This window comes from Quercus robur, chromosome 11 (assembly GCF_932294415.1).
Source record: "Quercus robur chromosome 11, dhQueRobu3.1, whole genome shotgun sequence".
NCBI classification, from domain to species: Eukaryota; Viridiplantae; Streptophyta; class Magnoliopsida; order Fagales; family Fagaceae; genus Quercus; species Quercus robur.
In genome coordinates, this window is record NC_065544.1 from 2483079 (window position 1) to 2555167 (window position 72089).

At 36.0% G+C, this 72089-nt stretch overlaps 3 protein-coding genes and 1 long non-coding RNA gene across 4 annotated transcripts; all 4 read left to right on the forward strand.

Annotated features, from left to right (window-relative positions):
- Positions 1 to 242: 242 nt before the first annotated feature.
- Positions 243 to 5554, forward strand: LOC126706595 (probable flavin-containing monooxygenase 1). Its single transcript, XM_050406132.1, has 5 exons — positions 243 to 732; positions 1504 to 1744; positions 4217 to 4395; positions 4506 to 4855; positions 5026 to 5554. Exons 1-5 carry the CDS (start codon positions 292 to 294, stop codon positions 5357 to 5359), a joined length of 1545 nt encoding a protein of 514 aa, XP_050262089.1. The 5' UTR covers positions 243 to 291; the 3' UTR covers positions 5360 to 5554.
- Positions 5555 to 29088: 23534 nt separating this feature from the next.
- On the forward strand, positions 29089 to 33885 carry LOC126706596 (probable flavin-containing monooxygenase 1). Its single transcript, XM_050406133.1, has 5 exons — positions 29089 to 29576; positions 30340 to 30580; positions 32721 to 32899; positions 33012 to 33361; positions 33532 to 33885. Exons 1-5 carry the CDS (start codon positions 29136 to 29138, stop codon positions 33863 to 33865), a joined length of 1545 nt encoding a protein of 514 aa, XP_050262090.1. The 5' UTR covers positions 29089 to 29135; the 3' UTR covers positions 33866 to 33885.
- Positions 33886 to 40512: 6627 nt separating this feature from the next.
- Positions 40513 to 43221, forward strand: LOC126706597 (uncharacterized). The gene is made up of 3 exons (XR_007648661.1): positions 40513 to 40882; positions 41007 to 41063; positions 42959 to 43221. It is a non-coding gene; the product is annotated as an uncharacterized LOC126706597 (long non-coding RNA).
- Positions 43222 to 45531: 2310 nt separating this feature from the next.
- On the forward strand, positions 45532 to 50439 carry LOC126706594 (probable flavin-containing monooxygenase 1). The gene is made up of 5 exons (XM_050406130.1): positions 45532 to 46019; positions 46777 to 47017; positions 49144 to 49322; positions 49435 to 49784; positions 49947 to 50439. The coding sequence occupies exons 1-5, from the start codon at positions 45579 to 45581 to the stop codon at positions 50278 to 50280; spliced, it is 1545 nt and encodes a 514-aa protein (XP_050262087.1). The 5' UTR covers positions 45532 to 45578; the 3' UTR covers positions 50281 to 50439.
- Positions 50440 to 72089: the final 21650 nt, after the last annotated feature.

Consider the following 72089-nt stretch of genomic DNA (forward strand, 5'->3'; position numbering starts at 1 on the left):
TCCACCATATAATTACCATGTACCACTAAGGAAAAACCAGGGAATGGACGAAATTTCCCTTTCCTCACTAATCAATTACAGCTTTAGACCAATATTATTATTTTTGGTTCGGTAATACTCACATTTGGCCCTTCACCAACCTCTCTTTTTCGTAACACGTGCTCTCAGCTTGGCCACTCATGCAAAATCGCTATAAATACCAAGCAAAGCCTTCCCATTATTCCATACTATCATAAACCAAACACATTTCTAGTTTCAACCCTATAGCTCTCAGCTCACATCACATCAAAAATGGCTCCTGTTTCCTCAAAAATTGGCATAATAGGAGCTGGTGTTAGTGGCTTAGCAGCCGCTAAACAACTAGCCCACCACAACCCTTTAGTCTTTGAAGCCTCTGACTCTATTGGTGGTGTCTGGAGGCATTGTTCTTACAGTTCCACGAAGCTTCAGTCCCTTCGTTGTGATTATGAGTTTTCTGATTTCCCTTGGTCTGATAGGGATAGCACAAGTTTTCCATCTTATACTGAGATATTGGAATACTTAACATCTTATGCTAACCACTTTGATGTCCTCAAGTTTGTGAGGTTCAACTCAAAAGTGGTGGAGATTAGGTTTGTTGGTGATAGGGAAGCCACTGATCTCACTGGGAAACCTGGTGACTATCCTACTATATTGCCTGGACACCCTGTTTGGGAGGTTGCTGTGCAAACCAACCATTCAGATGCCATTGAGGTCTTTATCCTTTTTTTTCTTTTCTTTTTTTTTTCTTTAACTAATAAAAAAAAATGGCTACTAGGGTTTTACTAGCTAGGGTTCCAAAGAAAAAGAACATGATTTTCTTATTTCTTTCTTTGTGTTTTTCCTTTCATTTACTCCGTGTTTTCCTATCTATTTAGAACCTACCGACTCCGGAATTTCCTAATTTCTAATCTCTCTCTTTTTTTCTTTTTCTTTTTTTATTTTTTATTTTTTATTTTTTTATTTTTTTTTAAATCCTGGCTGGCCTCCAAGAAAAAATTTGACACCTTGTAGTTTGGCCTATGTCAACCTTCAAAGTCTTATATATTTTGCGATAAGCGGGATATATAATTTGTTGACAATGAGTAAAAATCTTTTGTTTCAATATGAGCGTTCAACTTTATGTTTTAGCAATCTTTGCTTGTCAAAAATCTTTTTTTTTTTTTTTTTTTTTTTTGAGTAATGAAAGTATAAAATGAAACGAAATAAATCAAACACACATGGGTAGACTATAAATATACAATTTTTGTGTGATCCTTTGTGGTCCACCGATTGTATAGTTGACAATACGAGGAATCGTATAATGAAACTTCTTTGTGTATTACCTAGAAATTAAGGTCAAACGTCTATGTATATGCGATCGTTAGTATTATCTTTACATCTACCTAGTATTTTGGTGACTACTGACTAGATTATATTATTATTATTATTATTATTATTATTATTATTATATTGACTTGTGTTAATTTATTCGATTCATTTCAGTGGTATGCTTTCGAGTTTATTGTGGTTTGCATTGGAAAATATGGAGATGTACCTAAAATCCCAGAATTTCCACGAAACAAAGGCCCTGAAATATTTCAGGGCAAGGTCTTGCATACCATTGATTACTGCAAACTTCAAAAGGAAGAGACTTCACAACTACTTAAGGGGAAGAAGGTTGCAGTCATTGGTTTCAAGAAATCAGCTATTGATTTAGCACTCGAGTGCGCAGAGGAGAACCAAGGTATGAAGATCTCTCTCTCTCTCTCTCTCTATATATATATGTAAAATAAGGTTCTATACATTTTGTGGGAGGGAATTTGGACTCTAAATGTTTTAGGTACCAAAGTTTCTTTATTATTATTCTTCCTTTTTTTTGTATGTTAATTAATATTTCATTCATTTATTTCCCTCACAAAATAATATTGTTGGATCCTTATCGTAAAGAAAGAAACAAGTTCATTGATGTGTAGTCATCATGCTCCAATTCAGATGTCATCACCTTGTTAAGTGACCTATCAAATTTTTTTTATTCTTTTTATTAGCTTAATTTTTTTTTAATAGGTAGTATAGTTTATTTTTAACAAGCAAATCAATGGGATCGTTGATGGGTTATACAGCTAATAGTGGCTAGTAATTTATGATTTTAAAACTCTATTAGTCTTTGAATCAAAATTCTCACATTTTCCGCAAGTGTGGAAGATAAAGTGAAGAGTTGAATTATTAGGGATCCATACTGCAGGAGTTGTGAATTTTTTACAGACACAAGTGTACGTGGAAGATTAAGTCAAAAGTGGAGTCAATTTTTAATAAAGTAATAAGTAATATTCTATGTAAGCCTAGTTTCATTTAGAAACTTATAATTGAGATATGAATACGCTGAATTGCACAAAAAATATATTTTTTTGCGTCAATTCAAAGCCCAGAAGAGGTTTTATAAGATTAAAAGGTCCATTCAACACTTACTGATGTATCATTTGTATATTATATCTTTTTTATATAAAGATTAAATTCTATAAGGATGTAGTGTAAAATTTAAGTTTTACATCTCAAATTCTAAATTATCACATTATCATATTACATATTAAAAAAATATACACAATCACACTTAATAAATTCTAATATTCATTTGAAAATACAACTTAACTGTGAGTTTATTGAGATATATATATATATATATATATAAATAAATAAAAGATTGAATAAAAATGCTTCTAAGTGCATCAATTTTGTCGTTTTCCCTTTGTTTCCGTAACTTGTAATTACCCATTTTGGATGAAGTTGATTGTTTAGGGACTTTTGCTCGCCAATTGCCTTTTGTTTCAGCAAACTTTTTTCTCTTTAATTGAAACATAGAATCAATTTGGTTCTTTTCTCCCAAAAAAAAAAAAGGAAAAAAAAATCAATTTGGTCCAAAAGACAATAGTGAATGTAGTGCAATTTAATTAGTTCTTACTTTTCACGTTATGTAGTTGGAATTAATTTGCATGGTTTGGATTTCACACAATCAAGACGTATTTGACTTGTTGACTTTACACTTTTTTACTTTTTAGACGATTCCAAAACACATGAATCAGAATTCCGCACATCTTCTGTACATTATGAGGAAAAGAAAAAGACTAAGTTTCAACTTTCAATAACACCCACTGAAGCAACGGGTGTCATTATAATATGTCTGCTCCGTATTGGGCCAATCTTGGAAAATTCTTGACACCGATATGTTTCCCTTTAATTGATGTCAACAATTTTTCCATGGAAAATTTTGAGATGCAATAAATGTGCAAGAAAATAACTTTTGTTCCTGTTTTACTTTCAAAATTAAAAAGTACGAAGAAAATTACTTTTTTTATTTTTATTTTTAATAATTCAAATGTTGGGTGGAGCATTTGAACTTCTTGACTTCTTCCACCTCATTTTGTTTTCATAAAGGTTTAGGGACACATATATTATGTCCCAATTTGATATGACCAACAACGTGTAAAAATTGAACCGGTTATTGAACCGTTTTTGCACTCGGTTCTTTGTTTTTGACCAGTTTTAGGCAATTTTACTAGACCGAATTGGTACTTGATTCCTAGTTGAATTGGTTTGACTAGCTGGTCCAGTTCGGTTTTTAAACGATGACTACGAGTAATGGATGAAAAGTTATGGATCCATGTAAAAATTATTTCCTACTGCTCACAGCCACTTTAACAAATTGTGACAAATGTTGTGTAAAAAAAAAATGTAAAATCAAAATGCCATATGTCATTCCTTTGTATTTGCTAAAAAGCAGTGATATTAAGAGTATTATAAATTTATTATATGAGAAATGCTAACGAGTGCCCTTAGGACACTGGTTAAGAATCTAGTTAAAGAAAGTTTTGACATCACTTTTATGGAAAATGAAAAAAGCTGTTAAAATATTAATTGTTTTTTTTTTTTTCCCCATAAAAACTTTCTTTAACTGGATTCTTAACCAGTACCCTTAGGGCACTCGTTAGCATGACCCTTATTATATAAGTGATAAAAACTGTAAAACTTAACGGTAACTTTAGCATTTTTCTATTAAAATGATGGAAACCTCTCTACAAATTCTGAGAAAAGCTAAACCTTTGTCAATTCCCCTCTGCAATTCATATATTCTTTTTTTATTTCAAGGAAATTTGGATAGTATCTTAGTGGATTGGCTATTTAGATTGCATTATGAGATGATCAATATTTTGATGTTTTACAGGACCAGAAGGACAACCTTGCACCATGGTGGTAAGGACTTTGCACTGGACAGTTCCCCATTACTGGATTTGGGGTTTGCCATTTTACATGTTTTACTCAACAAGATCCTCTCAGTTCCTCCATGAAAAGCCCAACCAAAGCTTTCTCAGAACTCTTCTTTGCCTTCTTTTATCTCCAATGGTAATTGATCAATATTAATTTTTACTGTATGCACTTAAAAATTAACTTTTAGTCTGGTAGATGAGTAGAGTGCCAATGTTAATAAGTTGTTTTATATAATGATCTGACAGAGGCGAGGAGCTTCAAAATTTATCGAGTCCTATTTGCTGTGGAAACTTCCTCTGCAGAAGTATGGATTAAAACCAGACCACCCTTTTGAAGAAGACTATGCATCTTGTCAGATGGCTATCATGCCAGAGAATTTCTTCACCGAGGCTGATAAGGGAAAGATTCTCTTTAAAAGAGCATCAAATTGGTGGTTCTCAAAGGAAGGAATTGAATTTGATGATGACACCAAACTGGAGGCTGATGTTGTTGTTCTTGCAACTGGTTACGATGGGAAGAAAAAGCTCAAAGCTATCTTACCAGAGCCTTTCCGTACTTTGTTAGAATATCCTTCTGGTATCATGCCCTTGTATAGGTAATTAACAATTCTACTCTTAAAATTGTAATCATTGCTTCTAAACTGTAACATGGTCAAAATGTACTTCAATCCCCTCTTCCAAACCCCACAAAAGTAAAAGTTTTATGCACTAGATACAATCTTTTAATAATGATGCAATTCTCTTCTTTTTCTTTTTTTAATTGCAGGGGCACAATCCATCCACTAGTTCCGAACATCGCATTTGTAGGTTACCTTGAGAGTGTTACAAACCTTCATACATCGGAGCTGCGTTCCATATGGCTAGCTCGCCTCGTAGATGAGAAATTCAAGCTCCCTAGTGTTGAGAAGATGATTGAACAGACAACCAAAGAAATGGCAGTCTCCAAGAAGACAACCAGGTTCTACAAGAGGCACTGCATTTCTACCTTCAGCATTAACCACAGTGATGAAATATGTGAAGAGATGGGATGGAATTCTTGGAGGAAGAAGAATTGGATTTCAGAAGCATTTAGCCCCTATGGTAGTCAAGACTATATATGAGAGGAATAAAGGAAGCGGCGATAATATAGCAAATTATTGTCCTTCATTACTTGCTAAGAGGTTTCTCCTTTCTAGTGTAGAATAATCTATAGTTTATAACCATAAAAGGGGAAACTAATTAAACATAATATATATGTATTATCAAAAAAAAAAAAAATTGTAGCATGTAAAGGAGGTTTCTATGTTTGAATAAACAATATTTCTTCGATCTACCAAAAATAAAAAATATTTCTACTTACATTGTTCAGAAAATTGGAGTATAAGAGCAATACTAAACAAGGACCACTTAAAGGACCTTCCAAAAGCATTTAATATCTCAATAGGGGGTACACCTCTTGGCACCAAGAATCAATCAGGTCATGTTGCCATGTGTCGTTTGACTTGCATTTTATTTATTTTGTTGCTTGAATACAGGAAATTTTTATCCATGTGTGGTTTGACTTGAATACCACCCTATGGGGCATAGCAAATATGTTTGTCCCTATGTCAAATTGAGGGGCTGACACACCAAATAACCCCCACAAAGCTTGCACGGTTGGCTACATTATTAATTAAACCCAGAATTGCCCCATGCAAATGCAAAAACAACTGAAACCTCACTAGTAAATAAACTTCATACTTGATTTTTTTTCATTCCTCGAAAAGGTCAAAATAATTTGATGTTTTTCTAGAGCAGAAATGATGATCATCACCTCCTCTACAGGTGGAATGAAGGGTCCAAATTACCTGGCTAATATCTAAAAGTAATAACAAATTAAGCACTTTGTCTAACTCCAATAGACGGTAGAGGTACAAAAATAGAAGAATAGAAGAAGTTAGAAGAGGCTCAAACTCAAAGGCTTTGAAGTAGCTTTAAAGTCTCATCAATTTGCCTTATGGGTTGGAACTGATTGTTGTAGATTTGTTGAACCACCCCATTCTTCTCAAGAACATAAATCTGTCTTCCAGGCAGTGCTCCAAGCAGCATTCCCCAATCTTTCCTCACCCTATTCCTTTTGTCACTTAGCAGCACTTGAAACTTATGAACTTGGCTTGGATAACACTTGTTGGACTACGAGCAAATGCCACTTTATCTCAAAACCAATTGAAGATGAGAGAGATACTCAAATTTTTAATAGCATTTGACACGCATCACGCGAGCCTATTTTTAGAATAGTTGTAGTGAGCCAAATTATGATCCTCTAACATCCTTTATAAGGAGAATTATGGTTGGAATCCCCCTCTCCCACTTATTAGAACAATTGAATTATAAAATAAAATTTTAAAAAAATCACAAAAACTCATGGGTAATTATAATAGGTAGGACGATCAGGTATCTTTTCAAAAAGATTAGCCTTGAAATTGCAAAAGCTTAATTAGGCAATTTTATAAGTATCTATGATCTAAAAGATTACATTCATTAAAAAAAATGAACTAGCTTCTACATGATTAATAACCAAATTACATTTTGAAAAAAGAATTGATAATTTATACAATATCGCAACATAACTAGAGGTAGTTAGTGTCCATTCCGTCTATTGCTAGCTCATCCATTACATGCCTAATAAGTAAGAGGACCTTGCATAAAGCATACAAATAATTCGGGGGCAGGACAATTAAAATCAAATACAGAGCTACCATGTCACAAAATAAAAGAGTTATAATTAATTGGAGTTACTTGGGAAATGTACAACTACATTTAAGGAGCCTATACTTGGAGCTGTCCAAAACATGGTAGTAAATTGTGCTGAACACGACATTAAACATGTTTCAAAGAAGTTGTAACACAATATTCTTCGCATGTACCAGAAACTTAAAAAAAAAAATCAATACGAAAATATTCCTCTAGTGTTAAATATAAAGCTATCCTATATTGCAAAGTTTCTGTACTACCTTGTGACTTGTGAGATGATGGATCATTACTGCCAATCCCAACAACCTGAGCTCCTGCTTTCTCAAATTTCTCTTGGAATCCCTGAAAGCACAAACCTGTCAGAGTATGAATATATAATAGTTATCTTATCTGTTAGTGCCTGCATAACCTAAAGGCTCTCTTTAATTGGGTGACGACTATGTCTATGTGAATCTATTCGGCTATTCCCATAAAACTTTGATCATTGCGTGTAGTACTAATAACTCTAGCTAGCAAGAAATGTAAAGCTTGATGACGGGGTTTTTTTGTTGAGAGTAAAGCTTGATGATTTTGTTTGGGCTTGAAAAATGGGGTTATTGAGTATGGCCAAGTGTGTGTGTATGGCCAAATTCAGAACGTTGACAAGATCGTTTATTCTTTTAAGTTATATGATGAATTGATGATCAAATTTTATATAAAGTTTTTCCAACTTTTGAAGTTTCAAAATATGAAATCCATCTGAACTATCGTAGGGAAGTCATGACTGATTTGAATGCCTACTGTAAGTTTGGTGCTCCTTAATTTTTTCTTTTGGTCCAGTTGGTGCTCCCAAGTTGCTTTTATCAATTTACAATAACTTTGAGAAACCTGTTGGCCAATCTGTGATTCATACTTTGTGCACATTCCTTGGCCAAACTGTTCCAAGGTTGGTTTCAAGGTAAAAATTAAAAATTGAAGAGCCAAATTGAGCAACTAGTCTTGGCATTGGAGAGTTTGATATCAGCTTATGATTTTTTTTTTTCTTTCCTTAAATTCTTTGCCAAATATCATCCATTTCTTTCATTTATAACACTAAAGATGATACCTTCTTCCATTGAATTTGCTAGGGTTTAGACCCCAATTATCACCAAAATAACCAAATTTTAACTAATTAATTAATCAAAAATGATATTGATTAAAATGATTAAAACATCAAACAAGCAAAGAACACATAAATATCAAGAATGGTAACCTACGAAAACTTATGAAATTGTGGTTTCATAGTAAAAAAAACCTAGGTAGGATTTAACCTAAACAATACTCAAAGCAACATTTCACGAATAGAATTGAAGTTAATTTGTATAATAGACTAAAGTCTAAATCTACTGCTACCTTATATAATATTCACTAGTCGTGATCACATGCAGCACTAAATCCACATACTCTTCTATTGTGAAACTATTGCACACAAACTCTCATGTTTATGACTTTGAGATCTCCATATGACTCGTCTTGTATATGAGAAATTCAAGCTCCCAAGTGTTGAGAAGATGATTGAACAGACAACCAAAGAAATGGAAGTCACCAAGAGGACAACTAGGTTCTACAAGAGGCACTGCATTTCTACCTTCAGCATTAACCATTGTGATGAAATATGTGAAGAGATAGAATGGAATTCTTGGAGGAAGAAGAATTGGATTTTAGAAGTGTTAGGTTTTGAGTTTGTAATGTTGGCAAACCATGACAAAACATGACAAAAACTAAGTCTCATTAGTTTAGAATGGTCTACATTGAAGCCCAAGACAAAAAACTCAAGTTCAGGAAAAAAACAAATAAGTTACCCACTGGTTGGTTCGATTGCTGCTAGGGATTTTCGATTGATCGAAAATCGCATATCAGCAAAATCTGCAAAACGTAAAAAGGCCATAACTTATTCGTTTGAAGCCCAAATCGCGAGCCGTTTTTTCCAGTATTTAAAGGACATTATAAGCTAACCCTAGGTAGGGTTTTGAGAGTTTTTTAGAGAGATTAGAGTGCATCTTGTGCCTCTTTTATAGATCTAGGGTTTTGTACCCAAAAACTCTCTTATGTCTTCTACCGGTGCTATTCCTTGTTGAATCTCAAGATCTGGTATCGTAGAAGTTGCTGCCTTCTCTTGTCATCAAAGGTGTTGATGATCTAAACCTTCAAGGGTGGTCTTGAAGTCACAAACAGGAGAGTTTGTGTTGCTAAACCTTTGAGTGGGATCTCAAAGTCACAAACGGGAGTGTTTGTGTTTTGCAAAGGCCAAAGAAAGAAGGAGTCCGTGGATTCGGAGTTTGCACGTGGTCGTGTCAGTAAGTTCTACTAGTTGGTAGTAATAAGAAGTCGAGCGTGGGAGCTTGTAAGTCTTATTGTATGAACTTCGATTATTTCTAGTGGATTTGCTTTTTACCTTGAGGATAGCTAGGTCAAATCCTCCCCAGGTTTTTTACCGGTTTGGTTTTCCTGGGTGATCATATCTTGTGTTATTTATTTTCCGCTGTTTTACTTGATTTGATCTTTGTTATTGTGGTAACCTAGACTTGTGAAATTGGACTAAGTAACAACTTGGCTAAACTACCTAGGTTAAATCAATTGTTTTAAGGGGTCTAAAAACTAACAAGTGGTATCAGAGCGGGTTGCTCTTTTGTTTTAGATCTTTTGATCTAAGAGTTGATCTTTGACCCCTGTTGTCATGGATAATTTGAAGTGTCTTTATGATCATGTTTCTGCTCATGCTTCTGTTGATTTTATTGATGCCTGTGAAACTCTTCGTAAGGAATTATTGAAATCTATGAAAATTGCTAAGAAATTCAAGGAAGAGTTAAAATTGACTAATCTTGAAAAAGAGGAATTGGTTGTTAGATTAAATGAATCTAATAAAAAGAATGAATTTTTGAGAAATCAAATTTCCTCTCAAGATGAGAAGATGAAAAACTTGGAACAAGAGTTAGTTGAATCTAAAGTTAAAATTGAAAATTTGACTTGTATCAAGTCTGCTGTTGATAACAGAAGTGTTTCTGTTTCTTTTAAGCCTAAAACTGAAAAAGTTTATATCCCTCCTTTTAAGAGGAATAATAAAGAAAAGACTTATTTTGCTAGGTTAGACAAAGGTAAAAGTTTTGATGTTGATACTGAAGTTTCTAAACCTAAGTCTAAACCTATTGTTAGAGAGCATAATAAATCTATTTTTATGCCTACCTGTCACCTTTGTGGTGTTGTTGGTCATATTAGACCAAATTGTTCTTTGTTGAGGCAAGAACCAAAGCCTGTGACCGGAAACCCCACTAGGAATACTGATGTTCCTAAATTATTCCTGTTTGCCACTTTTGTGGTGTCCGTGGTCACATTCGTCCTAATTGTCATAAACTGAAATTTAAGCATTCTATGTTTCAGTCTAGGATTTGTGATGATATTTCTCCTGCGATAAGTCCACATAAATTGTTTCACATTCTTTTGAAAAATTTGAGCTTGTTGGCTTGTGAAAGGAATTTGCAGGATTTTAGTCTTTCTCAGAAGATTGGTGTAATTCATCAAATACACTCTGCTTCTCATGGATTTTCACCTACAAAGCCGAAGACTCGTGCTATATGGGTGAGAAAAGATTCTCTAAGGTGGGTGTTGCTGACTTGTCCCTGATTTAATTCTTTCAATTGTTTGTGGACATATTTTGTTTTTGTTTTTGGTTGTTTTGTTTTTTTTAAAGTTTTTTTAAATAAAAAAAAATCCAAAAACATTGAAAAATTTTCAAAAAGACAAAAATATTTTATTTTGAGTCTTGTTTTATTTTTCTTGAGGATTACATGAATTATGATATCTCTCTCTTGATTTAGAGCATGCTTGACATTGTGGAGAAACTTGGATAGTATGTGTTATATAAGTGCTAAGCTATTTTCGATTTTATGTGAGTATGTACTAGTTTGTATATGTACTCAAGGGTTAATTAAGAAATTGATATTTCTTATTTGTGTACCCTCTATAGCTTAGTTAAGCACTGTCATGCATTGCATTTGCATTGTTCATTTAGCATAATGTGTGTTTTTTGTTTTTGGTCATAAATTTTTTAAAAACCAAAAAGATTTTTGTGTTTTTTCACATCTTGGATTTATAATCAAGGATTGGCCATATTATCTTTACATAACAAGTTTATGTACCTTGTTTAGCTTGGATGAGCTTTTTGTATTGCACTTTACTAGTTGAAACTTTGTAGTGCATGTTGTGTGGGAAAGATGTTTATGGTTTTGATCACTTTGTTTTGATCTTGAAGTCACATGTCTTTGACTGTCGGACTTGAACCTTTAGAGAAAGGCATAAATAACCATCTCACCACTGCTCACTAGCCAATCATGAACACCTTAGTGCATATCATAAAATTTTGTGCTCGAGAAAGTGTAGCACATGCACAAAAAGAACATAAGGTGTAGCTTCGGTTTAATTGCTTAATACTTAAAATTGGTGTGTACTATTAGGCTTGATGCCAAATCACATAATTAAAATTGGTGTGTATATTATGAGGCATAAAATCAAGAAACTTACATGATTGCAAGCTTATGATCTAGGAGATGTGAGAGTTATATGATGTAACTCTTTTTGTGATAGTCTCTTTCAAATTCTATGTGATGAATTTTGTAGACTTTGTGATTGATTTCTATTTACATATCACCTCACATGTATCTCAAGTTTTTGCTAGTTGCACACACTACACAAGTTACTCTTTGCTAAACTTGATACGTTATTTTGTGTGTGATTTTGTTGTGGCCATCCAAGATTAAAAGTTTCTTGATTTTAATGCAAAATGTGTTTAATGTTTGCGCTTTGAGGACAAATTGATTGAACATCTTGATTTTGGAAGATCTGGGTTGAAGTCAAGTGTTTTTGAAAAAACTTTTCGTCTCATACTCATGCATTTTTTTATAAAATATTGTGTTTTGAGGAGTTTCTGCATTAAATTGCTCTGTTTTTTCAAAAATTTGATTTTTCCATGCATCATTTATGTTTAGGATTCACATGCATTGCATTGTTTTTGTATCCATCTTACAGTTTTGCAGTCATATCTCTCATTGTTTTCACACATAATATGCATACACTTTACTACATTGGGTACTCAACTTGATTTAAAAATTGATTGATTAATTTTTGAGTTATGTACTTTCTAGTATATGCTATATTTATGTGTGAACTGTAGAAAATATTTTTCTTAAGAGATATGATGGATAATCAATGTGCAAATATTTTCTTTACTCATGCAATTGTTTATGGGTCACATAGTGCCATGTTTGCATTTTATTGAAAGAGATAATATTTTTTCTTCATGTGTATCCTCAACTTAGTTTTTTTTAAACTTGGTTTGTGTCTTTTTATTTATCCCCAACCCCTTTATTTTTCCCCAAAACTGTTTTTCCCAAAACTTGTTTTGTTTTTCCTATTTTTATAGGGGGAGAAATTTTTTTAACCTTTGTGGTTCTTAGGGGGAGTTGTTGTTCTTCATAGGGGGAGTTGTCTCTATTTTCTCTTACTTTGTTGCGTATGTTTTCTGTCTACCTTCTGATTAGGTAGACTTTGTCAATACGTGACAAAAAGGGGGAGACATAAATGAGCTGTTTGTTTTGTTTAGGGGGAGAATATAAAAAAACTTTTTGATGTATCTAACTTAGGGGGAGAGTTAGTTTACTTTTGTTTTTTTTTTATTCTGTTTCATATTATTATTTATATGTCTTTCTTCCCACACATACAGTGATGTGTTTGTTGAGTGTTTCAGGAAAGACAGGTACATTCTGATCAAGACCTTCTACCTCTTCTTGCAACTTCTAGGTTAGGAGTCTTAGATTGTGATTTGTGATGTATTTGGGCATTTTATTGTATATGGGCATTATGTTGTATGTGTGTTTTGTCACGGATTGCCAAAGGGGGAGATTGCTAGGTTTTGAGTTTGTAATGTTGGCAAACCATGACAAAACATGACAAAAACTAAGTCTCATTAGTTTAGAATGGTCTACATTGAAGCCCAAGACAAAAAACTCAAGTTCAGGAAAAAAACAAATAAGTTACCCGCTGGTTGGTTCGATTGCTGTTAGGGATTTTCGATTGATCGAAAATCGCATATCAGCAAAATCTGCAAAACGTAAAAAGGCCATAACTTATTCGTTTGAAGCCCAAATCGAGAGCCGTTTTTTCCAGTATTTAAAGGACATTATAAGCTAACCCTAGGTAGGGTTTTGAGAGTTTTTTAGAGAGATTAGAGTGCATCTTGTGCCTCTTTTATAGATCTAGGGTTTTGTACCCAAAAGCTCTCTTATGTCTTCTACCGGTGCTATTCCTTGTTGAATCTCAAGATCTGGTATCGTAGAAGTTGCTGCCTTCTCTTGTCATCAAAGGTGTTGATGATCTAAACCTTCAAGGGTGGTCTTGGAGTCACAAACAGGAGAGTTTGTGTTGCTAAACCTTTGAGTGGGATCTCAAAGTCACAAACGGGGGTGTTTGTGTTTTGCAAAGGCCAAAGAAAGAAGGAGTCCGTGGATTCGGAGCTTGCACGTGGTCGTGTCAGTAAGTTCTACTAGTTGGTAGCAATAAGAAGTCGAGCGTGGGGGCTTGTAAGTCTTATTGTATGAACTTCGATTATTTCTAGTGGATTTGCTTTTTACCTTGAGGATAGTTAGGTCAAATCCTCCCTAGGTTTTTTATTGGTTTGGTTTTCCTAGGTGATCATATCTTGTGTTATTTATTTTCCGCTGTTTTACTTGATTTGATCTTTGTTATTGTGATAACCTAGACTTGTGAAATTGGACTAAGTAACAACTTGGCTAAACTACCTAGGTTAAATTAATTGTTTTAAGAGGTCTAAAAACTAACAAGAAGCATTTAGCCCCTATGGTAATCAAGACTATAGGGTAAACTACATTTTTAGTCCCTATCTTATACACCATATTTCAATTTGATCCATAACCTTTTAATTGTATCAATTTGGTCCTTAACCTTTTAGTATCGTGTCAATTTAGTCTCTATTATTATCTTTTGAATGAAAATTGATGACATGGAAAATGACCAAAATAAAAAATTAGCTTCCGTTGATGTGAGAATAAACTAAAATTTTATTTTGGCCATTTTCCATGTCATTAATTTTCATTCAAGATATAACAGTAAAAACTAAATTAACACGAGATTGAAAAGTTAGGGACCAAATTGACACAATTGAAAGGTTAGAGACCAAATTGAAATATGGTGTAAAGGATAGGGACCAAATATGTAGTTTACCCAAGACTATATATGAGAAGTCTCTAATAGTTGTATAAAAGATCTGGGATTCAATTCCCACCTACACCAAAAACTGATTGGTGTCTTGGTCTGATTATAAAGAGCAATTATTAGGAGCGAACTCCATAGGTTGAAACTCTCTCTCAAAAAAAAAAAAAAAAAAAAAAAAAAATATATATATATATATATATATATATATATATTTATATGAGAAGAATAATTGAAGCCGCGACAATTAAGCACATTATTGTCCTTCATTACTTGCTAAGAGGTTTCTTCTTTCTAGAGTAGTGTAATCTATATTTTATGACCCAAAAAAAAAAAAAAAAAAAAAAAAAAAAAAAAAAAAAAGAAACTAATTAAACTCCAAAAGCTGCATGGGACATTCACTCGCTAGTACCTAAATAATTTCCTTTTGTATTGACTTACATATATACACATTTTATTTATATGAAAATATATACATATTCTAAGTTTTTTTTTTTTTTTTTTTGAGGGGGATACATATTCTAAGTTAGTCAACACTTTCTTGTTCTATATTTATTTTCAATTTTGTGTCTTACCTATCTCTTTTGCATCGAATGATCCTATTTTGTTCCCCCCCCCCCCCCCCCCCAAAAAAAAAAACCCCTACACTTTTTAAAATAAATAAATAATAGGTTTGACTAGAATTAATAAATGATGTTTAATATGTGAGCATTTTTTTTTTGAGAAAAAATATGTGTTAACTTTTTAATGAGATAGAATTATTTTAAAAAAGAAAAAGAAAGACAGAGTAAAGATATAATTTATTCAAATCTTATTATGTTTATTAAAGAAGTGTTGTGGAAGCAGGGGTAGAGCCAAAAATTTTTGTTTGGGGGAGCCAAGTTGTAGCACTAATATATTTATCAAGATAACCCCCCCCCCCCACACATTTTATTTGATAAGTTAAATATATACACAAAAAAAGAGTTTGGTATTTTTAATCAAAATTATGTTTGATGATGATCTTTTATAAAAAAAAATTCATTTTTACCATTTTCATAGTAAAATTCTTAAAAAGTTTCATTTTCGATACAAATTATCAAATTTTATACTAAAGTAAGATTTTTTTATTTTTTATTTTTTAAATTGAACTAATGAAAATTTCAAAAACATGAATGATCCAACACTTGGAGGAACAAAGTTAGGTTTCAAATATATTTGAAGTTATCTTGATTTAACCCATTATGTGGCAACTAAAGAGACATTTCATGTGTAAATTTAGTGACAAGATTTTTTCAATGAGTCAATGACTTGTTAATCACCACATAATGGGTTGAAAAAGATAAATTCAAACATATTTAATGTCAAACTTTATCAAATATTTGACAGATATAAGAGTACATTTTACAATAAAGAATAGAATTGAGAAAAATAAAGCTATGTCTCTATAACTATTAGACCTTTTTTTTTAAGAGCATCATTGGACTAATTCAAATACTTGGGAGGACTAACTCTTATTTTTGTAGATTAAATTTTGAAAACATTAAAATAATTATTTATATATATATATATATATTTAAACAATCTTTCAAAATTTTGGGAGGACCATGGCCCCCACCCTTCAACATAGCTCCGCCCCTATTGGGGGGGGGGGGGGGAGGAGTGAAGATATGAATTGAATAAAGTATCAACTACTTTCATACCATCTTCCAAAGAAAAAAAAAAAATTTATTGTTGATAAGAAAATATAGATTTAGTCTCTTAACCATTATTTCAAGAGCTAATTAAAAAAGAAGAAGACATGAAATATTGAATATTGTTCTAATAACGTTATTTGTGTTTTTTAAAAATATGTGTATGTGATAAAATATATAAAAATACATGTAATTTTATTTAAACACTAAAAATCGTTATTATGGTTACACTACCCTACAGTCCCTAATTTGATGCGTCAAAAGTTCATGTGTGTTAAGATGATGCTTAGATCGCCGATAGAAATGTTCGTCCTGAAGGGAGTCGTCCTCAGCTAATCCTGATCCTGCAACAAGTTAAGCTATGAAAAGAAAGAAAGTGGTCACCGTGTGGCGCTTGCCACAAGGTGTCCGATGTCAAAGTTAGAATGCCTAGGATAACAGAATATCTGATGTAGAATGTTTTGAGTGCGTGTGTACCTTTTCTTTTGGACCTTATGGGTTGGTATTTATACAAGTGTTTTCCTCTTCCCTCTAGCCGTTGGGGCTGCCTTAATGGTGATTTTATTCTCAAATCAGTAATGTCTTCTTAGAATATTGACGGTGGGTTATTTAGAATATTGACGGTGGGTTATTTCCCCAACGGTATAGAAATTCATCATTGTTTTGTTACGCTTCATTAATGATTGAGGACGGACGAGTCTGTTCTAGCCTGATGACGATTACTAGTTGGATGGTTTCCAGGATTGTCCTCATCATTGCTTCATCTTGTAGACGAAGGTATAATCGGGATCGTCATGTTATATGTCAGACTGAACGAGTGAACAAATTGATTGCGTGGTCCTATTCTATGGATTACACTGTATGTACTTCTGCATCAAATCCTTACGTTCTGACCCAATGAAAAGTCCACGGATCGATCTACCTAGAAATTGCTTACCTATTTTCCTTCTGTACCCAGCAAGATCATTTATTAACGCAAACTATTCATCAAAGAAAGTTTGTTAAAAGTACATAAACCCGTTTTGTATCACTTTATTTTATGGGAGGCTCTAAGTCTAACCCCGTTTGTCCTCCAAGCTTTTAATTTGGTGCACCTGCTAAAATTTTGTATTATATAGCACGTCATATTTTCGCATATGGCTATATGGTCTCCCAATATGGTGTAAAGAAAAACGACATAGGTAGAGCAAAGCTATCATAGACATGATGAGACGAGTCTGAATATATAGTTTAATAGTGTGAAAGAACTTACGAGTCTCGATGTTGTTGTTGGTATTACTTCGGTTGTCGTTGTTCTTGTTCTTTTGTTATTATTACTTTCTAAGCAATAAATATGAAAAGCAAATCCATCAGTCAACTGTTGTACAAATTAATATGCACATAACTAGCTAGACTATGAAAAAAAGGGTTTTAGCTACTTTTCCTCATTAAGTCTTCAGTCAATTTTTTTAATGAATAAAGATTTCTATCATTGAATAAGGAATGTGAATGTGATCTTTACTGTTACCATAAAATATAAATGCATTAATATATAATAAAGGATAACTGTCTATAGCACACGTTATGTATAACTTAAAATTCTTTCATATTTATTAGAAAAAAAAAATTTGAGAGATGGTCTAGCAATGAGTATTAATCTAAATTTATTAGCGGCAGAAATTGAGATTGATGCTACACACTTTTTGATTGGGTTGCTGGCTCTCATTTTAGTAATTTACAGCATACAACTTTTGTTATGAATTGCGGAAATCTCCTCAGCCAAATACTACACGTAATGCTTAAGCACTGCTTCCTCGAGGAAAATTAATGTACAAATGCAATGGCTAGAAAATGATCAGATCTAAGCCAGGATCAAAGGCGACTCACGTTGAAGCTAAGGTGGTCACATGACCACTTGATTTGGACAAAAAATAATTATTATATATAAATTTTAAAAATTTATGACTTTTTTACCTTTAAAAGAAATTTATGATTACCCTAAATTTCTTTAGGTTCAACATAATTAAACTTTGAACAAAGTCTAGCAACAAACTTATTGGTTGTAGACGAAGACTATAATTTCACTTAATATTTTTTTATTGGATGTGAATTTTGACAAATCCACTATTGAATTACATGTCCTACTTATATCCTTTATGCTTACAAAATTTCAATAAAATTAAAGAATAAAAATTATATTATCAATGAAATATTTAAATTTTGAGTTTTTATAGTTTAAAATTATATATAAAAAATAGGTTTATAGATCGTATAATAAATAACATCCGATTGGAATAAAATTTGACATGTGTTTTAAAAACATAAAGAACATACAATTTAACGGTTAGATTTTAAAAATATATAATCATTTTAATTTGTTTAGTGAAAATTGTAGCCTTAGAATACAATTAAATTTGCAGTCAAACGTTTTCCTTAAACTTTGGTATCCTTAATAATATATTAGACCCTTACAAATAAAAAGGAAAAGTCCAAGAAAATTTTTATTGAACTAAAATTTTGAAAGACATGTAGCTTGCAGAATTGATAATGATACTATCATACAATGATTTTAAAATAAGATCGTAGAAGGAAATTATAAGACTTTATATATTTGCGTGTGTTTTTCTTGTTAAAATATGAAGTTTCCTAGAAAAAAATTCCTGAAGGCCATTGACTAGGATCTTGTTATTTTTCATAGTCTCCTTGCCGATTTTTTGCTTCATTGCGAGAGGTGGTGTCCTCCTAACTATATTTTTATCTGCTTAGTCTTTAAAGACTTGTATTTACCAAGAAAAAGAAGAAAAAGAAGTTACTGAGAAATTCCACCATATAATTACCATGTACCACCTAAGGAAACCAGGGAATGGACGAAATTTCCCTTTCCTCACTAATCAATTTCAGCTTTAGACCAATATTATTGATGACGTCGAAAATCGTCACCAATGGGTCACACCGTACTCGCGACTCGAATCGAACCTGCACGACGAAACAATCGAAAGAATCCTTCAGAGAGCACCGGTGTGGTGCCGGCCAAAGGCTCTCCGACGGTCAAGTTAGAATTCCTCTGTTTTTACTTAGTGCGTTAGAGAGGGTTCATTAAAGCGTACCTCGATTTCTGTGGGTATTAGGCCTTTTATAGTGATAAAGGGTTGACTTTTCCTTTTTGGTTTCCACATCTTTTCAATGTGGGACTCTACTCCCAATTCTTCTAAGCGTGGTGAGCAAGGATTCCCATTTCCGGATCCTAGGGTTTTTCTGGGCTATGGACGTTTCGGATCATGGGCCCTTACTGTGTCAGTCAGTGATGGGCCTTCAAAGCTGGGACCATCTTCACACAGGCCCAAGAGACCCAATCCGTCAGGCCCATTAAGGTAAGCCCGTCAGGCCCAATATTTTATCATCTTCAGTTGCCCCCTTCACCCCAATGGTCCGTCGCCTTTTAGGTCAAAGGATCAATGGGGTGACGGTCCTTACGTATGGGCATGACGGTCATTTTATGACGGATTCACGCAAGATAGGACGACGGTTCCAGATGGATCAACCCGTCATAGGAAGATTCGTCAAGTTGACGGTTACATGACGGGTACAAATTTGTTGGTACGAATTGAACAGGTTGTTAGCATTTATTAAGCATGCCACGTGTCACTCTCTGAATGGTCGTTGTATGGGATCGAAGCGTCGCTTCGTCTTCCGTGCACCTCCTATATATATAAGGCGCCTCACTCTTTCATTTTTCACTTTTCACTCAGAAAACATTTGTCAGAGCGAAGCCGTCAACCTTGTCAGAGTAATCCGTCGAGGACGAATATCTACTGATTACACCAACCGTCACCTATCCTCTGCTAAGTTTGGTAAGTGCTTCTAATTTACTATAGTCAAGTTACATTTCCGTCCATGCATTGTTGTTAGGCTTTCCATACCCGTCAACACTTTCAAACCCGTCGGTCTTAGGTTTCATTGTCAATTGTAGGAAATGTCTAGTGCGTCAAGTAACCAGTCTGTGGTTCGTGATGGGACGGAATACGAGGATGTATACCCGTCCGGTCATAAAGACCAAGAGAGCCCCGGCGAAGATAGGAGTCCGTCTGCCTCCTCTTCATCCTCAACAAATGAGGATGTGGAGGTAGTTGAAATAGAGGGTTCCGATGACGACGGGGATCAAGCACTGGAGTCCGTTGTAGGTGCTGATGGACTAAGGCAGTTCATCATGTTGCCAGAGTGGACGGTGCATAGGTTTACATCCGTCATCAGAGAGAAACACTTCAGCACCTTCAGAAGTAACTTCCAAATCCCTGACTATGTTTCCATCCATCTACCTTACGCGTCGGAGAAGTGTTACTATGAAGGGGTAGACGGTGTCGGAGTGTACGAGCAGGCGTTGAAGGCTGGACTTCGATTCCCGCTTTCTACACTTCACAGGGAACTCTTACAGTATCTGGGGTTGTCCGTCACCCAGATATCCCCTAACGCCTGGAGGGTCTTCATAGCCATGGAGATTCTTTACGGTGCAATGTCAGACGGGGAAAGGAAATTGACGGTCCGTGAATTTCTTCACTGTTACCGTCCAGACGAGATTTCTGGATCAAGGGGGATGTATAGTTTCGCTAGTCGGAGCCCCTTGTTGAAGGTGATCTTTGAGACCCCAGAGTCAAATAGAGACTGGAAGAGTCGGTACTTCTTCCTGGAGGGTGACAGATGGATGAACCATCCAGGGGAGACGGATTACATGCCCGTCGACACAACTTGGGCAGTGATAAATCAGCCACGTATGCATCCGTCTTAATTTTGTACTGCTTTTCATATCCGTCCAGTTTTATGTGTATATCTTGATCATCTTTCTCTGCAGGTAGACGGCGCCCACAAGTCAGCCTTGAGGAGTTTAGCTTCCTTGAAAAGATTTGCAGGAAAACTACGCCGAAGGAAAGGACTTGGGCTAAGCTGGTGAACCCGAGGACCATACATTGGTACTGTGACGGTCCTGAGCCCACCCAGGAGGCAATTAGATACGACGAACGAGTTCATAGGCGTAAGCCCGTCAACTTTACTTTGCCATTTAACTGCCTTACTTAGTTTTAATTTTATCCGTCACTATTTGCAGAGATGGACGACGCAAAAAGGAGAGCTTTGATCAAATCCCAAGCCGTCAAGAAAAGGGAATCCAGCGAAGTGGTACCTAAGGTGCCGGCTTCAGCCCCTAAGAGGAAACCGACATCAAAATCGGACCGTCCATTTAAGCAACCAAAGGTCTCTCTTGAACTTGTGGTTGGTTTAATGGCAGAGGGTAACAAGACCGTCACCCCAGCGAAGCAGGGGAAGGGTAAAGGACTGATGACGGCCCCAGACAGTAAGCAAGAGAGACCTCCTTCCCTTCTCCGTGATGACTCCAAGTACGCTTTGGAGAAGCTGTCGTCCATTATCACGGCAGAAGACTATGAAGATCTGGGAAACCATTCGACGGAGGCCATGGGGGAGACGGGCCTCTTTGTCGTCGCTCAGGTTGGTTATGTCCGTCGAATAAGTTTATTTTTCTTTCTCGTTGTTATTTACATTATGTGACGGTCTCTTTTCTATTCGCAGTCCTTGGTCATGATGAAGGGTCTACTGGACCGGTGTCTCAACCGTGAGAGTACCTTGGACCGGGTGCGCGCGAAGGCGGAGCAGACGGAGGAAGAGCTCGGACAACTTCATAAATATAGGTCCAAGATGGAGAAGAAGCTGGAGCTTTCTGAGAAGGCGAGGAAGGAGCTGGAGGAGAAGACGGCCTCTGCGCTGACGGCCATAGAGAAAAAAGAGGCGGAGATCAAAGAACTCAAGGAAGAGATCCGTCATGCGAAAGAGGTAGCCGTCGAGGAGTACCGATGCTCGGAGTCCTGTTTGGGCGAGCTGTCGGATTCCTTCCTTCAAGGCTTCGATGATTCTCTCCGTCAAGTCAAGAAGGCCTATCCAGAGCTAGATCTATCAATGGTCAAACTTGAGGACCAAGCCCAGACTTCTGCCCTCCCCGTCGCCTCCGAAAATACAGAGGACCTCTTTGGCGACGGTGCTGCTCAAGGAGACGGAGAGTCCGTCCCGTCGAAGGAAGTCAAAGTTGCAGAACAGAAGGAAGACTAACGTCTATGTAATTCATTTGGAGGACAATCCGTCCATTCTCTCTTTTTTTTTTTTATTTTTTTTTTTTATTCACATTTCAAGACAATCCGTCCTTTTTAATTGTATTAAACATTTGCCTTTGGGGCTTTTGGCTTAATGTTCACATATGCTTTTTATAATTGTTTGGTACTCTGTTTAAGGCTCCGTCCTCCTTCTTGAGGAAGGATTTTTGTGAGAATATTTGTTTATCTGTGATACTCCGTCCGCATTGCAGACTTGTTATCTTGTGTTGATTGAGCAATTACATCCGTGAGGTTCGTTATGAGGAACCGTCCACTTTGTGACGTTGTACATCACTTTTTAAATGTAATGCCTATTTAATGGACTTGTAAAAAATTTTAACGTAGTTAGTTGTCCGTCCACTTTTCGTACACGCTCTTCTATTATTTCCGTCCACCTTGGGACTTGAGCATTCGTCCCTGTAAGACGTTAATATCCCTGTAGGACAGTCCGTCCATCTCATGGACTTTATTTCATGTCCGTCCATTTTTTAATTTCCAATCTTTGATCCGTCCACTTTATTTCATGTATTTCAACATCTTAGTGATCCGTCCACTCTGTGGACTTATATTTCATCACCTTAGTGATCCGTCCACTTTGTGGACTTATTTCATCACCTTAGTGATCCGTCCGCTTTGTGGACTTATATTTCATCACCTTAGTGATCCGTCCGCTTTGTGGACTTAAATTTATCACCTTAGTGATCCGTCCGCTCTGTGGACTTATATTTCATCACCTTAGTGATCCGTCCACTCTGTGGACTTATATTTCATCACCTTAGTGATCCGTCCACTTTGTGGACTTATATTTCATCACCTTAGTGATCCGTCCACTTTGTTGAAAGTGATAATCCTCGTAGGCTTATCCGTCCATCTTGTGGACTCAAGTGATCATCCTTTAGAAGGATCCGTCCGTCTTATGGACCTATGTTATTTTGTGGGCAATTGTAATGGCATCCAAGTAGAAGATCAAAGTTAATAGAAATGCGTAAGGGAAAAGTGCCTGCCCCCCCGGGCTTAAAAAGGCACGACAAGATTGTAGCAAAAATAGTTAAACAGTTAAAAGAACAGAAGAACAGCTAATAATGCCAAAAAGTCTTAAAAGAAAAAAAAACTGGTTGTCGTGTCACTATTACTGGTAGTATTTCCTCAAATGCTCGGCATTCCACGGATGCGGTAGCTTTTCTCCGTCTGTTGTCTCCAGGTGGTATGTTCCTTTCCTTTTCCACGACGTAACTCTATAAGGTCCTTCCCAGTTGGGGCCGAGTTTTCCCTGCGTCGGGTCTCTAGTTGCACCCATGACCCTCCTGAGTACGAGGTCTCCTACCTAGAAGTTTCTTTGTCGGACCCGGGAGTTGAAATGCCTGGACATGCGATCCTGGTATCTAGCGATCCTTTGCTCTGCTGTCGACCTGACCTCATCTATAAGGTCCAGCTGTAGCCTCATGGATTCGTCATTCCTGCCCTCGTCGTGGTTGTGAACCCTGTAGCTTGTGAGCCCAACTTCTGCTGGGATGACTGCCTCGCTCCCGTATGTCAATCAAAATGGTGTCTCTCCTGTCGGAGTTCTCGCCGTTGTCCTATATGCCCACAGTATGCTCGGTAACTCTTCTGGCCATATGCCCTTTGCCCCCTCGAGCCGAGTCTTGATAATCTTTAGCAGGGATCGGTTCGTGACCTCAACCTGACCGTTAGCCTGAGGATGGGCGGGTGATGAGTAGTGGTTTTTTATTCCTAGCTGTGTGCAGAAATCCCGGAAGTGGCCGTTGTCGAACTGCCTCCCGTTATCTGAGACAAGAACTCTAGGAATACCAAACCTACATACGATGCTCCGCCAAACAAAGCTTCTAATGTTCTTTTCTGTAATGGTGGCCAAGGCTTCCGCCTCTACCCACTTTGTGAAGTAGTCGATACCCACTACCAAGAACTTCAGCTGCCTTACCGCTGTTGGGAAAGGTCCCATGATATCTAGTCCCCACTGAGCGAACGGCCATGGAGCCGTTATAGGGGTTAGCTCCTCAGCTGGTTGTCCGATGAAATTGCTGAACCTTTGGCATTTGTCTCAGCTTTTAACATAAGACTCGGCATCCTTCTGCATGGTTGGCCAGTAATACCCAGCTCGTACCAGTTTGTGCACTAACGAGCGCGATCCGGAATGGTTCCCACATATTCCTTCGTGTACTTCCCTCATTACGTAGTCTGCCTCTTCAACCCCGAGACATCTTAGATAAGGACGGGAGAAACCTCTCTTGTAAAGAATGTCTTTTATCAAGACGAACCTTGCCGCTTGGACTTTTAGCTTTCTCGCTGCCTCCTTCGCTTCTGGCAATATCCCGTCCTTTAGGTATGAAGTTATCTGCGTAGTCCAGTTTCTTTCGGAGCGTATCTCCTGCATGTTGTCGGGGTCTATTAGCGGAAAGATTTGAACAAAAGAAAGTACATTACCCGGTGTCGTCATGTGTTCTGCTGAAGCGGCTTTGGCTAACCGGTCGGCGAGCTCATTTTCGCCCCTGGGGATCTGAACGAACATTGCTTTTAGCCCATCGACTCTCGCCCTTACTTGATCAAGATATCTCTTCAACCTTTCCCCTTTGCATTCATAATCTCCGTTTACTTGATTGGTCACGATTTGAGAGTCGCAATGTACGACCACACTTTCAGCTCCGGCGGCTTTGGCTAGGTCGAGTCCTGCTGCCACCGCTTCGTATTCTGCTTCGTTGTTGGTAATGGGGAAGTCGAGACGGACCATACATTCAATCTTGTCTCCTTCAGGTGACAGCAATACTATGCCGGCTCCTCCAACTCGCTTATTTGATGATCCGTCGGTGTAGATGTTCCACTGGGGGGGTTCTTCTGCCCCCTTGTCCGCGTCCCGCGTAAACTCTGCTATGAAGTCGGCTATAGCTTGTCCTTTAATGGCCACACGTGGTCGGTACTTGATGTCAAACTCACTCAATTCTATTGCCCACAGCGTCAGTCGACCCGCGGCTTCAGGATTACTCAGTGCCCTTCGCAAGGGCTTGTCGGTCATTACGTTCACGGTATAGGCTTGAAAGTAGGGCTTGAGCTTGCGAGCCGCCGTGACCAACGCAAAAGCGAGTTTCTCCATAGGTTGGTATCTTTCCTCGGCACCGCGGAGCGCCCGGCTGGCGTAGTACACGGGCTTCTGTGCCCTGTCCTCCTCTCTGATTAAGGCAGCGCTGACGGCCACCGGGGAGACAGCCAAATAGAGGAAGAGTTCTTCACCTGGTTGCGAGGGGCTCAGTAGAGGTGGTGAAGATAGATAGGTTTTTAACTCCTCGAAGGCTCGCTGACACTCGTCCGTCCACTCGAATGACTTTTTCAATGTTCGAAAGAAGGGTAAACACTTGTCCGTCGCTCTCGACACGAATCTATTCAATGCCGCTACCTTGCCGTTAAGGCTCTGTACTTCCTTCACGTTTCTCGGGGGGGCCATCTCCATTATGGCTCGGATTTTGTCCGGGTTAGCTTCAATCCCCCTTTGAGATACCATGAATCCTAGGAATTTGCCTGCCGTTACACCGAATGCGCACTTTCCCGGATTGAGTTTCATGTTGTAGGACCGAAGCGTGCCGAATGTTTCCTTGAGATCTTCCAAGTGGTCTTCCTCCTTCCGGCTCTTCACCAGCATGTCGTCGACATAAACTTGGACATTCCTCCCGATTTGCTGTGCGAACATCTTGTTCATTAGTCTCTGGTATGTTGCCCCTGCATTCTTCAGGCCGAATGGCATTACTTTGTAACAGAAGAGTCCTTGACTGGTTACAAACGAAGTCTTCTCCTGATCGTCCTCGTGCATGCGGATCTGGTTATAACCCGAGAAAGCATCCATGAAGCTTAGCAATTGGTGTTGAGCCGTCGAATCTACTAGGATGTCGACCCTTGGAAGGGGATAGCTATCTTTGGGGCATGCTTTGTTAAGATCGGTGAAGTCCACACACATCCGCCATTTGCTGGTCGTTTTCTTCACCATTACCACATTCGCCAGCCAATCGGGGTAGTAGACTTCCCTGATGAAACTTGCCTCTTGGAGTTTGCGGACCTCTTCCGCTATTGCTTGGTCTCGTTCCGGGGCGAATACTCTCTTCTTTTGCCGAACGGGTGGGAACGAGGGCAACACATTCAACCTATGTACCATGACCGAGGGATCGATTCCTGGCATATCGTCATGGCTCCAGGCGAACACATCCTTATTGCTCCTCAAGAAAGCTACGAGCTCTTGACGGATTGCGGGTTTTGCAAGCGTTCCGATCTTGGTGGTTCGATCTGGATTGGAACTGTCGAGAGTTATCTCCTCTAGCTTCTCTGTGGGTTCCGCCGTCGTTCGGTGTTCTTCTATGTTCAAGGCCTGGATCTGGTCTTCCACCTCCATCATAGCTACGTAGCATTCTCGTGCGGCAATTTGACTTCCGCGTAGCTCTCCTACCCCATACTCCGTTGGGAACTTGATCATCAGGTGGTAAGTTGATGTTGCCGCCTTCCACGAGTTGAGCGTGGGTCGTCCAATAATAGCATTGTAGGCTGACGAGCAATCGACCACCAAGAATGTTACGTCCTTGGTGATTTGTTGGGGGTAATCTCCTACTGTCACCGATAACGTGACTGCGCCCAAAGGGAATATTCTACTCCCTCCAAATCCAACGAGCGGGGCGTTTGTCGGTATTAGCTGCTCCTTGTCAATCCTCATTTGTTGGAACGCCGGATAATACAAGATGTCGGCCGAACTACCGTTGTCGACCAACACTCGGTGGATATTGTAGTCGCCTGCCCGCAAGGTGACAACGAGGGCATCGTCGTGTGGATGGTGTAGGTGCCGTGCATCCTCTTCCGAGAACCCGATAATGGGGCCTTCCCTTCTTGCTATCTTTGGTACTGTACCCGCCAACTGGACATTCTGTACCATCCGAAGGTATGTTTTGCGAGCCTTTTTTGACGATCCGGCCGCACCTGTTCCTCCAATTATCATCCTTATGTCCCCTAATGGGGGCCTGGGTCGCTCGTTTTCTCGACGGGGGTGTTGTTCTTGTGGGGGTTGATCCGTTCTCTCTTTACTGACGAACTTCTTCAGCTTCCCTTGTCGGATAAGGGTTTCGATTTGCTGCTTCAAGTCGTAGCAATCGGCCGTGTCGTGCCCATGGTCACGGTGGAAGCGGCAATATTTGTCTCTGGACCTTTTGTTGGGATCACTCTTCAGCTTTCCCGGAAACGTCAGGGATCCTTCGTCCTTAATCTGCATTAGGACTTGGTCTATCGGAGCGGTCAACGGAGTGAAACTTGTGAACCTTCCGCCCATTGGTTTTGGACGTCTCTCCTCCCTCCGATCTCCCATCCGTCCTTTCTTCCGCCCCTGGTCCTGTCGGGGGTCCTCTTGTCTGTCTCTTTTCTTGGGTCTGTCTTCTCGGGCTAATAGTGCGTCTTCAGCGTTCATATACTTGGTGGCCCTGTAAAGCACCTCTGACATGGTCTTTGGGTCGTTTTTGTATAGGGAGAACAAAAACTTACCCCCCTTCAGCCCGTTCGTGAACGCTGCCACCAATATCTTGTCGTCGGCTTCGTCGATCGAGAGCGCTTCTTTATTGAAGCGTGATATGTAGGCCCGCAACGTCTCCTCCTCTCTCTGCTTGATATTCATTAAACAAGCCGTGGATTTCTTATACCGATGTCCTCCGATGAAGTGCGTAGTGAACTGAGCGCTCAGCTCCTTGAAGGTGCCGATGGAGTTCGGTGTTAGCCGGCTGAACCAAATCCTTGCTGCGCCCTTCAGGGTTGTAGGGAATGCCCTACACATAATTGCGTCTGCCACTCCCTGAAGGTGCATCAGGGTCTTGAAGGTCTCTAGGTGATCGAGAGGGTCCTTGACTCCGTCATAACTGTCCATACTCGGCATGCGGAACTTACTCGGCAGGGGGAAGGAATTGACGGACGCCGTGAATGGCGAGTCAGTCCGGTTGACAAGGTCGTCAAGATCACTGGACACTCAGCCCTTGAGGGCGTTCATCAGTATTTCCATCTGTTCCTTCATCGCCTGCATCTTCGCGATGATGGGTTGTGGAGATGTATCCGTCACTGAAGGGATGCTAACGTCCCGTCGCACTTGTTTGCTCGTGGCGTTACTCTCCTGTGGTCCGTCATTATTTCTCCTTTCCTCACTGTTCCCTTCTTGATCTTCTCCTTGGCTATTCACCGCCGCACTCTTTTGATTCAGCTGCTCTACCAGGTCGTGGTTTTGTTTGGTGAGGCGCTCCACGGCTGCGGCGAGCGTCTTGACCTGTCTCTCAAGGGCAGTCGTGGGGGCTTCTTCTTGGACGTCATTTGTGGTTGCCATCGAGCGTGTGAGTACCATGTAACTCTTTTGTCTAGGAAGCGATAATGTTACCGTACCACGTCCCCACAGACGGCGCCAACTGATGACGTCGAAAATCGTCACCAATGGGTCACACCGTACTCGCGACTCGAATCGAACTTGCACGACGAAACAATCGAAAGAATCCTTCAGAGAGCATCGGTGTGGTGCCGGCCAAAGGCTCTCCGACGGTCAAGTTAGAATTCCTCTGTTTTTACTTAGTGCGTTAGAGAGGGTTCATTAAAGCGTACCTCGATTTCTGTGGGTATTAGGCCTTTTATAGTGATAAAGGGTTGACTTTTCCTTTTTGGTTTCCACATCTTTTCAATGTGGGACTCTACTCCCAATTCTTCTAAGCGTGGTGAGCAAGGATTCCCATTTCCGGATCCTAGGGTTTTTCTAGGCTATGGACGTTTCGGATCATGGGCCCTTACTGTGTCAGTCAGTGATGGGCCTTCAAAGCTGGGACCATCTTCACACAGGCCCAAGAGACCCAATCCGTCAGGCCCATTAAGGTAAGCCCGTCAGGCCCAATATTTTATCATCTTCAATTATTATTCTTATTATTATTTTTGGTTCGGTAATAGTCACATTTGGCCCTTCACCAACCTCCCTTTTTCGTAACACGTGCTCTCAGCGTGGCCACTAATGCAAAATCGCTATAAATACCAAGCAAAGCCTTCCCATTATTCCATACTATCATAAACCAAACACATTTCAAGTTTCAACCCTATAACTCTCAGCTCTCATCACATCAAAAATGGCTCCTGTTTCCTCAAAAATTGGCATAATAGGAGCTGGTGTTAGTGGCTTAGCAGCCGCTAAACAACTAGCCCACCACAACCCTTTAGTCTTTGAAGCCTCTGACTCTATTGGTGGGGTCTGGAGGCATTGTTCTTATAGTTCCACAAAGCTTCAGTCCCTTCGTTGTGATTATGAGTTTTCTGATTTCCCTTGGCCTGATAGGGATAGCACAAGTTTTCCATCTTATACTGAGATATTGGAATACTTAACATCTTATGCTAACCACTTTGATGTCCTCAAGTTTGTGAGGTTCAACTCAAAAGTGGTGGAGATTAGGTTTTTTGGTGATAGGGAAGCCACTGATCTCACTGGGAAACCTGGGGACTATCCTACTATATTGCCTGGACACCCTGTTTGGGAGGTTGCTGTGCAAAGCAACCATTCAAATACCATTGAGGTCGTTACCCTTTTGTTTTTCTTTAACTAATAAAAAATATATGGCTACGAGGGTTTTACTAGCTAGGGTTCCAAAGGAAAAAGAACATGATTTTCTTATTTCTTTCTTTGTGTATTTCCTTTCATTTACTCCGTATTTTCCTATCTATTTAGAACCTACATACTCCCATCTTTCCTAGTTTCTAATCTCTCTTTTTTTTTTCTTTATATATATATATATATATATATATATAAATCCTAGCTGGCCTCCAAGAAAAAATTTGACACCTGTAGTTTGGCCTATGTCAACCTTCAAAGTCTTATATATTTTGCGACAAGCGGGATATATAATTTGTTGATAATGAGTAAAAATCAATTGTTTCAATATGAGCGTTTAACTTTATGCTTTAGCAATTTTTGTTTGTCAAAAATCTCTTTTGTTTCAATATGAGCGTTCAACTTTATGCTTTAGCAATCTTTGCTTGTCAAAAATCTTTTCTTTTTTTTTGAGTAATCAATGTTTAAAATGAACCAAAATATATCAAACACACATGGGTAGGCTATAAATATATAATTTTTGTGTGATCCTTTGGTCCACCGATTGTATAGTTGGCAATACGAGGAATCTTATAATGAAACTTCCTATAAGTATATTACCTAGAAATTAAGGTCAAACGTCTATGTATATACGATCGTTAGTATTATCTTTACATCTACCTAGTATTTTGGTGATTAGATTATTATTATTATTATTGACTTGTGTAAATTTATTCGATTCATTTCAGTGGTATGCCTTCGAGTTTCTTGTGGTTTGCATTGGAAAATATGGAGATGTACCTAAAATCCCAGAATTTCCACGAAACAAAGGCCCTGAAATATTTCAGGGTCAGGTCTTGCATACCATTGATTACTGCAAACTTCAAAAGGAAGAGACTTCACAACTACTTAAGGGGAAGAAGGTTGCAGTCATTGGTTTCAAGAAATCAGCTATTGATTTAGCACTCGAGTGCGCAGAGGAGAACCAAGGTATAAAGATCTCTCTCTCTCTCTCTCTCTCTCTCTCTCTCTATATATATATATATAAAGGTTTTATACATCTTATAATAGGGAATTCGTTCATTTATTTCGCTCACAAAATATTGTTGGATCCCTATCCTAAAGAAAGAAACAAGTTCAGTGATGTGTAGTCATCATGCTCCAATTCAATTGTCATCACCTTGTTAAGTGACCTATCAAAAATTTTTTTTCTTATTATTAGCTTAATTTGTTTTTTTTTTAATTATTTTTTTATAGGTAGTATAGTTTATTTCTAACAAGCACAATCAATGGGATGGTTGATGGGTTATACAGCTAATAGCGGCTAGTAATTTATGATTTTCAAACTCTGTTAGTCTTTGTATCAAAATTCTCACATTTTCCACAAGTGTGGAAGATAAAGTGAAGAGTTGAATTATTAGGAATCAATACTGCAGGAGTTGTGAATTTTTTACAGACAAAGTGTACGTAGAAGATGAAGTCAAAAGTGGAGTCAATTTTTAATGAAGTAATAAGTAATATCCTATAAGGACGTAGTGTAAAATCTAAGTCTTACACCTCCAATTCCAAATTATCACATCATCACATTACATATTAAAGAATAGACATAACCATACTTAATAAATTTTAATACTTATTTGAAAATACAACTTAACTATGAGTTTATTGAGATATTATTATGTGTAGTAAGATGTATTGAGTTTTAAGTAAAAAATTGATGTGATAATCTCTTATTGGATAGTGTAAAATATGAATTTTATATTTCATCCGTACAAATTAGACTCATATATATATATATATATATATATATAAAAGATTGAATAAATATGCTCCTAAGTGCATCAAGTTTGTCGTTTTCCCTTTGTTTCCGTAACTTGCAATTACCCATTTTGGATAAAGTTGATTGTTTAGGGACTTCTGCTCGCCAATTACCTCTTGATTCAGTAGACTTTTTGCTCTTTAATTGAAACATAGAATCAATTTGGTCCAAAAGACAATGGTGAATGTAGTGCAATTTAATTATTTCTTATTTTTCACGTTATGTTGTTGGAATTTGCATGGTTTGGGTTTCACACAATCAAGACGCATTTGACTTGTTGACTTTACACGTTTGTACTTTTTAGACGATTCCAAAACACATGCATTAGAATTCCGCGCATCTTCTGTACATTATGAGCAAAAGAAAAGACTTAAGTTTCAACTTTCAACAACGCCCACTGAAGCAACGGGTGTCATTATATGATTATGATATGTCTGCTCCGTATTGGGCCAGTCTTGGAAAATTCTTGACACCGATATGTTTCCCTTTAATTGATGTCAACAATTTTTCAATGGAAATTTTGAGATGCATTAAATGTTCAAGAAAATAACTTTTGTTCCTGTTTTACTTTCAAAATTAAAAAGTACGAAGAAAATTTCTTTTTCTTTTTCTTTTTTTAAATAATTCAAATGTTAGGGTGGAGGATTTGAACTTCTTGACTTCTTCCACCTCATTTTATTTTTAGAAAGGTTTAGAGACAACTATTATGTCACAATTTTGATATGACCAACCACGAGTATGGTTTTAAAAATTGAACCGTTCAATGAATCGTTTTTGCACTTAATATTTGGTTTGTGACCAGTTTTGACCAATTTTGGATAATTTTACTGGATCGAATTGGTATCCAATTCCTAGTTGAATCGACTCTACCAATTGGTTTGGTTTGGTTTTTAAACTATGACTATGAGTAAGGGATAAAAAGTTATGGATTCATATAAAAATTATTGTCTATTACTCATAGCCACTTTAACAAATTGTGACAAATGTTGTGTAAAAAAAAAAAAAAAAATTGTAAAATCGAAATGCCATATGTCATTCCTTTGTATTTGCTAAAAAATAGTGATATTAAGAGTATTATAAATTTATTATATAAGTGTTAAAAACTGTAAAACTTGATAATAATTTTAGTATTTTCACATTAAAATGATGGAAAACTCTCTACAAATTCCGAGAAAAGCTAAACCTTTGTCAATCCCTTTAGGAGAACAATTCATATATTCTTTTTTTATTTCAAAGAAATTTGGATAATTTCTTAGGTGATTGGCTATTTAGATTGCATTATGAGATGAGCAATATTTTGATGTTTTGCAGGACCAGAAGGACAACCTTGCACCGTGGTGGTAAGGACTTTGCACTGGACAGTTCCCCATTACTGGATTTGGGGTTTGCCATTTTACATGTTTTACTCAACAAGATCCTCTCAGTTCCTCCATGAAAAGCCCAACCAAAGCTTTCTCAGAACTCTTCTTTGCCTTCTTTTATCTCCAATGGTAATTGATCAATATTAATTTTTACTGTATGCACTTAAAAATTAACTTTTAGTCTGGTAGATGAGTAGAGTGCCAATGTTAATAAGTTGTTTTATATAATGATCTATGACAGAGGCGAGGAGCTTCAAAATTTATCGAGTCCTATTTGCTGTGGAAACTTCCTCTGCAGAAGTATGGATTAAAACCAGACCACCCTTTTGAAGAAGACTATGCATCTTGTCAGATGGCTATCATGCCAGAGAATTTCTTCTCCGAGGCTGATAAGGGAAAGATTCTCTTTAAAAGAGCATCAAATTGGTGGTTCTCAAAGGAAGGAATTGAATTTGATGATAACACCAAACTGGAGGCTGATGTTGTTGTTCTTGCAACTGGTTACGATGGGAAGAAAAAGCTCAAAGCTATCTTACCAGAGCCTTTCCGTACTTTGTTAGAGTATCCTTCTGGTATCATGCCCTTGTATAGGTAATTAACAATTCTACTCTTAAAATTGTAATCATTGCTTCTAAACTGTAACATGGTCAAAATGTACTTCAATCCCCTCTTCCAAACCCCACAAAAGTAAAAGTTTTATGCACTAAATACGACCTTTTAATAATGATGTAATTCTCTTCTTTTTCTTTTTTTAATTGCAGGGGCACAATCCATCCACTAGTTCCGAACATCGCATTTGTAGGTTACCTTGAGAGTGTTACAAACCTTCATACATCGGAGCTGCGTTCCATATGGCTAGCTCGCCTCGTAGATGAGAAATTCAAGCTCCCTAGTGTTGAGAAGATGATTGAACAGACAACCAAAGAAATGGCAGTCTCCAAGAAGACAACCAGGTTCTACAAGAGGCACTGCATTTCTACCTTCAGCATTAACCACAGTGATGAAATATGTGAAGAGATGGGATGGAATTCTTGGAGGAAGAAGAATTGGATTTCAGAAGCATTTAGCCCCTATGGTAGTCAAGACTATATATGAGAGGAATAAAGGAAGCGGCGATAATAGAGCAAATTGTTGTCCTTCATTACTTGCTAAGAGGTTTCTCCTTTCTAGTGTAGAATAATCTATAGTTTATAACCATAAAAGGGGAAACTAATTAAACATAATATATATGTATTATCAAAAAAAAAATTGTAGCATGTAAAGGAGGTTTCTATGTTTGAATAAACAATATTTCTTCGATCTACCAAAAATAAAAAATATTTCTACTTACATTGTTCAGAAAATTGGAGTATAAGAGCAATACTGAACAAGGACCACTTAAAGGACCTTCCAAAAGCATTTAATATCTCAATAGGGGGTACACCTCTTGGCACCAAGAATCAATCAGGTCATGTTGCCATGTGTCGTTTGACTTGCATTTTATTTATTTTGTTGCTTGAATACAAGAAATTTTTATCCATGTGTGGTTTGACTTGAATACCACCCTATGGGGCATAGCAAATATGTTTGTCCCTATGTCAAATTGAGGGGCTGACACACCAAATAACCCCCACAAAGCTTGCACGGTTGGCTACATTATTAATTGAACCCAGAATTGCCCCATGCAAATGCGAAAACAACTGAAACCTCACTAGTAAATAAACTTCATACTTGATTTTTTTTCATTCCTCGAAAAGGTCAAAATAATTTGATGTTTTTCTAGAGCAGAAATGATGATCATCACCTCCTCTACAGGTGGAATGAAGGGTCCAAATTACCTGGCTAATATCTAAAAGTAATAACAAATTAAGCACTTTGTCTAACTCCAATAGACGGTAGAGGTACAAAAATAGAAGAATAGAAGAAGTTAGAAGAGGCTCAAACTCAAAGGCTTTGAAGTAGCTTTAAAGTCTCATCAATTTGCCTTATGGGTTGGAACTGATTGTTGTAGATTTGTTGAACCACCCCATTCTTCTCAAGAACATAAATCTGTCTTCCAGGCAGTGCTCCAAGCAGCATTCCCCAATCTTTCCTCACCCTATTCCTCTTGTCACTTAGCAGCACTTGGAACTTATGAACTTGGCTTGGATAACACTTGTTGGACTACAAGCAAATGCCACTTTATCTCAAAACCAATTGAAGATGAGAGAGACACTCAAATTTTTAATAGCATTTGACACGCATCACGCGAGCCTATTTTTAGAATAGTTGTAGTGAGCCAAATTATGATCGTCTAACATCCTTTATAAGGAGAATTATGGTTGGAATCCCCCTCTCCCACTTATTAGAACAATTGAATTATAAAATAAAATTTTAAAAAAATCACAAAAACTCATGGGTAATTATAATAGGTAGGATGATCAGGTATCTTTTCAAAAAGATTAGCCTTGAAATTGCAAAAGCTTAATTAGGAAATTTTATAAGTATCTATGATCTAAAAGATTACATCCATTAAAAAAAATGAACTAGCTTCTACATGATTAATAACCAAATTACATTTTGAAAAAAGAATTGATAATTTATACAATATCGCAACATAACTAGAGGTAGTTAGTGTCCATTCCGTCTATTGCTAGCTCATCCATTACATGCCTAATAAGTAAGAGGACCTTGCATAAAGCATACAAATAATTCGGGGGCAAGACAAATAAAATCAAATACAGAGCTACCATGTCACAAAATAAAAGAGTTATAATTAATTGGAGTTACTTGGGAAATGTACAACTACATTTAAGGAGCCTATTCTTGGAGCTGTCCAAAACATGGTAGTAAATTGTGCTGAACACGACATTAAACATGTTTCAAAGAAGTTGTAACACAATATTCTTCGCATGTACCAGAAACTTAAAAAAAAATCAATACGAAAATATTCCTCTAGTGTTAAATATAAAGCTATCCTATATTGCAAAGTTTCTGTACTACCTTGTGACTTGTGAGATGATGGATCATTACTGCCAATCCCAACAACCTGAGCTCCTGCTTTCTCAAATTTCTCTTGGAATCCCTGAAAGCACAAACCTGTCAGAGTATGAATATATAATAGTTATCTTATCTGTTAGTGCCTGCATAACCTAAAGGCTCTCTTTAATTGGGTGACGACTATGTCTATGTGAATCTATTCGGCTATTCCCATAAAACTTTGATCATTGCGTGTAGTACTAATAACTCTAGCTAGCAAGAAATGTAAAGCTTGACGACGGGGTTTTTTGGTTGAGAGTAAAGCTTGATGATTTTGTTTGGGCTTGAAAAATGGGGTTATTGAGTATGGCCAAGTGTGTGTGTATGGCCAAATTCAGAACGTTGACAAGATCGTTTATTCTTTTAAGTTATATGATGAATTGATGATCAAATTTTATATAAAGTTTTTCCAACTTTTGAAGTTTCAAAATATGAAATCCATCTGAACTATCGTAGGGAAGTCATGACTGATTTGAATGCCTACTGTAAGTTTGGTGCTCCTTAATTTTTTCTTTTGGTCCAGTTGGTGCTCCCAAGTTGCTTTTATCAATTTACAATAACTTTGAGAAACCTGTTGGCCAATCTGTGATTCATACTTTGTGCACATTCCTTGGCCAAACTGTTCCAAGGTTGGTTTCAAGGTAAAAATTAAAAATTGAAGAGCCAAATTGAGCAACTAGTCTTGGCATTGGAGAGTTTGATATGAGCTTATGATTTTTTTTTTTTTTCCTTAAAATTCTTTGCCAAATATCATCCATTTCTTTCATTTATAACACTAAAGATGATACCTTCTTCCATTGAATTTGCTAGGGTTTAGACCCCAATTATCACCAAAATAACCAAATTTTAACTAATTAATTAATTAATTAATTATGATATTGATTAAAATGATTAAAACATCAAACAAGCAAAGATCACATAAATATCAAGAATAGTAACCTACAAAAACTTATGAAATTGTGGTTTCATAGTAAAAAAAAACCTAGGTAGGATTTAACCTAAACAATGCTCAAAGCAATATTTCACTAATAGAATTGAAGTTAATTTGTACAATAGACTAAACTCTAAATCTACTGCTACCTTATATAATATTCACTAGTCGTGATCACATGCAGCACCAAATCCACATACTCTTCTATTGTGAAACTATTGCACACAAACTCTAATGTTTATGACTTTGAGATCTCCATATGACTCGTCTTGTATATGAGAAATTCAAGCTCCCAAGTGTTGAGAAGATGATTGAACAGACAACCAAAGAAATGGAAGTCACCAAGAGGACAACTAGGTTCTACAAGAGGCACTGCATTTCTACCTTTAGCATTAACCATCGTGATGAAATATGTGAAGAGATAGAATGGAATTCTTGGAGGAAGAAGAATTGGATTTTAGAAGCATTTAGCCCCTATGGTAATCAAGACTATAGGGTAAACTACATTTTTAGTCCCTATCTTATACACCATATTTCAATTTGATCCATAACCTTTTAATTGTGTCAATTTGGTCCTTAACCTTTTAGTATCGGGTCAATTTAGTCTCTATTATTATCTTTTGAATGAAAATTGATGACATGGAAAATGACCAAAATAAAAAATTAGCTTCCGTTGATGTGAGAATAAACTAAAATTTTATTTTGGCCATTTTCCATATCATCAATTTTCATTCAAGATATAACAGTAAAAACTAAATTAACACGAGATTGAAAAGTTAGGGACCAAATTGACATAATTGAAAGGTTAGAGACCAAATTGAAATATGGTGTAAAGGATAGGGACCAAATATGTAGTTTACCCAAGACTATATATGAGAAGTCTCTGATGGTTGTATAAAAGATCTGGAGTTCAATTCCCGCCTACACCAAAAACTGATTGGTGTCTTGGTCTGATGATAAAGAGCAATTATCAGGAGCGGACGCCATAGGTTGAAACTCTCTCTCAAAAAAAAAAAAAAAATATATATATATATATATATATTTATATGAGAAGAATAATTGAAGCCGCGACAATTAAGCACATTATTGTCCTTCATTACTTGCTGAGAGGTTTCTTCTTTCTAGAGTAGTGTAATCTATATTTTATGACCCAAAAAAAAAAAAAAAAAAAAAAACCAGAAAGAAACTAATTAAACTCCAAAAGCTGCATGGAACATTCACTCGCTAGTACCTAAATAATTTCCTTTTGTATTGACTTACATATATACACATTTTATTTATATGAAAATATATACATATTCTAAGTTTTTTTTTTTTTTTTTTGAGGGGGATACATATTCTAAGTTAGTCAACACTTTCTTGTTCTATATTTATTTTCAATTTTGTGTCTTACCTATCTCTTTTGCATCGAATGATCCTATTTTGTCCTCCCCCCCCCCCCCCCCCCCCCCCCCCACACAAAAAAAACCCTACACTTTTTAAAATAAATAAATAATAGGTTTGACTAGAATTAATAAATGACGTTTAATATGTGAGCATTTTTTTTTTTTTGGAGAAAAAATATGTGAACATTTTAACTTTTTAATGAGATAGAATTATTTTAAAAAAGAAAAAGAAAGATAGAGTAAAGATATAATTTATTCAAATCTTATTATGTTTATTAAAGAACTGTTGTGGAAGCAGGGGCAGAGCCAAAAATTTTTGTTTGGGGGGGGGGGAGCCAAGTTGCAGCACTAATATATTTATCAAGACAACCTCCCCACACATTTTATTTGATAAGTTAAATATATACACAAAAAAAGAGTTTGGTATTTTTAATCAAAATTATGTTTGATGATGATCTTTTATAAAATAAAATTCATTTTTACCATTTTCATGGTAAAATTCTTAAAAAGTTTCATTTTCGATACAAATTATCAAATTTTATACTAAAGTAAGATTTTTTTTTTTTTTTTTTTAAATTGAACTAATGAAATTTTCAAAAACATGAATGATCCAACACTTGAAGGAACAAAGTTAGGTTTCAAATATATTTGAAGTTATCTTGATTTAACCCATTATGTGGCAACTAAAGAGACATTTCATGTGTAAATTTAGTGACAAGATTTTTTTAATGAGTCAATGACTTGTTAATCACCACATAATGGGTTGAAAAAGATAAATTCAAACATATTTGATGTCAAACTTTATCAAATATTTGACAGATATAAGAGCACATTTTACAATAAAGAATAGAATTGAAAAAAATAAAGCTATGTCTCTATAACTATTAGACCTTTTTTTTTTTAAGAGCATCATTGGACTAATTCAAATACTTGGGAGGACTAACTCTTATTTTTGTAGATTAAATTTTGAAAACATTAAAATAATTATATATATTTAAACAATCTTTCAAAATTTTGGGAGGACCATGGCCCCCACCCTTCAACATAGCTTCGCCCCTATTTGGGGGGGGGGGGGGGAGGAGTGAAGATATGAATTGAATAAAGTATCAACTACTTTCATACCATCTTCCAAAAAAAAAAAAAAAAAAAAATTATTGTTGATAAGAAAATATAGATTTAGTCTCTTAACCATTATTTCAAGAGCTAATTAAAAAAGAAGAAGACATGAAATATTGAATGTTGTTCTAAAAACGTTATTTGTGTTTTTTAAAAATATGTGTATGTGATAAAATATATAAAAATACATGTAATTTTATTTAAATACTAAAAATCGTTATTATGGTTACACTACCCTGCAGTCCCTAATTTGGTGCGTCAAAAGTTCATGTGTGTTAAGATGATGCTTAGATCGCCGATAGAAATGTTCGTTCTGAAGGGAGTCGTCCTCAGCTAATCCTGATCCTACAACAAGTTAAGCTATGAAAAGAAAGAAAGTGGTCACCGGTGTGGCGCTTGCCACAAGGTGTCCGATGTCAAAGTTAGAATGCCTAGAATAACAGAATATCTGATGTAGAATGTTTTGAGTGCGTGTGTACCTTTTCTTTTGGACCTTATGGGTTGGTATTTATACAAGTGTTTTCCTCTTCCCTCTAGCTGTTGGGGCTGCCTTAATGGTGATTTTATTCTCAAATCAGTAACGTCTTCATAGAATATTGACGGTGGGTTATTTCCCCAACGATATAGAAGTTCATCATTGTTTTGTTACGCTTCATTAATGATTGAGGACGGACGAGTCTGTTCTAGCCTGATGACAATTACTAGTTGGATGGTTTCCAGGATTGTCCTCATCATTGCTTCATCTTGTAGACGAAGGTATAATCGGGATCGTCATGTTATATGTCAGACTGAACGAGTGAACACATTGATTGCGTGGTCCTATTCTATGGATTACACTGTATGTACTTCTGCATCAAATCCTTACGTTCTGACCCAATGAAAAGTCCACGGATCGATCTACCTAGAAATTGCTTACCTATTTTCCTTCTGTACCCAACAAGATCATTTATTAACGCAAACTATTCATCAAAGAAAGTTTGTTAAAAGTACATAAACCCGTTTTGTATCACGTTATTTTATGGGAGGCTCTAAGTCTAACCCCGTTTGTCCTCCAAGCTTTTAATTTGGTGCACCTGCTAAAATTTTGTATCATATAGCACGTCATATTTTCGCATATGGGTATATGGTCTCCCAATATGGTGTAAAGAAAAACGACATAGGTAGAGCAAAGCTATCATAGACATGATGAGACGAGTCTGAATATATAGTTTAATAGTGTGAAAGAACTTACGAGTCTCGATGTTGTTGTTGGTATTACTTTGGTTGTCGTTGTTCTTGTTCTTTTGTTATTATTACTTTCTAAGCAATAAGTGTGCGTTTGTTTGGACTTTTTGAAGCCCAAAACGCGCATAAATTAAAAAGTGGACAAGAAAATGTGTTTGGCTGAGTCCAAAACGCAACTTTTTAAAAAAAGTTGCGTTTTGGGTTCAGGCAAAATGCAAGTCCGAAACGCGCTGAATTTATGGACCTCTGAGGTCCATAAATCAAAACGCGCTGCTGGCGTTTTGGACATTATTACCGTTGGACGTTTCATTTACGAAAATGCCCCTAATATCTCACGCAAACTCACACAAACTTATCAGTTCTCTCACACTCACCCATCTCATCTCTCTGCTCTTCACTCCGGACGCCCTCACCCCCACGCCTCCCAGCCTCGCTTGTATTTCTGCGCTCTGCTCCGTGGTAAGCTTCTTCCTCTTCTTCTTCTTCTTTCTTTCTTCGTCTTCTTCAACGCGATTCTGATCTTGGTTTTTTTTTTTTTTAATTTTATCTCTGTCTAATCTGATCTAAGAAATACGTTTTGAAGGTAGAGATTTGCTACCAAAACACTGAGTAACACTGATCTGCTACCAAAAACCACCAGGTACCAACTAATTCAGAAGCTTTTTTTTTTTTTTTTTTTTTTTTTTTTTTTACCGAGTGTGGGAAAAAAATTTTCAGATCTTGCATGCTTTTGTTTTCTTCAGCTTTAGCTCTCTTTGATTTGTTTTCTCGCAACCCAGAAATAGATTAATGGGTATTGTTTTTGTTGATTGGAATTTTAGTTGATTGGAATTAGTTTTTTTGTTTTCTCGGCAACCCAGAAATAGATTAATGGGTATTGTTTAAGTTTAAGCCTTGGAGAACGGATTCAGTGTTTATACTATCTGTAATAATGTTTTTATTTCTTAAATCTTGAATCCAAAAAGTTCAATCCAATTAAGCTTTGCGTTTTGTTCTATTCTTAATCTAGAAAAGAAAAAAAATTGCAATTATTTTTATAACTATAATTTTCGTTGTTACACCTTTATTTCTCAACATTGTAATCTGCTAGAATAGTTGAATCATAGTTGACACTTGACCCTTATATAATCATCCTTTTGAAGCTTAAGCTAAGTTACTTGTTGTCTTTTGAGGTTAGGATGGCATAGATGAAGTAATTAACCATCATATAAAATTCCTCTTGTTTCTCTGGGTGCCATGGCAGTGAAAATACTTGCTGCTCAGCTATAGATTCGACTGCTTCTTTCTCTTTTTATCAGAGCTTGCCTAGCATTCCCAAAGTACCTTTTACTCCAATATTTCAGTTGAGATTGACTTTTTTGGGAACCCTTGTCCATTGGAGGACCAGTGATTCTTGCATCCCGTACTGAGTACCCTCACAACCTTCATCTTTAAGCCACATTGCTTTGAATCGGAGGGCCGTTTTGGTCTGTAGAATCATGCTTGTTCATCGTCAGAGCAAAGCCATATAGGCTTGTGATCTGATGAGGAACCTCGATAGAGCAGTCATATACTTGCATATCTGTTACAATCTTCACATGTGAAAGGGTCTTGTCTACAGTATGGAATTTTACTTTTAGTGTCACACTTGTTTATACTTTTATCTGTAATTTTCTTTTTAATTGGGTCGATGCATTTGTAACTTGTAATTTTTCTTCAACAGTGGCATGTTAATGAACAGCAGGTGCAAAAACTTGTGAACATGGGCTTTGCCGAGCTGGATGTGAGAAGTGCTTTGCAAGTTGTTTTTTTGTTTTTGGTACTAGGTTTGTAGGCATGCCTAATCTAGATGAGTATAAAGGTGCTTGATTAAGTTTGGTTATTCACTTTATTATTGAGTTCAAGATGAGCTTGACCTTAAGACTGAATGCAAATTTTATATTCATGATTAGTTCATTAATTTTCAAAATATTTTTAACTTGTTAATGAGTTACACTGAGTTAATTAATTAAGGAAGTTATACAAGTTTGATTTAAGAAAATTATCTTCTTTAGTGTCATACACTAACCATGCAAAGAGCCTAACAGGCCTTGTGTGATCTGCTCATTCCCTGTGTTGGATTATTGCTTGATGCTGCCCAAAACCCATTTTATGATGAAACAAAAATATAAATGTTCCTTGGCCTAGCGGTCATAGAGACTTGACATTAGATTAGATAATTTATATTGTATGCATTGTTCAAATATATGTGTATGGTTAGCATATGGTTTTTAGAAATTTGCTTGCAATATAGGTGAAGAAACTTGCTGCACAAATTTTTTGTGCCCCTACAACTTTGCTTTAAGACATACCTTTTTGTGCATGCGTGAGTGTGGTGGTGGTGGGGGGAGGATATAGATAGAGAAAGAGACAAATTTTGCAGGTGTAAACTCTGTTGCTTTAAGACATACCTTAGTTGGTTAGGATTGTAGAGACAAAGTTTAATAATGATTAATTTTTTTGTTTGCTTGATATGGTTTTGCTAATATGCTTCAACCTCACTGGTTAACTTTATAGATGGGTAAAAACACCACTTCCAATCCCGAGGCAAAAAAGGCTAGAGCATTATGGGATAATGATTCAAGCTGAACAACTACTTTTTGTAACCTTTGTGTGGAACAGATTCAAATCGGGAATAGATCAAGAGGTGCTGCCTTTAGTACCAAAGGTTGGACCAATCTAGTGACCAAATTTTGTGATGAGACCGGTCAAAACTATGATAGGGATCAATTTAATCATCTTCTATCATCTTTTTTACATTTTTGTGTTGTACAATTTAAACTTGGATTATTGATATGTATTTTATATGTTTTTACATTTTTAGGTAGTACAATTTAAACTTGGATTATTGGTGTATATTTTATCATCTTTTTACATTTTGATTTTGTGCTTCATGATGATAAAAATTATTTAGATTTAATTAATATTAATAAGAAGTCATTAATAGTAATAACAAATAATTATGACACTAAAAAAGAAAAATTGCCCAAACATTATTAAAATAATACCAATAATATATATTTATTATTATTATTATTATTATTATTATTATTATTGTTTAGTAAGTATATGAAATAGATGATTTAATAAGTATGAAATAAACTCACATCCACAAAAAAAAAAAAAAAAAAAAAAAGTTTGAAATAAATTCCCTTATATATACATTGTCATTTTTGGTCATTTTACCCCTCAAAAAGCCACTTTTATAAGTGCTAGCCAAACACTCAGCTTTTTCATTATGCACTTTTTAACAGTTTTTACCAAACACTCAGCTTTTTGAAACTCCACTTTTTCATTATGCACTTTTAACAAAACTCCACTTTTTCATTATGCACTTTTTCAAAAAGCTGAACCAAACTCACCCTAAATATGAAAAGCAAATCCATCAGTCAACTGTTGTACAAATTAATATGCACATAACTAGCTAGACTATGAAAAAAAGGGTTTTAGCTACTTTTCCTCATTAAGTCTTCAGTCAATTTTTTTAATGAATAAAGATTTCTATCATTGAATAAGGAATGTGAATGTGATCTTTACTGTTACCATAAAATATAAATGCATTAATATATAATAAAGGATAACTGTCTATAGCACACGTTATGTATAACTTAAAATTCTTTCATATTTATTAGAAAAAAAATTTGAGAGATGGTCTAGCAATGAGTATTAATCTAAATTTATTAGCGGCAGAAATTGAGATTGATGCTACACACTTTTTGATTGGGTTGCTGGCTCTCATTTTAGTAATTTACAGCATACAACTTTTGTTATGAATTGCGGAAATCTCCTCAGCCAAATACTACACGTAATGCTTAAGCACTGCTTCCTCGAGGAAAATTAATGTACAAATGCAATGGCTAGAAAATGATCAGATCTAAGCCAGGATCAAAGGCGACTCCACGTTGAAGCTAAGGTGGTCACATGACCACTTGATTTGGACAAAAAATAATTATTATATATAAATTTTAAAAATTAATGACTTTTTTACCTTTAAAAGAAATTTCTGATCACCCTAAATTTCTTTAGGTTCAACATAATTAAACTTTGGACAAAGTCTAGCAACAAACTTATTGGTTGTAGACGAAGACTATAATTTCACTTAATATTTTTTTATTGGATGTGAATTTTGACAAATCCACTATTGAATTACATGTCCTACTTATATCCTTTATGCTTACAAAATTTCAATAAAATTAAAGAATAAAAATTATATTATCAATCAAATATTTAAATTTTGAGTTTTTATAGTTTAAAATTATATATAAAAAATAGGTTTATAGATCGTATAATAAATAACATCCGATTAGAATAAAATTTGACATGTGTTTTAAAAACATAAAGAACATACAATTTAACGGTTAGATTTTAAAAATATATAATCATTTTAATTTGTTTAGTGAAAGTTGTAGCCTTAGAATACAATTAAATTTGCAGTCAAACGTTTTCCTTAAACTTTGGTATCCTTAATAATATATTAGACCCTTACAAATAAAAAGGAAAAGTCCAAGAAAATTTTTATTGAACTAAAATTTTGAAAGACATGTAGCTTGCAGAATTGATAATGATACTATCATACAATGATTTTAAAATAAGATCGTAGAAGGAAATTATAAGACTTTATATATTTGCGTGTGTTTTTCTTGTTAAAATATGAAGTTTCCTAGAAAAAAATTCCTAAAGGCCATTGACTAGGATCTTGTTATTTTTCATAGTCTCCTTGCCGATTTTTTGCTTCATTGCGAGAGGTGGTGTCCTCCTAACTATATTTTTATCTGCTTAGTCTTTAAAGACTTGTATTTACCAAGAAAAAGAAGAAAAAGAAGTTACTGAGAAATTCCACCATATAATTACCATGTACCACCTAAGGAAACCAGGGAATGGACGAAATTTCCCTTTCCTCACTAATCAATTTCAGCTTTAGACCAATATTATTATTCTTATTATTATTTTTGGTTCGGTAATAGTCACATTTGGCCCTTCACCAACCTTCCTTTTTCGTAACACGTGCTCTCAGCGTGGCCACTAATGCAAAATCGCTATAAATACCAAGCAAAGCCTTCCCATTATTCCATACTATCATAAACCAAACACATTTCAAGTTTCAACCCTATAACTCTCAGCTCTCATCACATCAAAAATGGCTCCTGTTTCCTCAAAAATTGGCATAATAGGAGCTGGTGTTAGTGGCTTAGCAGCCGCTAAACAACTAGCCCACCACAACCCTTTAGTCTTTGAAGCCTCTGACTCTATTGGTGGGGTCTGGAGGCATTGTTCTTATAGTTCCACAAAGCTTCAGTCCCTTCGTTGTGATTATGAGTTTTCTGATTTCCCTTGGCCTGATAGGGATAGCACAAGTTTTCCATCTTATACTGAGATATTGGAATACTTAACATCTTATGCTAACCACTTTGATGTCCTCAAGTTTGTGAGGTTCAACTCAAAAGTGGTGGAGATTAGGTTTTTTGGTGATAGGGAAGCCACTGATCTCACTGGGAAACCTGGGGACTATCCTACTATATTGCCTGGACACCCTGTTTGGGAGGTTGCTGTGCAAAGCAACCATTCAAATACCATTGAGGTCGTTACCCTTTTTTTTTTTTCTTTAACTAATAAAAAATATATGGCTACGAGGGTTTTACTAGCTAGGGTTCCAAAGGAAAAAGAACATGATTTTCTTATTTCTTTCTTTGTGTATTTCCTTTCATTTACTCCGTATTTTCCTATCTATTTAGAACCTACATACTCCCTTCTTTCCTAGTTTCTAATCTCTCTCTCTTTTTTTTTTTTCTTTATATATATATATATATAAATCCTAGCTGGCCTCCAAAAAAAAATTTGACACCTGTAGTTTGGCCTATGTCAACCTTCAAAGTCTTATATATTTTGCGACAAGCGGGATATATAATTTGTTGATAATGAGTAAAAATCATTTGGTTCAATATGAGCGTTTAACTTTATGATTTAGCAATTTTTGTTTGTCAAAAATCTCTTTTGTTTCAATATGAGCGTTCAACTTTATGCTTTAGCAATCTTTGCTTGTCAAAAATCTTTTTTTTTTTTTTTTGAGTAATCAAAGTTTAAAATGAACCAAAATAAATCAAACACACATGGGTAGGCTATAAATATATAATTTTTGTGTGATCCTTTGGTCCACCGATTGTATAGTTGGCAATACGAGGAATCTTATAATGAAACTTCCTATAAGTATATTACCTAGAAATTAAGGTCAAACGTCTATGTATATACGATCGTTAGTATTATCTTTACATCTACCTAGTATTTTGGTGACTAGATTATTATTATTGACTTGTGTAAATTTATTCGATTCATTTCAGTGGTATGCCTTCGAGTTTCTTGTGGTTTGCATTGGAAAATATGGAGATGTACCTAAAATCCCAGAATTTCCACGAAACAAAGGCCCTGAAATATTTCAGGGTCAGGTCTTGCATACCATTGATTACTGCAAACTTCAAAAGGAAGAGACTTCACAACTACTTAAGGGGAAGAAGGTTGCAGTCATTGGTTTCAAGAAATCAGCTATTGATTTAGCACTCGAGTGCGCAGAGGAGAACCAAGGTATAAAGATCTCTCTCTCTCTCTCTCTCTCTATATATATATATATATATAAAGGTTTTATACATCTTATAATATTGAATTCATTCATTTATTTCGCTCACAAAATATTGTTGGATCCCTATCCTAAAGAAAGAAACAAGTTCAGTGATGTGTAGTCATCATGCTCCAATTCAATTGTCATCACCTTGTTAAGTGACCTATCAAAATTTTTTTTTCTTATTATTAGCTTAATTTGTTTTTTTTTTTAATTATTTTTTTATAGGTAGTATAGTTTATTTCTAACAAGCACAATCAATGGGATGGTTGATGGGTTATACAGCTAATAGCGGCTAGTAATTTATGATTTTCAAACTCTGTTAGTCTTTGTATCAAAATTCTCACATTTTCCACAAGTGTGGAAGATAAAGTGAAGAGTTGAATTATTAGGAATCCATACTGCAGGAGTTGTGAATTTTTTACAGACAAAGTGTACGTAGAAGATGAAGTCAAAAGTGGAGTCAATTTTTAATGAAGTAATAAGTAATATCCTATAAGGACGTAATGTAAAATCTAAGTCTTACACCTCCAATTTCAAATTATCACGTCATCACATTACATATTAGAGAATAGACATAACCATACTCAATAAATTTTAATACTTATTTGAAAATACAACTTAATTATGAGTTTATTGAGATATTATTATGTGCAGTAAGATGTATTGAGTTTTAAGTAAAAAATTGATGTGATAATCTCTTATTGGATAGTGTAAAATATGAATTTTATAATTCATCATTACAAATTAGACTCATATATATATATATATATATATATATATATATAAATAAAAGATTGAATAAATATGCTCCTAAGTGCATCAAGTTTGTCGTTTTCCCTTTGTTTCCGTAACTTGCAATTACCCATTTTGGATAAAGTTGATTGTTTAGGGACTTCTGCTCGCCAATTACCTCTTGTTTCAGTAGACTTTTTGCTCTTTAATTGAAACATAGAATCAATTTGGTCCAAAAGACAATAGTGAATGTAGTGCAATTTAATTATTTCTTATTTTTCACGTTATGTTGTTGGAATTTGCATGGTTTGGGTTTCACACAATCAAGACGCATTTGACTTGTTGACTTTACACGTTTGTACATTTTAGACGATTCCAAAACACATGCATTAGAATTCCGCACATCTTCTGTACATTATGAGCAAAAGAAAAGACTAAGTTTCAACTTTCAACAACGCCCACTGAAGCAACGGGTGTCATTATATGATTATGATATGTCTGCTCCGTATTGGGCCAGTCTTGGAAAATTCTTGACACCGATATGTTCCCTTTAATTGATGTCAACAATTTTTCAATGGAAATTTTGAGATGCATTAAATGTGCAAGAAAATAACTTTTGTTCCTGTTTTACTTTCAAAATTAAAAAGTACGAAGAAAATTTCTTTTTCTTTTTCTTTTTTTAAATAATTCAAATGTTAGGGTGGAGGATTTGAACTTCTTGACTTTTTCCACCTCATTTTGTTTTTAGAAAGGTTTAGGACAACTATTATGTCACAATTTTGATATGACCAACCACGAGTATGGTTTTAAAAATTGAACCGTTCAATGAATCGTTTTTGCACCTAATATTTGGTTTGTGACCAGTTTTGGATAGTTTTATTGGATCGAATTGGTACCCAATTCCTAGTTGAATCGGCTCTACCAACTGGTTTGGTTTGGTTTTTAAACTATGACTATGAGTAAGGGATAAAAAGTTATGGATCCATGTAAAAATTATTGTCTACTACTCACAGCCACTTTAACAAATTGTGACAAATGTTGTGTAAAAAAAAAAATTGTAAAATTGAAATGCCATATGTCATTCCTTTGTATTTGCTAAAAAATAGTGATATTAAGAGAATTATAAATTTATTATATAAGTGTTAAAAACTGTAAAGCTTGATAGTAATTTTAGTATTTTCCCATTAAAATGATGGAAAACTCTCTACAAATTCCGAGAAAAGCTAAACCTTTGTCAATCCCTTTAGGAGAACAATTCATATATTCTTTTTTTATTTCAAGGAAATTTGGATAATTTCTTAGTGGATTGGCTATTTAGATTGCATTATGAGATGATCAATATTTTGATGTTTTGCAGGACCAGAAGGACAACCTTGCACCATGGTGGTAAGGACTTTGCACTGGACAGTTCCCCATTACTGGATTTGGGGTTTGCCATTTTACATGTTTTACTCAACAAGATCCTCTCAGTTCCTCCATGAAAAGCCTAACCAAAGCTTTCTCAGAACTCTTCTTTGCCTTCTTTTATCTCCAATGGTAATTGATCAATATTAATTTTTACTGTATGCACTTAAAAATTAACTTTTAGTCTGGTTGATGAGTAGAGTGCCAATGTTAATAAGTTGTTTTATATAATGATCTATGACAGAGGCGAGGAGCTTCAAAAATGATCGAGTCCTATTTGCTGTGGAAACTTCCTCTGCAGAAGTATGGATTAAAACCAGACCACCCTTTTGAAGAAGACTATGCATCTTGTCAGATGGCTATCATGCCAGAGAATTTCTTCTCCGAGGCTGATAAGGGAAAGATTCTCTTTAAAAGAGCATCAAATTGGTGGTTCTCAAAGGAAGGAATTGAATTTGATGATGACACCAAACTGGAGGCTGATGTTGTTGTTCTTGCAACTGGTTACGATGGGAAGAAAAAGCTCAAAGCTATCTTACCAGAGCCTTTCCGTACTTTGTTAGAATATCCTTCGGGTATCATGCCCTTGTATAGGTAATTAACAATTCTACTCCTAAAATTGTAATCATTGCTTCTAAACTGTAACATTGTCAAAATATACTTCAATATGCTCTTCCAAACCCCGCAAATGTAAAAGTTTTATGCACTAGATATGACCTTTTAATAATGATGCAATTATCTTCTTTTTAATTGCAGGGGCACAATCCATCCATTAGTTCCGAACATGGCATTTGTGGGTTACCTTGAGAGTGTTACAAACCTTCATACGTCGGAGCTGCGTTCCATATGGCTAGCTCGTCTGGTAGATGAGAAATTCAAGCTCCCTAGTGTTGAGAAGATGATTGAACAGACAACAAAAGAAATGGCAGTCTCCAAGAAGACAACCAGGTTCTACAAGAGGCACTGCATTTCTACCTTCAGCATTAACCACAGTGATGAAATATGTGAAGAGATGGGATGGAATTCTTGGAGGAAGAAGAATTGGATTTCAGAAGCATTTAGCCCCTATGGTAGTCAAGACTATATATGAGAGGAATAAAGGAAGCGGCGATAATATAGCAAATTATTGTCCTTCATTACTTGCTAAGAGGTTTCTCCTTTCTATTGTAGAATAATCTATAGTTTATAACCATAAAAGGGGAAACTAATTAAACATAATATATATGTATTATAAAAAAAAAAAATTGTAGCATGTAAAGGAGGTTTCTATGTTTGAATAAACAATATTTCTTTGATCTACCCAAAAAAAAAAAAAAAACAAAAAATTTCTACTTACATTGTTCAGAAAATTGGAGAGGTAAAACCAGAGTATAAGAGCAATACTGAACAAGGACCACTTAAAGGACCTTCCAAAAGCATTTAATATCTCTATAGGGGGTACACCTCTTGGCACCAATAATCAATCAGGTCATGTTGTCATGTGTGGTTTGACTTGCATTTTATTTATTTTGTTGCTTGATAGTGAAAATTTTTATTTATGTATGGTTTGACTTGTTGGAGCATGAGCAATGCCGCTTTATCTCAAAATCAATTGGTAATCAGAAAGATACTCAAAAAATTTTTATAGCATTTGACATCGAATCATGCGAGCTTCTTTTAGAGTAGTTATAATAAGCCAAATTATGATCTTCCCAACATCCTTTACAAGGAGAATCATGGTTAGAATCCCCCTCTCCCACTTATTAGAACTATTGAATTGTAAAATAATTTTTTTTTTAAATCATAAAAACTTATGGGTAATTATTATAGGTAGGAGGATCAGGTATCTTTTCAAAAAGATTAGTCTTGAAATTGCAAAAGCTTAGGGTCTATTTGGATTGAGTTTATTTTTGTTGAAACTGAAAACTGAAACTGAAAACACTGTAACAAAATAATTTTTAAATGTGTGAATAGTGTCGTGAGACCTATTTTTAATGAAAAAGTTGTTGAAAAGTGATATTTGTGGGTCCCGTGAATAGTGCATGGGACCCACTGATGTGATAAAGGGACAAAAAAGTAAGAAAAGTGCTGCTACTGTTCATGAACAGTAGCCAGTAGCCGCTGTCCCCTAATGCAGCTGACAAAAAAAAGAAGAGAGAAAACGCAACTCACAAAACACAACGCACGTTTCAGTGCTATCCAAACACATACTTAATTAGGCAATTTTATAAGTATCTATGATCTAAAAGATTACATCCATTAAAAAAATGAACTAGCTTCTACAAGATTAATAACGAAATTACATTTTGAAAAAAGAATTGATAATTTATACAATATCGCAACATAACTAGAGGTAGTTAGTGTCCATTCCGCCTATTGCTAGCTTATCCATTACATGCCTAATAAGTTAGAGGACGTTGCATAAAGCATACAAATAATTCGGGGGCAAGACGACTAAAACCAAATACAGAGCTACCATGTCACAACAGAAAAGAGTTATAATTAATTGGAGTTACTTGGGAAATGTACAACTAGATTAAAGGAGCCTATACTTGGAGCTGTCCAAAACATGTTTTTAAGTTGTAACACAATATTCTTCGCATGTACCCCCAAAAAAAAAAAAAAAAAAAAAATCCTCTAGTGTTAAATATAAAGCTATCCTATATTGCAAAGTTTCTGTACTACCTTGTGACTTGTGAGATGATGGATCATTACTCCCAATCCCAACAACCTGAGCTCCTGCTTTCTAAAATTTCTCTTGGAATCCCTGAAAGCACAAGCCTGTCAGAGTATGAATAATAGTTCTTTGTTTGTGCCTGCATAACCTAAAGGCTTTCTTTGATTGTGTGACGACAATGTCTATGTGAATCTATCCGGCTATTCCCGTAAAACTATGATCATTGCGTGTAGTATTAAAAAACCTGTCAAAACAGTTAATTACTTTTTCATGATTTACTAATGTATGCCTTAAGGGCATATGTTAGTAAATCCCTAACACTAATAAGAAATGTAAAGCTTGATGACAGGGTTTTCTTTTGAGAGTAAAGCTTGATGATTCTGTTTGGGCTTGAAAAGTGGGGTTATTGAGTATGGCCAAATGTGTGTGGATGGATCTCTTGGCTTTGACATTAACTCATAGTAAGTTCCAATTCAGAACATTGACAAAATCGTTTATTCTTTTAAGTTATATGATGATTGAATTTTATATAAAAGTTTGTCCAACTTTTGAAGTTTCAAAATATGAAAATGGATGGCAATTTATGCCCGACCCGTGGATACCCAGCCCGGCCCGACCCTGTAAAGAATAGGGCCGAGTTTGGGTTAAAAAAAAAACCCGAAGTAGGTCCAGGTTTTGGTAAAAATTTGTCCTGAACCCGGACCCGACCCAACCTGTTTAAACTTAAAGTAAAATTACTAAAATACCTATATATATATATATATATGTCACTTATATCAAACCCTAACCCTATTTTCATTTCTTTGATGTCTCTCTTATTAGGACTGAGCACTTGACTCGAGCCACCCGAAAACCGACCCAACCCTAACCAATAGGTTTTGGGCGAGTCTGAGAATATTCGAGTCAGGTTTCAGGTCTTATTTTCGGGTTATTGTCGAGTTTGAGTCGGTATTGGGTTGGTTTCGGGTCATATAAATACCCAAAGTCTGAACCCGATTTTTGTGTTTTTGAAAAAAAAACCCTACGTTGGTCTCTCTTCAGTCTCCGCCTCTCTCAGCTCTCTCTTTATTCCTCAAAGGCTTAAACCTCATCCTTAAAAGCCAGTTTCAAGCTATTTGCTCCATTTGTCTCTGTGTAAGTCATAGAATAAATAGCTAAACCTATTTCTTGTTATCTCTGTTTCTTGTTAATATAGTTGGGTTTTTAATACTTTCGGATTTTGGGGTTTTTTTCTATGTGAATATCCTGTTTGGGTTTGATTTTCTTGCGTTTGTTGATATGAGTTTGGCTTGAATTGTTTTTTTTTTTAGGACCCATTTCGATTTTTTTTTTTTTTCAGGTTTTTAACTAAAGAGCTCTTCTGCCTTTCTTTGGGTTTCACTATTTTGCTTTATATATAAAAAAAATACGAAGTCCCTCTGATTTTGTTTTGTTTTATTTTGTTATTCTATGTCTGACCAAACTGTGGTTAAATGGAGCAACCAGTTTTGGACGACATCATCAATCGGCTTCTGGAAGTCCGAGGTCGACCAGGCAAGCAGGTCCAACTCTCCGAGTCTGAGATCCAACAACACTGTGGCACTTCCAGAGAGATTTTCTTGCAACAGCCTAACCTGTTGGACCTTCAAGCGCCTATCAAGATTTGTTTTCCAATACCCACTTTTTGTTTTTAGGTTTTATTTTCAAAATTTGGCTTTTTTTGATTTTTAGTTTGGGAAATTTGATGTGGGTTTGTTTGATTGGTTCGTTTCTGGGATATTTGTGTGGAAATTTCTAACAAACCCAGTTGTGTTTGTGTTTTTATTTTTAATTTTTGGTTTAGTCTATGTCTTAGGTGTGTTTCATTTGATTCTGTGTGTCTATTGTTGGAACCCATGAAGAATTTTGGTTGTCGAAGTTTAAAGCCCACTTGGGGTTTCATTTGATTCTGTGTTTAGTGATAACTACTGTGATTGGATTGAGGTATTGGATCTTATTTTGTTGGGTATTGGATCTTATAAATAGTGAAAACAAGGATGACTAGTTCTTTCTTTGGAGGGAGTGATATTGCTGGTTTTGCTGAAAGTTGCATATGAGAGAATACTGGGAACTATTGAGGATTTGACTTAACACTATTATTTCTTGCCTAGCATACAACCATGAAGAAAAACTCATCAATGAACATGATGGGTGTGTTTTCACTTGCTCCTTTGATGGTTCAGTGAAGATATTGTTGATTTTGTGTTTTTATTGTGTATATTCATTTAATAGTCATAAATGTGGCTTGCTAAGGAGATTTTAGCTTTTATTTTCTACTGTTAATAGCAGATTCAAATAGTTAAATAGTATGATTTTTTTTATAAATGATTTGATATTGGATTTTTTATTTTTAATGAGAGATTATTATTGCAAAAAAGAATATAGTAACATTTAGTATAAAGGTTCATGGAAAACAAGCAGCAGAGGAAAAAAAAAAAAAAAAAGAACCCAACCCGAGACTCGGAAAACCGGCTTATTAAAAAAAAAAAAAAAAAAAACTTGAGACCTGACCCGAGACCCGAAAAACCAACCCGATTTCAGACCCGATTTTTCGGGTCGAGTCGGGTTTTAGGCAGTCAAACCAGATTCCTATTGGGTCGAGTTTCGGGTCACAGGAAACCTGACCCGACTCGACCCAATATCAGTCTTGTCTCTTATAGCTCAAGCCGCCTCTCAGTGCTCTCACCTCAACTCTTAGTCTCATTTTTTCTCAAGCCACCCCACACGGTCTCACCCAATCACCCTCACCCTCACTCTCATTCACTCACTGACCCGCCCTCACCTTCACTCTCATCACGTGGTGGTTACTATTTTGCCTAGGAGAAGCACGGAGGTTAGATTAAAGAGAGATATGAGAGGTTTAGGCTGTCACAGGTAGAGAAGCCCTTTGGTGATGATCGAAGGAGCTCTTGGTCATGTTGAGGTCAGGCTTGAGCTTCGGCCTAGATGTCGGATTGATGGCTGAAACCACAACTGATCATTGAAGATCTTGGTGGTCTGAGATAGAGAGAGGCCGAGTAGGAGTCCAAGATCGGAGATAGAGACTTGGTGGACCGAGTTCTCCAATATTATTTTTGGGTTCATTTTTTTTTTTGGATTCATGTCCTCTCTCAAATCTGTGAGTTTATGTTTGTGATCCTGTGAATTTGTGTTTGAAAGAGAAACTCCTTTTTTTTTTAAAGATTGTATGGCCATGGATTAAGGCCTTTAGAAAAGGCACTGATGTGGCTAACAGAGCCCGCGGGTTTGGATGTTAAAAAAAACCTGTTTATGCGAGTTCGAGTTTCATGGTGGGGCAATCGGGTCGGGTTCGGGCATAAAGAAACCCGACCTGAACTTAACCCGTTGCCATTCCTATATGAAATCCATCTGAACTATCGTAGCTTCGGAGTGTCAGGTGGCTTGAAAGCTTTTATATAAAGCTTGTGCATGTGGTTTCATGATGCAAAGAGAGATTTAGAGAGACTGAAAAGTAAAACACAGTTTTGAAGCTGACTGAAAGAAAGAGATTAGTGTTTTGTGCGGCACTGAGGGAAAAAATAAAAGGTGATTTTTTTTTTTGCTCGAGACAGACAAGGAAAATAAATTGGGGGTTTTCTCTGGAACGATTATTTGGATGCTACAATCACAAAGAGTTGAAGTATTCATAGTGGAAGATCTTACTACCGGATTTTGTGGTGAGGTTGTATTTGTTCCTAAAGATATTCTTGTATTTTACCAATTTACTGTGAACTCAGGTTTTGGGTATAGCTTGAGTGTTATAATCTCTATTTTATTATAGTGGATTGATTAGATTTGCCTTGTGGTTTTTCCCTCTACACTGGAGAGTTTTTCATGTAATTTCTTGGTATTCTTGTTAGTTGATTTTTTTATCGCTTTTGTAGATTTCTATTTTCTTAATTTATTGCTTAGGTTATATTTAATTTAATTACGGGATTTATCCCAACAGAAAGAAGCCTCAGCCCAACTCTTTGGCTATGAACCCTACCTTTCCTATTTTCGACCCTTTATTTCTCTTGGTAGAGGTTTTTTTTGATGAGTCTCTTGGTAGAGGTTTCACATTGGCTTTACTCACATACGAATACGATAGCCTAGCCAAAGTTGGTCTTGTTCGTTACACCACGAATTACAACCCAGGTCTGGCAACTGGGTCCGGATGCGTAGTCCTCGTTGTCAAGCCTGTTGGGTGCCTTACCGTGTGGGTCCAGCCCACTTGCTTGCCATGCCTTGTCAAAGCTCATTTATGAGCTTGGTTCCAAGAGTCTTCAAATTCAGCTTTCCATTTATTGAGAAGTGACCAAAACATGGAGAGGTCTAACTTCTCTTAATGAGAAGTGTTCCAAAAGTCAGCATGCCATTTTCTTGGGCAGTGACTTAGGCGTGTGAGACACGCTGAAACTGACAAAAGAAGAAAAGAAGGAAAACAAAGGCATTCGGCCTTGTGAGCAAAGCTGAAAATTGAGAGCCTTTCTTGGCCATTGTATGTGAGTTCCAAAGAGACCAAAACACAAAAAGAGAGAGCTTCAGCTGGAGGTGCAGTCCGAAAAATAGAGAGAAACACAGTGAGAGTGTGAGAGAGTGAAAAAGAAAAAGGAGACATTTTTCTTTGCTCAAGTTACACACAAGGAAGATAAATTGGTGGAGTTCTCATGGAGTTTTTGAGTACTACAACCATGGAGAGTTGGAGTATTCAGAGGAAGATTTTGCTACTGGCTTTGTGGTGAGATTGTATTTACTCCTTGAGATATATTTGTTGTATATCCAATTTATTGTGAACACAAGTTTAGCATAAACTTGATAGTTGTAATTTCTATTTTATAGTGGATATTTTTTGGAGCTGCCCCGTGGTTTTTCCCTCTACACTAGAGGGTTTTCCACGTAAGATTTGGTGTTCTTGTGTGATTGTGTTTATGTGGTGCTTGCTGGAATTTTTTTTGTTTCCATAATATTGCTATTGCTTGGTAGTCATTAATTTTAATTCACACATAGACATAGAGGAGATTAGGATTTTTTTCCCATCAAAGCCTTCCTACCTTATACCCTTTTGGTCAAACCACGTATTAATGTAGCATGGAAAGTTATACCGTTGGTTTTTTTTTTTTTTTTTTGCAAGGAAATTTTAGGTGCTAATAATTTTATTATAAAAATCTTATAAGGTGGTGTGTCAATGAATATTATTGATGTCACATTAACAATGAAGGACAAACTAATGACGTGTCATGAACGACCTTGGCCATGCTCTTCTTCTCGGCATTAGTGAGGATTTTCCCAGCGAGATTGCAAGTATAAGCCTCATATCCAAGAGCAGCAATTCATCAGTATTAACATAATAATCTCAGAATAAGAGACATATAAAAAGGGATTAGGATTTTGGAAGTTATGTTTAGTTAAATTTTGAATTTGAGGATAAGAATCATACCAAAAGTGATTAGGATTGTGGAAGTTATGTTTAATTTAAAATTTGAAATTAAATTTCTATACTGATGGGGAGTGGTTTTCTTTTTCTAATTGTAGGTGAGAGTGATTTGTTTTGGTTAGAATCATTGAAGACATGGATTAATGGTAGGGGTGGGGATACTAATCCGGGATGAAGGCAGTTTGGTTGGAGCTAGTAGCAAGAAGATAATGGCACCCCTTGGTGCCATTGAGGCTGAAGAAAGGCCTTCGGGATTGGATTACAGCTTGCTAAAGATTTGCTTATCCAGGATTTTGTCCTTGAAGGTGATTCGTTGATATTGGCAAATGCTATGAAGGAATTATCGCCCCCTCCATCTGCTATTGCTGCTCTGGTGTATAGCTCATTGGCTGCTTCACATGAGTTTTGTCATGTGTAAATATCTCATGTTTGTAGGCAAGACTGTAGTTCTGCTCATTTACTAGCAAAACATGCCCTTGTCATTGCTGATTTCTCTGTTGAGGTTGAAGAGAATCTTTGTTTTATTGAACAAGCTCTTCTCTATGATGTATTAGTTGTTTTCCATTGTTAATAAAGTTTATGCAGTCTTCCTATCAAAAAAAAAAAAAAAAAAAACTAATGACATGTCATAAACGACCTCGGCCATGCTCTTCTTTTTGGCTTAGTGGTGTCTTGGATCAAACATGAAGGAATGATGAGGCCAAATTGACTTGAGCAACTATTTTGGAAAAAGATTCAAAGAATCACCAAATTAGTTCTCGAAGTTGTATTCCTTGAGAATCACTCTCCAGTTGAGGTTTTATTTTCTTCAAAATTATGCACTACATGCCCTATATAAAGATCACTGTACATTGATCTAAGGTATGCACAAAACCCCTAATCGACGTTGTATGAAAATGAAACCTAAATCCTACCTTTTCCAACTTAAGAGTCCCCGCCAAATCAACCTACATAGCCATTAGCGGTTAGCCCCCTTGGTCTTCAAATGGTTCTGCCCCTAATTTCACGTGATGCAAAATCAAACAAACATGCTGGAATTTTATGAGATGACGCATGAACAAAGTTATTTCATATGTTTTTATTTCAAGATTTAGATTAAATAAGATTATATTCTCATTCTAGAATATAAGCATTTGGATTCACAAATCTTCAAAAACTAAACTCTTCAATTCTTTATCTAATGGAGCAGAAGAAACCATAACAACATGAACATTGAAATTCATTGTGATCTAATCTAACATTCAAATACCACCACGATTTAATGCATTCTATGATGTTTTGATATGTGTTGAAGGCCAAAATTTCACAAGAAAGCCCATTTCATGAAAAGTAAAGAAGGCCCAATTCAAGCAACAAGAAGAATCAACATTAAGGCCCTATTTATGTTCAGATTTCCAGCTAAAAGGCCATTAAAAAGTCCAGCAAAATCCAGTGAAAGAACTGGGCCGGGATATCCAGAGGCTGCCAGAGGCCCGGGATCCTCAGGTAATGCAGCACAGCTATTGTGGGATTGAGACAGCTCAAGAGAGGTACCATGAAATACAAGAAATGAAGAACAGATATGTCCTTCTCAACTACCCGGTATTGCAGCAAAGAATCAGAAAGTATAAAACAAACATTCATGACCAAAGGAGTTGTACCACAAGGAACCAAGAATGAGAAAACCATAAGTAGAAGCGACTGGAAGGGAACTTTCAACCCAGCAGTAAAAGATTCCAACTATTTGGGAATAATGACAGTAAGGAAAGACAACCGACAGTTGAGTCTGAAAAATGAGAAACCTTGAAAGAAGAGAGATTGAAGGCTAGTTGCCAAGGACGCCCCGAAATGGAAAGTCAGCAAGTGACTTTTAGAGAAACAGCACTAAAAGATGAAAAATATGAGAAAAAAGGGAAGAGACCAGCCCCTGTGCAATTGTCACAGCACGAGCTCTGAGGGGCAAAAGAGAGAAATCACTAGTACCACGGAGCCCTAGAAAACACATTATAAAAGGAAGAGAAAACCCATGTTGAAAGGAGGAGGATTTTCAATAAGAAGAATATCATAACAGAGCCATTAGAACTCTGTAAAATTTAAGAAAAACAAAGGAACGTCTCCCGGTATCCCAGAAACAGCCACTATAGCACATACTTGGATTCAAACTTTGCAAGTCTTAGAGGCTTGGATAGCCATCAAAGTCTGTAATTTTTGAGCTTATTTGAACCTTGTATCATGTCTTAGTGAGCACATTTGTAATCCACAATTAAGAAAAATAATGAAATATCTCATATTGATTTGAGGATTTTTAACAATTACTTTGCATATTTCTTTATTATATTATCTTCCTTTACTGCTTCTTGCTACTCAATACATATATTCTTGCTTGTAAAGCTGAGTCCTTTGCCCAAGCAAAGGCACTCAGACTTGAGTTCCAAATCCCACAAGTCTTGTGCAAAAGCACTAAGTCTGTGAGAATTGGGGCCAGGATCCTCGTGGCTGAATCATTCTCATGAAATTCATTTACATATATGTATATGTATTAATATATATATATATATATATATATCCTAATCTAAGAAACTAACAATTATTTGAAGATATGTGCATTGTATAGTTGTTCTTGTGTAAGACCTATAGAGGTAAAAGGAAAGGACAACACTCCATTGCATAACAAGCATGGAGAAAGATTGTATAGTGCAGAGAACCAGAGATTCTGGATTCTTACAGGTCTAATACGCCCCGAGATCCCACGACAGTACGCCCGGGGTACTAAGTGAAGGAATTCTTTAAAATGTTTATACGATAAAAGATAAGCCTTAAATATTCTATTTCAATCTCTTTCTCATTGTGAATATTATGAACATCTATTTTACTTATTTTGTAAGAGTAAAGGGTCATTTTATGATACTAAAACACTTATAATGGTATTTTATTGCTTAGGAGGAATCGCATTTTTGCCTTGAGGAGATTTATGTGACTTGCGCACAACTTGGTTCGTAATCAGCCCCCATTTAGCTGCGGTGAACCAAGCCCAGTCCACCAAATTACAACTATTTGGCCCAGGATCCTTGGGCCTGTGTGCTAAAGAAAAAAAGCACTCTCACATTTTGGCGACTTCACTGGGGACTGGGAAAAAGTAGTCCCTTCACAAGCATGGCTCCAAAGCTAGGAAACACCTAGAGGAAGGAAAGTTCCTCTTAGTGCATTCAACATCAAGATCCCAAAAGTGCAGGTTCCTCCAACAAATGTTCTACCGAGGGACTCTATATGGAATTTTGGGGAACTTCCCAACACAAGATAAGTTTTATGCATCATTATTTTCTCCATTTCATATTTTGAACATAATGGACTGAAATCTATGGTTTTCAAATGGATAGCTATCATTGTTGCATGAAAGCAAAAGCATTGTATTGTTTAGCAATAGAAGTAGACACTTGTTCTACACAATATAGAATCACAGATAAGTTTGGTTGTCATACTCATCCTCCAACTAAATGGACCTCATTTTAAAGATATTCATAAAAGATAACTGCCCAGCTGAATTAATTAGTTTTGAAAAATAATAAATAAATAAATAAATAATTTTTCATGCTTTAAAAATTATTTTGGCTTGGATAATTCCTTTGCTCCACAAGGACTTGGAATCTCTAGTAGCAATGCCCTTAGCTCAGCTCAACTTTTTCTTCAACCTTGTGTTGGAGGTGGGGTACTGCAATTTTGTTTTATTTCAGCTTATTGGTGGTTGAGACCATGTTGCTAAATGGTTTTGACATTGATCAAAAGATCACAATGTTTTGAACATGGCATGGGATTGGCTGTTGATGACTCCACACCCTAAGCAATAGAAAGGGTAGGAAGGAGTGATGAGAAGAAAGCTGGCTAGTTTGATTAGCATTTATGCAATTAGTTTAGTCCTAAACTTTGAAGTCCAAAACTTGAAGATGCTTGTTAAATGAGGTATTGGTGGTGTGAAACTACTTTGTACCATTGGTCTCTCCAAAGGCAACTCACTGGTTTCATAAAAACTTAACTAATATTAAAGGTGTTTTGAGAGTACAGCCAACCTATAGAGTACAACCAAAAAGTTGAAAATAAATATTGAACTCAGCTAGAAGAAGCAAAATCTTGTTTCTCATGAGGATTCTACTCTTTACAAAAAGGGGGTAAGAGGGGTCATGTAATAATATTTTAACAATCAAAATATTGCCTCATTACTAAAAAAAAAATAGAGATTGATGAAATGAAGATTGTATAAGCTACATAATAGAGAAATGGCTCCCACATTTGGGGGCTAATGTATTTTTTTCTTTTTAAAAAAAAAATTCATGATATTGTTTCATTTGTTTAAAAAGAAAAAGAAGAAAGAGAAGTAATTGGATCAATGAGATTTGATGAAATGTAAATTACATAGCAAAGCAATTTCCTCACGTTGTGGGGCTAAATAATTTTGCAGCAACTTGATAATAATATCATATGGCACAGGTTAACAAAATGGACAAGTTCCTTGGCTCCACCCACGAGTTTAGCAAAATGGAGTAGTTCCATGATCCCAGCAAAGCCTTGGAGATCCTTGATCCCAGCAAAGCCTAAGAAATCCTTGGTCTCAACAAATCTGAGGAGATCCTTTATTCCAGCAAGGCTGAGTACATCCTTAATTCCAGCAAAGTCTAGGAGATCCTTGACTCCAGGAAAACAAAGCCTGGGAGATCCTTGATCCCACCAAAGCTGAGGAGATCCTTGATCCCAACAAAGCTGAGGAGATCATTTATTCCAGTAAGACTGAGTACATCCTTAATTCCAGCAAAGTCTAAGAGATCCTTGACTCCAGGAAAGTAAAGCCTGGGAGATCCTTGATCCCAACAAAGCTGAGGAGATCCTTAATTCCAGCAAGGCTGAGTACATCCTTAATTCCAGCAAAGTCTATGAGATCCTTGACTCCAAGAAAGCAAAGCCTGGGAGATCCTTGATCCTAACAAAGCTGAGGAGATCCTTGATCCCAATAAAGCTGAGGAGATCCTTTATTCCAGTAAGGCTGAGTACATCCTTAATTCCAGCAAAGTCTAAGAAATCCTTGACTCCAGGAAAATAAAGCCTGGAAGATCCTTGATCCCAACAAAGCTGAGGAGATCCTTAATTCCAGCAAGGCTAAGTACACCCTCAATTTCAGCAAAGCCTAAAAGATCGTTGGTTCCAGCAAAGGCGAAGTATTTCCATGAATCCAGCAAAGTAAAATGGTTATAAAAAAAAATGGAGGCATTTGAAAAATGGATAGAAGTTCCATAATAGCATCAAGAGAAGGTGGATCAAGCATGATTCAACAACCACCTCATGTCTTGGGGCTAAAGCCTATTATGTAGTGGACCTTAAATATATTTTGAAGAAAATCAATAGAAACACTATATTGCAAGTCAGCAGCAAAATCAACATTATTGAAAGCTCAACAACTAGTGCATCTATCATTTCTTGCAGCTCAATAATTGGGCTCACCTATGGAAATAACAAGATTTGGAGGAGATACAGAGACCACTGGAGGACACCTACAACTAGCTCTAAAGGCCAACCATGACATCACAACTATTGTCTAATCCTCTCAATGTATCACTAGTACGTGAAAGAGGGATTGAATGGGAAGCCCACAAAAATCGCTGCCAATCTTAGTTATTTCATCCAGCACAAAGTAAACTTTGTGGAAAATATACTTTATGGTAAATCAGCTCCAACTGAAGAATATCTCATTGTTAGGATCCCAGGGGGCTCCCATCTCTAGGATCCTGGGGGGCTCCTATCCCAGAAGAAAGAAGCAATACCCATGGTTTGAGAGATCCCTTGGACAGAAAAAGACAGAAAGAGGAAGGTTAATATACTGCTTATGAAGGTCCTGGAGAAACTTACGGATATGGAAAGGAAGGCATAAATCCTACCAAAGAAAAACTAGAAGAGGTGAACTTAGGGCTGACCCAAGGAACCCAGGGCCTATCCTAATCAGCAGTCAGTTATCAATACAAAAAAGGAAAAAAAAAAAAAGGAAAAAGATCATTTTGGTGGGGCTCCTGGCCACTAGTTTACCAGTGAGAACAACCTTAGATGACTCATAAAAGAAGATTCTTTCCATAAAGAATTTGTTCACAGCCAAGAAAGGATATTTTAGAAGATCCTCGGAGAAGAAAACAAATCCTCAACCCTTTAAAGAAAAGAAAAGAAATCAGTTTAGTAAGCCCACTTGAAAATGAGGGGCTACGAAGGAACTTTTTCTGAAGATTGAAAAATTCAATGGTCATGAACAAATTTTCCAAGTGGCATGGCCTAGGACTTGGGAAAAGGCAAATTTTCCATGTACCTAGCTTAGAACTTGAGCAGAACAGAATTTTTTCCAAGTAGCATGGCCTAGGACTTGGGAAAGAGCAAACTTTCCATGTACCTAGCCCAAGACTTGACCAAAATAGATTTTCCCAAGTGACATGGCCTAGGACTCGGTAAGAGCAAACTTTCCATGTACCTAGCCCAGGACTTGACCAAAATAGATTTTCCAAGTGGCATGGCCTAGGACTTGGGAAAAGGCAAATTTTCCATGTACCTAGCCCAGAACTTGAGCATAACAGAATTTTTTTCAAGTGGCATGGCCTAGGACTTGGGAAAGAGCAAACCTTCCATGTACCTAGCCCAGGACTTGACCAAAATAGATTTTCCCAAGTGATATGGCCTAGGACTTGGTAAGAGCAAACTTTCCATGTACCTAGCCCAGGACTTGACTAAAATAGATTTTCCCAAGTGACATAGCCTAGGACTTGGTAAGAGCAAACTTTCCATGTACCTAGCCCAAGACTTGGCCTATAACAATTTTTCTAAATACATGGCCCAGAAATTGGCCAAGAGCAAAAGTTTCCAAGTATGACCAAGAAAATGGTCAAAAGCAAAAGTTTTTGGGTACAAGCTGTAGCACATACCAGCAACAGGTAAAAGTGCATATTGTAAGCATATCCCAGTCATGGCTACAACTTGTAGCACGTACTAGCACTGGGTACAAACTGTAGCACGTACCAGCAATAGGTACAAGCTGTAGCACGTCCTAGCAAAGGATGCAAATTGTAAGCAAAGCCCAACGAGGGGTACAAAGAGAAAGAGCCTCGAGTGGGTATGAAAACCCAAAAGTGGGTGTGTAAAGTGCACAAGATTGACCTCCTTGAAAGGAATTGGTTCAAGGGAGCCTAAGGAAGCAAGGAAGGCATAACTTTTAAAAAAAAAAAAAAAAAATTCTAAGAGTACATCACTCTAAGCCGCACAAGCATGGATACTTTTGCAAGTCTCTATACAAAGAGATTAGTCAATGACATTGCAAACCAGCTAGCGACATTTCCCTCCTCCTTCAAGGTGCAAACTCACCAAAGGCTTGGAGGTATTTCGACTTAACAAAAGAAAGGTACCCTTTTGGTAAGCCCACTCATTATTACCATGTTTGAATATATCAAAACACTAAAAAATGTTGTACAAGAGGTATCACCCATGCACTAATATTTTATTCATATAGATTAAAACGAAAATTCTAAAATTTTGGTCTTCTTACTTGACCAATTATCAAAAATCAAATTTGGAATTCTTGTATGGTTGAAATCCTCACATGGTTTCATATACATGAAGTAATTTTTATTGCTATATCTTATTTGGCAATTGGCTTTTCTAGTGCATACACTGGGGGCTAAGACAAGATTAAAAATTTTCCTTAGATATATCTTTCACTTGATGAAAATTAAGAAGTCTAGTGCAAACTTTATTGTACATAAGTTCAGCCACTGTTATTTTCTTTGGCTTATGAACTATATGGTATATAGCAATTCAAACAACAATATAATTGGTGGCATGGTATGTGAATAATTTGCTGCAATCTGAAATATTATACAATCTCTAACAATTTGGAAAAAGAATGAGGCAAAGATCAAGAGCATCCACCAGAAGAGCAAGGTCTTTAGTTAAAGCAAGGCGTGGAGATGTTCTTAAGCCTTCTAAGTCATGTCCTCAGGGAAGTTTCTATCTCTTAATACATTTTGAGAAGAATAGCTAACCTTGATTAGACTCTAAATCAGTATATTTTTATGATTCAATGATTTATGATATCATGGTCCCATTGGTAAGTCACTATTCATGGACTAAAAATCCCATGGGGCAAACATCTTGGTGTTATTCACCTTAGCCATAGCAAGCATGTACTACAATACATAGAATATCTTTGGCAAAGTTCATGGGGGCTCCCCTCATTCAACCTATTTTGTAAAACAAACAAAATCTTGTTGACAAAGCTATGCTATCTTATATAAAGATTTAATATGCATTCAACACGATTTTTGTATGCTACTTTCAAAAAAGCATATCCTAGAATTGTTAGCAAAAAAAAATGTTAGTGCTAGAAATATACTCTTAGCATCAAATGCGATACCAATATAATTTGGTTATACATATATATCTGCATATATTATTGTTAGTTTGACAAAGTTGATTTATTGAATACCAATCTACAGCCTAATACTAATATGAAGGTGAATTCTAATCTTTTGCAACATGTTAGTTCATCCTATGTAGGAAGTGTAGCAATTCCTTTCGAGTTTCCCTCAAGAATTATTTGATCTACACATTGGTTCTACAAACCAGAAAAGTGTCCAAAAACAATTTATTTTCTCAAGAGAGGTACCACGAAATACAAGAAATGAAGAACAGATATGTCCTTCTCAACTACCCGGTATTGCAGCAAAGAATCAAAAAGTATAAAGCAAACATTCATGACCAAAGGAGTTGTACCACAAGGAACCAAGAATGAGAAAACCATAAGTAGAAGCGACTGGAAGGGAACTTTCAACCCAGCAGTAAAAGATTCCAACTCTTTGGGAATAATGACAGTAAGGAAAGACAACCGACAGCTGAGTTTGAAAAATGAGAAACCTTGAAAGAAGAGAGATTGAAGGCTAGTTACCAAGGACGCCTCGAAATGGAAAGTCAGCAAGTGACTTTTAGATAAACAACACTAAAAGATGAAAAATATGAGAAAAAAGGGAAGAGACCAGCCCCTGTGCAATTGTCACAGCACGAGCTCTGAGGGGCAAAAGAGAGAAATCACTAGTACCTCGGAGCCCTAGAAAACACACTATAAAAGGAAGAGAAAACCCATGTTGAAAGGAGGAGGATTTTCAGTAGGAAGAATATCATAACAGAGCCATTAGAACTCTGTAAAATTTAAGAAAAACAGAGGAACGTCTCCCGGTATCCCAAAAACAGCCACTATAGCACATACTTGGATTCAAAAGGATTCAAACTTTGCAAGTCTTAGAGGCTTGGATAGCCATCGAAGTCTGTAATTTTTGAGCTTATTTGAACCTTGTATCACGTCTTAGTGAGCACATTTGTAATCCACAATTAAGAAAAATAATGAAATATCTCATATTGATTTGAGGATTTCTAACAATTACATTGCATATTTCTTTATTATATTATCTTCCTTTACTGCTTCTTACCGCTCAATACATATATTCTTACTTGTAAAGCTGAGTCCTTTGCCCAAGCAAAGGCACTCAGACTTGAGTTCCAAATCCCACAAGTCTTGTGCAAAAGCACTAAGTCTGTGAAAATTGGGGCCAGGATCCTCGTGGCTGAATCATTCTCATGAAATTCATTTACATATATGTATATGTATTAATATATATATATATATATATATCCTAATCTAAGAAACTAACAATTATTTGAAGATATGTGCATTGTATAGTTGTTCTTATGTAGGACCTATAGAGGTAAAAGGAAAGGACAACACTCCATTGCATAACAAGCATGGAGAAAGATTGTATAGTGCAGAGAACCAAAGATTCTGGGTTCTTACAGGTCTAATACGCCCCGGGATCCCTCGACAGTACGCCCGGGGTACTAAGTGAAGGAATTCTTTAAAATGTTTATACGATAAAAGATAAGCCTTAAATATTCTATTTCAATCTCTTTCTCATTGTGAATATTATGAACATCTATTTTACTTATTTTGTAAGAGTAAAGGGTCATTTTATGATACTAAAACACTTATAATGGTATTTTATTGCTTAGGAGGAATCGCATTTTTGCCTTGAAGAGATTTATGTGACTTACGCACAACTTGGTTCATAATCAGCCCCCATTTAGCTGCGGTGAACCAAGCCCAGTTCACCAAATTACAACTATTTGGCCCAGGATCCTTGGGCCTGTGTGCTAAAGAAAAAAAGCACTCTCACAATATGATAAATGAATACACGCTTATCAAAAATAATAAATGAATACATTAAAATGTATGGTGAGAAGATTCGGTTACATGTGAATGTAATTTATGTGCCCGATTATTTGTTTATTGCTTGGAGGAAACCAAGGATTCCTGGTTTAATAAATGAATTGCTTTAAGGGAGTTCAGACATCAAAAGTAAAACATCACTCAATTATAATATTTTTCAACATCCTTTATTATTTAAGATCAAGTCATATATATATATATATATATATATATATATAGATGGCTTTACAAGAGTAACTTTTAAATTAAAAATAAATATAACAAAAAATATGTTAGGTATACACATATGAGTAAAGTCTCATATGAAATAATAATAACAAGAGTAATGATTAAAATAATTTCGTTGGGCCCAAACTCATAGACTTAAGGGTTTTGGGTTAAGTGGTGTTTTTATATGTTATATTAATTACTCAATTGAAAACTCCCCAAGATATTATCTCCCCAACTAGTGGTATCAAAGCTTAGGTAGTGTGTGGTGAAGGTGGTGGCAAAATGTTCAAGGGCCCTTTCATAGCGGAGATAAAGTAAGCCAAAAAGGCCCACACAAACGATCATAGAAAAAACCCAATAATGTAATAGCGCCAATAGTGTTATATCAAGGTAAGACGCGAAGTTCCCATTTATAGGAAAGTGTGGACTAGTTCCCATGGATGAGTGTGTGGGGTTAACATGTGGTTCCCATAGAAGCGCACACTAGGTCCATGGATGATGTGCCCATAAGGCAAGGGAGAGCTAGTAGGACTTGGTGGTGAAGGAAAAAGCCTTTAAAGCAAGGAGATAGCTAGTAAGATTTGGTCAAAGCCCATGCATAAAGAGTTAGAGAGTTCCAAGTGAGGAGAAGATTATTGGGTATACACGTTTGAATGAAATCCCACATAAAATAATAACAATAAGAGTGAGTAGTTAATATAACATAATTGGACCCAAACTCATAGGTTTTAAGCCTTTTGGATTACGTGGTGTCCCTATATGTTATATTAACTATTCAATTTTGGTTAAGTGGTGTCTCTATATGTTATATTAAATATTCAATTGGAAACTTCCCAAGGTATTATCTACCTAAAATATATATAATATTGAAATGATAAATTAATTTAAATAGAGGCACATAACAATACCTCTTCCTTAATTTTACCCTTGTCCTCAAGGGTAGCCTTTCAAGGGAAATTCTTCCTTATCTTGATTTTGGGTGTTTGTGTTTATCGAACAACTTGAATATTGACTAGTTTGGCCTTTGAGATATCCTAATTCATTTAGATTGTACAAATCTTCAACTTGATCACAATCTTGACCGTACACAAGTTGATTAAGACCCATTTGGCAATTAAGACATGTCAATTCATTTTGATTGTGCAAATCTTCAACTCAATCACAATTTACGTTACCAATAAGTTGATTAAGGTGAGTGTTCAATGTAGAGAACATCTCTTGTATCTTCTAAAGCATGCACTATTGCCAAAATTTAATAACACCAAGCTTAGGGGCTGTTTGGATTTGTTATTTTCCATCACCCATCACTCTGTTTTCATCACTTATAACTCAAAATTGGTGGGTCCTAAGGTAGAAGGGTTTGTTTGGATTTGTTTTCAGTTTTTATTTCCATCACTTAATTCTCTGATTTTTGAGTGATGAGTTGTAGAAACTGAAAACACATTTTGGGTGTTTTCAAGTTATGGAAATTGAGTTTCCATGGCATTTTGGTAAATAAACAAACATGACTGGGACACACTGCCAAAGGAAAGTCACACCGGGCACACCTTTTTCTTCTTCTTTCTTTTTCTTTCTTTCTTTCTTCTTCAGAGACTCACTCCAATGGCCATTTTTTTCTTCTTCTTCTTCATTCTTTTTCTTTCTTTTCTTCTTCATAGAAACACATGAGTAACTTTATCAATAAAAAAGAAACACATGGCTACCGATTTCTCAAACCTAGAAAATCAAACCCATAAACACATGAGTTAGATCATACACACTAACACACAAACATAAACCCACAAACCCACAAACATGTTCATCCACGCAGCCACAAAAATTCAATTGCCACCAATCATTCCAATCCAACGGCCACAAAAATTCTATAACAATTCGAAGATCTACCACATTGGATCAAAACAAAAACTCAAAACTTATTTACTTCACTTCAACTCACTTTCACACTAAATTAAGTCAACAAACAATGAAGCTTAAAAGCAAAACCAAAATCTAAGTACAGATACAAAACAATAGTGTAGAAGTGAGGAAAAGGAGAAATGGGTTTCACCATGGGTCTGAACTTGCTGCTCCTCTTGGCCATGGTGGCTACAAACATCTTATCTCTGACTCCATAGCCAAGTCCCTCATCCTCCGTGGTTGCCACCCTTTCCCTCGCCGCTACTGCTTCTCCAAAACCCCACCAAAACCCACTTTCTCTCTTCCCCATAACCAACTTCAACTGCCTCATTCGCTCAAACCAAAACTTGGTTTAGACCCATCTCGTGAAATCAACAGATTCACCTCTTACACCAACGAGCTTGACCTCTTGATCCTATAGTCGTTCTAGAGAAAGACGAAGAAAAAAAAAAAAAAAAAGAGAGGCAGAGAAAGATGTAAGAGTCAAGGGAAAAAGAAAAAAAAGGAGAGAAAAAAGTCTTCTTTGGGTCAATGTATGGGTCCCAGTTTTTTAGCCTTTTTGGTTGAAAACATAACTGAGTTTTGGGTGCCAAACAGATTGAATGAGATATTTGGTCATTATTAGGTGATAAAAAATGAGTTATAAAGTAATGAGTGATGGGTGATGAAAACTGAGTGATAAGTAATGAGTGGCCATTTTTTTTCACCTAAACAACCCCTTAGCTTCTAGCCACTCAAAGCGTGAATTATCTATAATGTGGCTCTAATATGCCTAGCTATGATGACAGTTGCTATGTGACTAATTCTCTATTGGTTACTTTGAGGGAACCAAGACCTCCTAGGTTGATAAATGAACTACTTCAAGGGAGTCCAAACCGCTAAAGTCAAACTTCACTCAATAATAATATTTTTCATAGATTCAAAGATGCATGATCGTCAATTTTTTTATATTCTTTTGCCATTATAGACACCCATTTTGTATCTGATATGATTTAAGCCCTCATTACCCAATAATAACATTCAAGGGACTTATACATTGTCCATCTCTATTGGAACAACCATAAAGTACTAATTGAATTATAAGACTTTTGACATCTTGGAGTTTGATGTAGTAATTTAGTACCAAGAGTTTATATGATAGACATTTTTTAAGGAAAAATTTAAAAGGGGTTATCAAATTTATTATAAAAACCTTACAAAGTGACATGACAAATAATGTCATTGGTGTCTCATAAACAATGATGTACAAACTAATGACATTGCATGAACTAGCTCAACCATGCTTTTCTTCTCAACCTCAGTCTGGGGTGTCCAAGACCAAACATGAAGTTTCGATAAGGCTGAGCTGACTTCTCAATTGACTTGAGCAACTATTTCGGGAAAGAATCCCAAGAATCACGAGACTGGCTCTCAAAAGTTTTATTTGGGTTAAATTGACAGAATTTTATTGAAATGAAAAATACAAGTCTTTGACTTCCCCCCAAATTTTTTTTTTTTTTAATTTTGTATATATAAGTATTATATTTTAGCAATTTAGTTCAATAAAATTACATTTGGCCACCCTTAATAATATCATTGATCCTTATAAAGGTCATAAAAAAAAAAAAATCATAGATCTAAAATTTAAAACAAAATTAACAAGTCCAACAAAATTAACAAAAATTACCAATAGTAAAGTTTTAAAAAATTAAGTCTAATCAACCAATTTTATCAAAAACAAACAACTCAGCTATTTAAAAAAAAAAATTAACAAAGTAATTTTGCTTTTATCTAGCAACAGATGCACACATAAAAAATAAATAAATAAATAAAACATGCATGGTTGAGTTCCCTTTTTATAAGTAATTGTATTGTAACGTATAACTAATAATTTTGTGTCTTTATCTTTATTGACGGTTTTTTAATACTAATTAAATTGATGCTTGTTTTTATAATGATTTTTTTTTCTTTATTTATACTTCTGTCCTCTTAACTTTAAGTCTTGACTCCGTTCCTCTATATAGACAATATTGACTAGAAATACAAGAAAATGGAGGCCAACCTCCATTTAAATAATATAAAGAAGCAGTGCTACAGCAATGAATGTCAAGCGTCAAACCAAATGTAAGTCAATGATAACAACCACAATTAACAACGTTATTAAGAATTCTCAAAAAAAAAATAAAATAAATAAATAACAACAACAACAACATTATTAAGAAACATAATTACTATCATTTAGCTCTAGCCTCATGGTTTCACCCGAATGACAGTAATGGACATAAGCAAAAATATAAAAATTAACAAATCTTTTTCTAATGAAAAAAAAAAAAAAAAAATCATAACTATTCTAAATTTCTTACCACAAACCCAATTTTGCTACCTGAGTAGGACCAAAATGGCCAAATACCACTATTTGTCAAAAAATTTAGTAATCGACCACTATTTGCGAAA

Excerpts from the sequence above, each read along its gene's own strand:
- LOC126706595 (XM_050406132.1), top strand. The coding sequence starts at position 292 with ATGGCTCCTGTTTCCTCAAAAATTGGCATAATAGGAGCTGGTGTTAGT. Across the intron at positions 4,396-4,505 it reads GCCTTCTTTTATCTCCAATG|AGGCGAGGAGCTTCAAAATT; the intron begins GTAATTGATCAA and ends ATGATCTGACAG. Across the intron at positions 4,856-5,025 it reads GGTATCATGCCCTTGTATAG|GGGCACAATCCATCCACTAG; the intron begins GTAATTAACAAT and ends TTTTAATTGCAG.
- LOC126706596 (XM_050406133.1), top strand. The coding sequence starts at position 29,136 with ATGGCTCCTGTTTCCTCAAAAATTGGCATAATAGGAGCTGGTGTTAGT. Across the intron at positions 29,577-30,339 it reads ACCATTCAAATACCATTGAG|TGGTATGCCTTCGAGTTTCT; the intron begins GTCGTTACCCTT and ends GATTCATTTCAG. Across the intron at positions 30,581-32,720 it reads GTGCGCAGAGGAGAACCAAG|GACCAGAAGGACAACCTTGC; the intron begins GTATAAAGATCT and ends GATGTTTTGCAG.
- LOC126706594 (XM_050406130.1), top strand. The coding sequence starts at position 45,579 with ATGGCTCCTGTTTCCTCAAAAATTGGCATAATAGGAGCTGGTGTTAGT. Across the intron at positions 47,018-49,143 it reads GTGCGCAGAGGAGAACCAAG|GACCAGAAGGACAACCTTGC; the intron begins GTATAAAGATCT and ends GATGTTTTGCAG. Across the intron at positions 49,323-49,434 it reads GCCTTCTTTTATCTCCAATG|AGGCGAGGAGCTTCAAAAAT; the intron begins GTAATTGATCAA and ends GATCTATGACAG.